General features: G+C 38.9%; 2 pseudogenes; one reads left to right on the top strand and one right to left on the bottom strand.

Moving 5' to 3' along the window:
* The first annotated feature begins 21,607 nt into the window (after positions 1-21,607).
* Positions 21,608-28,238, top strand: LOC145067218 (uncharacterized; annotated as a pseudogene).
* An 803-nt stretch (positions 28,239-29,041) lies between these two features.
* Positions 29,042-29,971, bottom strand: LOC145070461 (pathogenesis-related protein PR-1 pseudogene; annotated as a pseudogene).
* Between the last annotated feature and the right edge of the window lie 42,118 nt (positions 29,972-72,089).

The following is a 72,089-nucleotide window of genomic DNA, read 5'->3' on the forward strand; positions in this document are numbered from 1 at the left end:
GACTGATTTCGACTCAACGATCTTAAGTTAACACATCCTAACAAACAAACCTTGAATGTACTAGGCTTAGAATATTCAAACAGACCCTTAACAATGCTAAAAGATAGCATAAACAAGTCTGACTTTTGATTGAATTGATTTGCTTTACAAGGTAGAAATTTCAGGTTGTCACATAAAAATAAATGATAATTTTTCAAATAAACAGTCAAAAGGTATTGAGTTTTTTCAAAAGTTAATACATAACAAACTTTAGAAATGGTCACGGTGGTTTGGTTTACTTCATAGGTTTTGGTCTAACTTTTGAAAGGTTGATAAAGACCATTTATGTGGTTTGAAGAAATAACACATATGGTAGTTAATCCAACTAAAAAGACAATTTTATCTTTTTATTTTTTATTTGAAGTTTTTTTGTTTACCCATTTTTAGTTATTATTTAGAAAATTAAGAAGAGGACACATCTCACCCCACCCCACTCGATATATCCCACCTAACCTCTTCTTTTCCCCTTTAATTTTTATTAACTATACATGACCATCAACATCACCAATGATCTAAGCTACCAATCGATCATATAAAACCTCCATCAATTATAAGTTGAAGTCGATTAACCATTAATGTCCAAAATTAAATATCAAGCTCAAGCTTAAGCTTCGAGTTAGTTTCAATACATGTAATGTTGATCTGACAAACGCATCACATATTAACATTTATGAATAAACACAAAAAATATAAGAATAAGAGAGCATAAAACATATGATAAATGTGATTAAAATAGAAAGAAACTAAATCCATAATACTTAAATCTCATGGACAAAATTATATCTATAAATTAAACATGTTCATATCATTATTGATATGTCTGATTGTTATAAAGTTGTTGGTATCATGCTTTGTCTGATGAAGCCTCAAGGTAAAATCACCTACACTTCACTGATAACATTACAACACCAATTACATGTTCCCATCCCAAATGTGTAACCTAATAATAAAATGGTCCTTTCCGTGATCATTGCTTGGATGTCAAACTCAATAAAACTGATGTAAAAAATGATCAAAACCTTAATCTAAATCAAAATGGTGATAAATAATGGGAGCGGTTGACTAAAATATGATGATTTATCCATTAGGACAACCACTATGGTATAGCCTATTATCTTACATGTACTTACATTTTCGGCATCTTACTATGTACTGTCGGCGACTTACTCGACGGTGAGAGTGCTGATGGTAGCTATGGACTTGTTGCATGTTTTTCAAATGCATCCAGACTTATCGATTCAAGGTTTTGGAGGAGAATGTGAAGAGGTTAGGTTTTGGTCTTCGATAATGTGAGTTTTAGTCAGGAGTGGAGTCAAGTGACATTGTGAGTGCGGAAATAGAATTTCAGAATGACTAGGAAAGTGGATATGAAGACTATTAAAATGTTGCTATTGATAGGAGAAGAATATAGAAAGAGGTAGTGGTTTCTAGCTTTGTGTCGACATGGGTTGTCAGCGGTGTAAGTGACCGTGAAGAAAGTGATGGAGGAAGCGGTGGTTAGAGTGTTGAGAAATGAGAATGTCATTTCAAAGGGATATGGTTTAAGAGATGAAGTGTTAGACTATCATGTATACCCTCGACGAAGAGCATCGTGGTCTACATGACCAAGAACTTTGGGCGTGCACACTACCCCAACCATTCGTGGTCGAGCGTGCTCGTGATGTTCTGAGGTGTGTACAACGAAACCAAACGCCAATCGGGGCCTCTTGCTCGATTTAGAATCGGAGTAGCCGTTTAACGACTAATTTTTTCAAAAACAATAGTTTTTTTAAACAAAATTTTTTACATATAAATACCACACTTTTAACCCTTAATTCTTACACCATTCTTTTCTTTCTCTATACACAATATACACACAACATTTTGAAAACCATCAAAATTGGATCCCAACCAAAATACCCCCCCCCCCCAAACTTTAGAAATCGCAAACCTGATAACGCTTTTGCGTTAGATACAACCCCTCTCCAATTCCAAACCATGGAATCACCTCAAGGCATTTTTGTCAATTTGCTTCAAACTGGTTCCCCTATCCAACAAAACACCACTTTTCCAACAACAATACCAATCTTTTCCGGCCTTTCAACAACAATTCCACCAATTTCAACAATTCCAACTATAATTAAATCCACAATCATCACAACAACCACCTTCAAAACCACAACAATTACAACCACCACCTTTACAATCACAACCACCTTATTCGCCGGATTTCCTTTCAGAAACGCAACCCTCACCACCACCACTTCAACTAAAAAAGAAGAAAGGAAAAAAGTGTAGCATCCATAAAATTTAAACTTTTCAAAACAACCCTTTTTCTAAAGAAGTGTTTACAAAAACCATTGTTCCCAATACATTATTTTAAAATCAGAATCATTTCAACATAGTTTTCAAATTATTCACATTATCACAGTGTCCTAGAAATCATAAGTCCAAAATGCGAGGATGTGTACGGTCACACCTTCAACTTGACACGATCCACTGAAATACTTGAAACCATAAACCAAACAGCAACCATGAAGCTTAAAGAGTTCCCCCACAGTCCTTCAGCCTATCCGGACTGCCCTGGGTCTGCTAGCCTTCAGCACAAAGCAGGTCCGCCTCAACCTGACCACACACACAAACCATATCGACATATACATATAACTGATAAGCATACATATAATATACTGATATAAACATTACCGGGTTTGTTGACTGGCAACACAAAGCAATACAATCTCAACCCAACCACACTACATCAACACATGCTACTAGAAAACATATAGCCAGAACGGATAACAGACAGATCTAACATATCACTAAGCATAACATCATCCTATCTACCATGATACAGATCTAACAGATCACCACAGTACTCAATCAGACGATAAACCAGGATAACAATCCAAAGGGTCGGCATTGGTGCCTTCGAACCATAAGTACGGTGAGGTAAAATCACCTCAAATACAGAAGCTCCCTGAAAGAAATCCCTAGCTACTGCCCTTTCGGCTTCCCGAGCTATTAATACTAACATATACCCAATTAGGAATTGGGTTCCATGCTATAATCCATAATCCTTACTTGGGGTAAAATGACCATTCTACCCCTGACCCAACATGAACCAAAATTAATGCCCAAAACCAAAAGATCCACAAAGGCCCACTAATGGCTCGATTTTCCAAATTGGGCCCAACCCCATATGGGTCTTATCCTAAGCCCATAATTTTCCCTTATTACAATTTAGATTACTTTAAGTATCCCCTTGGGACAAACTTGGTCAAAGACATAAATTGAAAGTCAAAGTCAACGGCCTGAGTTTCCCCAACTCGCCGAGTTTCCCTATCATTCTGCAAAGTTAGGGAAAAACCGAGCCAACTTGCCAAGTTTATCCATAAACTCGTCGAGTTCGCCAAAAACCCACATCTTAATACATTAAGCACTTAATCCATAAGGACATGACCCCAAAACGTAGATCTGACTTCCTTGAGCTGGAAAACCACGTAAAGTTTCCAACTTTACATTCATGTATGTCTAAATGAGGCTCTTCAGCTTAAAATGGACTTAATAATTTACTTAATGCATGCATGACACCAAAATCCACATAAAGTTTGCACCTTTAAGCTCAAGGGTACCAAAACCATCTCACATCTGAAAGAACAACCCCTTAAATGACTTTACTCCATCATCATCCCCAAAAAGAGTCCAAAACACAACAAAACCCAAAATGAGGAGATCTAATCATCTACAAATCAAGGTATGAACTTGATGCCTTAAAGTGACTGCAAGAAATGGAGGGATTCTGGATCCAAGACTTCCTTCTCCAAGCTAGGAACTTCAAGATCTTCTAACTCCACAATGCACAAAATGGACACTAAACTTCCTTCCAAGGCTAAAAAACTTAACAATTAAGGCTACAACTCGTTTTAGGGTTTTGATAACAATGGAGGCTGATAAGGAGGCCATAAAAGGGTTTAAGTCCATTAATAAGGTGCAAGACGCTAAAAATTAGTGTTTCCTTCCCAGCTGCCAACTCGCCGAGTTAAGGCTCCTCAACTCGTCAAGTTGGTTCATTTAACTCCCGCGATTCTTCCATCTTAAAAACGTCTAGTTAGTCCCTCCAAATCATCGAGTTGACCTAGAAATAAGGTTATTTTTAACAATTTCTCTTCAAGATTTCGGATGTTACAACTCTTCCCCACTTAATGTAACATCCGAAATTCAGGTACAACCGATTAGCCCTTCATCTTTATTTATTTGTCATTTTGGGCTTTTGTGTTGGGCGAGTACGCTGGGCGTACAAGGAGTACGCTGCGCGTACTCGCGCGCCTCATTTAAACACGTCATCGTCGGGTACGCTGGGCGTAATCGCTCCAGACCCAATACCCTAATTTGAGTTGTTGGCTATAAAAGGAATGAGATGGCTTGGCTCCTCAGCCACCATCCCTCAGAAAGAAACCCTAAGAGAGTGTTCCTTCGTTCCTAGTGCTTTTGTGAGTGTTCTAAGCTTGGTGGTGTCATTTCAAGGTAGCAAAGGAGAAGAAGAGTCCATTGTGGAGGCTAGGAGTTGGTGTTCAAGTGTAGATCCAGGCTTAGCAAAGGTTGGAGCTTCTTTCTAAGGTAAAAAGTTTGGATCTTGACTTGTAGATATTGTGGTATGCTTTATGGACCATTTTCTAGGGTTTTGGTCCCAAAGGTGGAGACTTTATGAGCAAGTGGTCTCCATTAGCTTAGATCCATCATATTTCTAGTCCATTTGAGTTGTAGATCCATAAAAATGTAATCTTGGACGTGAATGATTAGCCATGCATGAGATCTAGATCCTTGAGTTGAAATGGAAAGGTGTTAAGGAGTGTAAGAGCCTTTACAGCCATGCCAAGGCTTAAAGGTTCCGACTTTATGAGTAAGGATGCTTAAATAAGGCCGGATCTAGAAGTTGAAGTAGTGGATTAACCGATTAAGACCAGAAATGAAGTGTGTCTAGATCTGACTATTACGCTGGGCGTAACTCCCAGTACGCGCAGCGTACTGGGTGGAGACCCCGATTATTGAGTTGGCGATGTACGCCCCGCGTACTGAAGATGTTGACTTTTGTTGACTTTTAGGGTTTTGGTCAACTTGTGGACTTTGAGTCAAGGGAGGGTAAAATGGTCTTTTACCCCTCTGAGGAATGTTAATAAGGGGGAAAGTCTAGTGGTGGAAGTCTATATTAATTAAAATGATATTCCATATGATTAGGCGAGGTTGAGTCTTCGTTTGGGATTCGGAGATAGCGAGCACGTGAGATTCTAGACTATCCACGAGGTGAGTTTTCTCACTATACTGTACCCGAAAGGGTTTTATTGTGTGACCGGAAGGTCGGATATGTTATGAGTTGTATGCATCGTATATGATAAGTTAATCGTTTATATGTGTTATGTTTGCTATGCTTGATATGGGCCGGAAGGCATTATGTTATGGGTCTGAAGGCATATATGTTATGGGCCGGAAGGCATTGTGATGAGGACCGTAAGGTAGGACCGGAAGGTTTACCGAGTCGGGACGGAAGTCCCCTGAGACACATGGACCGGAGGGTCAGGGCCTGGAAAGGCGTATGTGCGTAAGTAGTATTTTGGGGAACTCACTAAGCATTTATGCTTACATTTGTTGTGTTATGTGTTTCAGGTACTAGCGAAGACCGTGGGAAGGCGCCGACGTGATCTGTACACACTGATGGAGGATTTATGATCTTGGGATTATATGATTTGTATTATGATATGATACATTGGATCTTTATGGCTTGTTCTGGATGAAAACATGTTTTTAAGAAATGAAAATTTTGTTTTGAAAATTTACGTTGTTACAAGTTGGTATCAGAGCCTTGGTTTGAGGGATTCGGATGCACCTTCGGGCGTAACTGAACTCAAACCGAGGATTTGAGGAAATTCTTTTCAATTAATAAAGGCATAAAAATTTTATAAGAGATTTTGTAATAACCAAAGGAAAAGCAGTGTGTACGGTCAGCCAGCGCCTGAACGGTAAAATCCCCAAAATACCCTTACAATATGTGTTATAAGATATGTTGCGATATGTTATGCATGCTAGAGTAGACTAGGTATTCATATTAGGACTAGAGTGGCCTGATTTGTGATGCCTTAGTCTAGGGGAAATCTACTGCTATGAGATGCTTTAAGAGCGAGTAGGTAATCAGTGTATAGCAAGAATAGAGTACTCGTGATCCCGGGTCCAAGGAGGAGGACTTGGGGTGAACGCTGATGCGGTGTAGTCAGTAGTATAAGGCCCGTACTACTGAAGACACCGGATCAGTGGGCAGTCCAAGTAAGAATCCTTTGGGTATCGGAGGTCGAGTAGGGTTGCGTTATCGAGTGCGAGTATGCTCGATTGGGTCTCTGATATTTTTATGTTGTATTTCAGAGGCATCATGGTTGGGACACGCCACAGACCTGAGACGAGCGGTGTGAGTGATGAGGAGATTCGTCAGATGATCCACGATGAGGTGGTTGCGGCAATCCGGGCCGAGATTCCGGAGATGTTTGGGTCTATCTAGACCACGCTGTTGGAGACTTTTGATGAGCGGTACGCCGCGGTGACTGAGGCTGCGGCCGCTGCTGCTACAGCAGCTGTGGCTACTGCCAGACCTCAGGGAGGTGACTCGTTGTTGTTCTTGGAGTTCAGCAACACGAAGCCACCCGAGTTTGATGGGACGCAGGACCCGATCGCTGTGATGCGATGGATTGCTGACATTCAGGGATGCTTCTACACGTGTTCATGTCCGGAGCATCCGAGGGTGCGGTTCGCTTTGAACCAGCTCCGCCTGGGAGCAAAGGATTGGTGGAAGTTCGTGACGGCGAACTTCACTCTTGAGGAGATTTCAGCGGTGACTTGGGAGAAATTCACCACCATGTTCCGAGATGAGTATGTTCCCCCGGTGGAGAGGGAACGATTGGTTCAGGAGTTCTTGACCCTCAAGCAGGGTAATGATTCAGTTGTTGTGGTCACCCGGAAGTTTCATGAGAGGGCGGTGTTCTGCCCTGAGCAGGTGTCTTCTGAGCAGGCACGGATGAGCCGATATTTGGGTATACTGAGGAGGGACATTCGGGAATTCGTATCGAAATCGACATACCGGACATTTGCTGAGCTCCAGGCAAATGCCCGGAAGAGGGAGATCGAGTTGGAGACCCAGGCCAGGGAAGAGATCGAGTCTCAGCGGGTGGATCGGCGGCCGGCTCAGTCCCATCCGGCAGCCAAGCGGACCAAGTCCGCCGATTCGAGGACAAGAGGTCAGAAGAGCCGCACTTGCGGGAAGTGCGGCAAGGGTCATGAGGGGGTCTATCGATCAGGTGCTTGCTACAAATGTGGCAAGGAGGGGAACATCGCTAGGGATTGCCCCAAGGGATTTATGGTTTGCTTCCATTGCAACCAGACCGGCCATCAGAAGGCCGAGTGTCCTCAGCTTCTCCAGGGATATGCACCTGTTGCTAGGGCTACTGAGACTCGACCAGTGAAGGCCGAGGCCCCGAGGGCTCGTGGGAGAGCTTTTCAGTTGACTGCGGAGGAGGTCCGCGCGGCGCCCGATGTCGTGGCTGGTATGTATTCTTTCGTGTATTTATTTTTATGCTAAGATGTTGTGCTTATTTTATGATATGCGTAGGTACTTTTCTTGTGAATTCTGTACCTGCCTTGGTATTATTTGACTCGGGTGCGAGTCAGTCTTTTGTATCTCTGGCTTTTAGTCAGCACCTTGGTATTGAGCGAGAGGTGATGAGTCGACCTCTGAGGGTTTCCATAGCTGATGAGAAAGCGGTATATGCCACCGACGTGATTCGAGGATGTGTGCTCGAGATTTTTGGTGTCGATTTTCCTATAGACCTAGTTCCTATCGCTATGAGAGATGTCTGTGTCATCGTGGGCATGGACCGGTTGAGTAAGTTTGGAGCGGTCATTGACTAAGAGAGACAGCTGGTGACTATGTGAGACCCTAGTGGGGGAGTGCTTACTGTGTATGGCGAGGGGACCCGGTGTGGGTCAGCGTTCTGTTCGGCTGCCAGGGCGAGGCAGAGTTTGCAGCAGGGCTGCAGTGGATTCATAGCCTATGTGATGGATGCACGAGTGGCCACTGGGAGGCCAAGTTCAGTTGACGAGGTTCCGGTAGTGCGCGAGTTCCCGGATGTTTTTCCCGAGGAACTGTCGGGTGTGCCTCCGGAAAGACAAGTGGAGTTCCGTATTGACTTGATTCCGGGAGCAGCACCTATCGCCAAGGCGCCTTATCGCCTCGCGCCGTCGGAGATGCAGGAGTTATCCTCACAGCTTCAGGAGCTGTTGGGGAAGGGGTTTATTCGACCGAGTAGCTCGCATTTGGGACACCGATCCTTTTTATCAAGAAGAAAGATGGTTCACACCGGATGTGTATCGATTACCTGGAGTTGAACAAGTTGACGGTCAAGAACCGGTATACGTTACCTAGGATCGATGATCTATTCGATCAGTTACAGGGGGCATCTTGGTTCTCCAAGATAGACTTGAGGTCGGGTTATCATCAGATGAGGGTTCGGGATGAAGATATCCAGAAGACTACATTCAGAACTCGTTATGGACATTACGAGTTTGTGGTGATGCCTTTTGGGCTCACCAATGCCCCAGCTGTGTTCATGGATCTCAGGAACAGGGTGTGCAGGCCGATGCTGGATCGGTCGGTGATCGTATTCATTGATGATATCTTGGTATATTCGAGGTCTAGAGAGCAGCATGAGGAGCATTTGAGGGAGATCCTTGGAGTTCTGAGATCGGAGAGGCTGTATGCCAAATTCTCCAAGTGTGAGTTCTGGTTACGAGAGGTCCAGTTCCTAGGACACCTTGTTAACCATGAAGGGGTATTGATCGATCCGGCCAAGATTGAGGCAGTGATGAGATGGGAGGTGCCGAGATCACCCACTGAGATCAGGAGCTTTTTGGGATTGGCCGACTATTATCGGAGGTTTATTAGGGATTTCTCCAAGATCGTCGTGCCACTTACCAAGATGACCCGGAAGGGTGTTGCATTTTCTTGGGGTCCGGAGCAACAGTCCTCATTTGAGACCCTTCTTCAGAAGTTGTGCGAGGCCCCGGTGCTCGCACTCCCGGAAGGGATGGAGCATTTTGTGGTGTATTGTGATGCATCTATATCAGGGTTAGGGGCAATGCTTATGCAGAGGGGGCACGTTATAGCGTATGCATCGAGGCAGCTGAAGCCTCATGAGTCGAGATATCCCACCCACGATCTGGAGTTGGGGGCTGTGGTGTTTGCCCACAAGATCTGGCGGCACTATCTATATTGGGTTCGGTGTACCATATACACGAATCACAAGAGTCTGAAGTACTTGATGGATCAGCCAAACCTGAATATGCGCCAGAAGAGTTGGTTGGATGTGGTGAAGGATTATGATTGTGAGATCCTGTACCACCCGAGCAAGGCTAATGTCGTAGCCGATGCTTTGAGCCGTAGGTCGGAGAGCGCCCCGATCTGAGACATTTGTATGAGGTTGACGGTGATGACTCCGGTATTGGACACCATCAGAGGGGCCCAGGTTGAGGCTGCGAGACCAGAGAACCGAAAGTGGGAGCGGGTTGTTGGGCAGGTGTCGGAGTTCGTTACCTATAGTCGGGGACTTATGACATTTCAGGGTCGGATTTGGGTACCATTTGTGGGCGGGACGCGTACCATTTTGATGGAGGAGGCACATCGATCGAAGTTCTCGATCCATCCTGGGGCTACTAAGATGTATTTGGACCTAAAGAAGGAGTATTGGTGGCCCTGTATGAAGAGGGATGTTGCATGGTTCATCGAGAGGTGCCTAACTTGTCGCCAAGTTAAGGCCGAGCACCAGCGTCCGCATGGTAAGCTGCAACCGCTGGAGATTCCCGAGTGGAAGTGGGAACAGATTCCCATGGATTTTATCACCAAATTGCCAAGGACTGCGAGAGGAGTCGATGCAATTTGGGTGATTGTGGACAGGTTGACGAAGAGCGCTCATTTTCTTGCTATCAGTGAGAGCTCTTACGCCAAGTTAAGGCCGAGCACCAGCATCCGCATACCACCCACAGACGGACGGGCAGAGTGAGCGGACGATTCAGACGCTCGAGGATATGCTCCGAGCGTGTGTTTTGGAGTTTGGAGGGAGTTGGGACACCTATTTACCCTTGGCAGAGTTTTTGTACAACAACAGCCATCATTCGAGCATTGGTATGCCACCCTTTGAGCTGTTTTATGGGTGGAGGTGTCGGACCCTCATCTGCTGGGGAGAGGTGGGGCATCGGGTAATGGGTAGTATGGAGATTGTGCTTCAGACGACAGAGTAGATACAACAGGTCAGGCAGAGATTGTTGACTGCTCAGAGTCGCCAGAAGAGTTATGCGAACAGGCGTCGGTCCGAGCTCGAGTTTCAGGTTGGTGACCTTGTACTTTTAAAGGTCTCTCCTTGGAAAGGAGTGATTCGATTCAGGAAGAAGGGCAAATTGGGACCTCGATATATTGGACCTTTCAGGGTAATTGCGAGAGTAGGCAGGGTAGCCTACCATTTGGATCTACCTGCGGAGCTGGGTCAGATTCACGACACCTTTCATGTGTCGCAGTTGAGGAAGTGTATTGCCGACGAGTCAGCTTTGGTTCCATTAGAGGATATTCAGGTGGATGCGGGTCTAAACTATGTTGAGAGACTAGTGGCAATTAGGGATCGAAAGATTAAGGTTCTGAGGAACAAGGAAGTGCCCTTGGTGCAAGTGCAGTGGCAGCATCGGAAGGGGTCTGAGCTGACGTGGGAGTCCGAGTCGAAGATGCGGGAGCAGCATCCATAATTGTTTTCGATATAAGACTTCGGGGACGAAGTCTGGTTCTAGTGGGGGAGAATTGTAACAGCCGAAATTCAGGTACAACCGATTAGCCCTTCATCTTTATTTATTTGTCATTTTGGGCTTTTGTGTTGGGCGAGTACGCTGGGCGTACAAGGAGTACGCTGTGCGTACTCGCGCGCCTCATTTAAACACGTCATCGTCGGGTACACTGGGCGTACCCAAGGTTACGCTGGGCGTAATCACTCCAGACCCAAAACCCTAATTTGAGTTGTTGGCTATAAAAGGAATGAGATGGCTTGGCTCCTCAGCCACCATCCCTCAGAAAGAAACCCTAAGAGAGTGTTCCTTCGTTCCTAGTGCTTTTGTGAGTGTTCTAAGCTTGGTGGTGTCATTTCAAGGTAGCAAAGGAGAAGAAGAGTCCATTGTGGAGGCTAGGAGTTGGTGTTCAAGTGTAGATCTAGGCTTAGCAAAGGTTGGAGCTTCTTTCTAAGGTAAAAAGTTTGGATCTTGACTTGTAGATATTGTGGTATGCTTTATGGACCATTTTCTAGGGTTTTGGTCCCAAAGGTGGAGACTTTATGAGCAAGTGGTCTCCATTAGCTTAGATCCATCATATTTCTAGTCCATTTGAGTTGTAGATCCATAAAAATGTAATCTTGGACGTGAATGATTAGCCATGCATGAGATCTAGATCCTTGAGTTGAAATGGAAAGGTGTTAAGGAGTGTAAGAGCCTTTACAGCCATGCCAAGGCTTAAAGGTTCCGACTTTATGAGTAAGGATGCTTAAATAAGGCCGGATCTAGAAGTTGAAGTAGTGGATTAACCGATTAAGACCAGAAATGAAGTGTGTCTAGATCTGACTATTACGCTGGGCGTAACTCCCAGTACGCGCAGCGTACTGGGTGGAGACCCTGATTATTGAGTTGGCGATGTACGCCCTGCGTACTGAAGATGTTGACTTTTGTTGACTTTTAGGGTTTTGGTCAACTTGTGGACTTTGAGTCAAGGGAGGGTAAAATGGTCTTTTACCCCTCTGAGGAATGTTAATAAGGGGTAAAGTCTAGTGGTGGAAGTCTATATTAATTAAAATGATATTCCTTATGATTAGGCGAGGTTGAGTCTTCGTTTGGGATTCAGAGATAGCGAGCACGTGAGATTCTAGACTATCCACGAGGTGAGTTTTCTCACTATACTGTACCCGAAAGGGTTTTATTGTGTGACCGGAAGGTCGGATATGTTATGAGTTGTATGCATCGTATATGATAAGTTAATCATTTATATGTGCTATGTATGCTATGCTTGATATGGGCCGGAAGGCATTATGTTATGGGTCTGAAGGCATATATGTTATGGGCCGGAAGGCATTGTGATGAAGACCGTAAGGTAGGACCGGAAGGTTTACCGAGTCGGGACGGAAGTCCCCTGAGACACATGGACCGGAGGGTCAGGGCCTGGAAAGGCGTATGTGCGTAAGTAGTATTTTGGGGAACTCACTAAGCATTTATGCTTACAGTTGTTGTGTTATGTGTTTCAGGTACTAGCGAAGACCGTGGGAAGGCGCCGGCGTGATCTGTACACACTGATGGAGGATTTATGATCTTGGGATTATATGATTTGTATTATGATATGATACATTGAATCTTTATGGCTTGTTCTGGATGAAAACATGTTTTTAAGAAATGAAAATTTTGTTTTGAAAATTTACGTTGTTACACTTAAATTAGATTTCATCATAGAAATCCATCTTTACTTTTCTCATTACACCAAACAATCTGAGTCGCGCTAGCACAACCCGAGAAAACTATCGTCTCCACAAGGCAACTGATACCAACCCTAGTAAAACTCACCATCCCGAAGAAAAATGAACCTTAAACCCTATCAGAACCACCTCTACCTCTCCTGAAACCCGAAATCTCAAATTAACATGACTTTCTTGACAGACCACCCACTCTGATTTACTATCAACCCAATTCCATAAGAAGCTCAAACTGAACCAAATACTTCCAACCCAGATTATCTTGACGCTTAAAAGGAAGAAATCACTGATCATATACAACTGCATATCAGTTACACTTAAATTAAATTTTGTCACCGAAATCGCTCCTAAATAATACTCATAACAAAACAACCACTTGAGGAACTCACCCAAACATTCTGCACAAAAAACGACCTTCCCAAAACAGTCAAACCCAAACTGCCAACCTAGAGAAGAACAAACCATGATCCCATGCAAAGACCCAACCTTATATATCCGAAAATTGGGTATCGAATTGGTCTGACTCCCTGACAAACCTCCCAAACCGAACCGTTTCTAAAACCACGCTACTTATCCATCAAACAATCTATTCAGCATTTGATGATAACAATTCCATAAACACACAAGAGATACAAGATACAGACTTCCTCTATTGTCGGGCCGATACACTGCTGGTAAGAGCCCGAACCCTCATCACTTTCCCTTCATTCACAAGATGGTGCCATCCTTGAGCGCATACACATAAGATAAATTCTGAACCCTCCAACTAATGTCTTTAACATACAAATTTCTTACCCCCTCCGCTCTAGATACGAACCTTGCACGGACCCACTCGTGATTCCTAACACGAGTTTCCACCAAAAGCCTGCTCGAAAATGGATACCCATGATACCTCGTCACAGAACCTTCCCTAAAACTGATGATTATCCATTTAAATCTACCCCCAGTCCCTAACTGGGGAATTACCAGAACCATGAAGAATGATCCTCAAAACACACCGACCGCGGACTTAACCCAAAACCGAACCATATGATGAACCCAAAATCTTAACAACCCTTGAGTTTTTGCTATGCCATTACCAACCACTGCTTCGTCGAGCAACGATGATCAAACCATAAACTTCTATGATTGAATAACATACGCATAATAGTCCTCCAGATACGGACCGAACGAACCCCAAGAGAAACCTTAATTTTAGCTGGAACCACTGAATTTTCAATGATAACCACTTACAGAGCATAGGAAACTACCAATTTACAATCTAAACATACACCAGTTGCTTGAAACCCACACGAAAATACGAAACCTACTTTCCCATCTCCCAATAATACGACCCTTGATCGCATCACTAAGGTACTCGTGCCACATCAAACCACTGGTGCACACCGGCGCTGACATACTGTCGCCAACCACCACGATCAATTGACCTCAAGCTGAGAATCCAACCTAACTTGGAAGGTCACGAGCCTGCCCACTCCTTCGAACTCGAAAATCTGAAGGGAAAGATACTTGACACAAATAACTACAATCTAATCCAACAATATGCCACTTAAATCCCAGATGCAATCTCCAAGCCGATCATATCAACCACATCCTCCCCGTGTCTCAAGGCACGAGGCACAACCTTTAACAGAACCCTCGAGACTTCCAAACAACATACTCATCTGGGTTTAAACCACTCAACCCACATCAATATTACCACAAGGGTCTGAACAAATACAAAACCCATCCTCGCCTGAGCAGCCCAAGCCAAAAGATCAACAAATACGAAACCACTACCTCGAACCATGGTATCCAACCATGCTATCTTCTTTGACCAGTCCTTAGAATCCGTGAGATCTTCCTTGAATCGAGTATGGATCCTGTGCTTCCAGTAGTACGGGCCCAATACTATCTTCCACACATATCCATACTTTCCTCAAGAATCATCTTGGGTCCCCTAAGACCTAGTCACAAAATACTCCTGAAATCGAAACAAATGCACTAAAATACTTCCTAGGCTATCCTAGGGTTCCACACTTCTCTGCCATCAGCTACTGAAGAACTCCTCACAATGTCAATTAGTTATTCCATGAATACAATCAAATGCAACAAAGCTCAGATAATCCTTTGAGTAACAGACTCAACCCTACAACGATTGGAATCCGACAAGAGTTTTGTAGCAGGGTTAAATCCACCACTCTGAGATTATCCAACCTTTCTCACATATGACTTGACATGTTCACTTAATAGCTAAGTCACATCACTCATGAGTTCCACAAAGCACAAAGCAAGCAACATTCGTGCATAGGAGCCGACTGGAACTAACATGCAATAAAATATGACGAATCCTCCTACTAAATCCTCGATCTCAAACTCCCAACACCACAGTCCACCTTCATCCTACTCCCACTCTATCAAGAGTGGATGATCATTCCTCGCGCTGGCCCAATACAAATTGAGATCCTTCTAAGGAAACCACCGCCTACTCATCCAATAACGCAACTGGACGGCTGACCCCATACTACTCACCATACCACTAATTTCCACGTGACTCTCCGTTAGTGCCAGGCGACTATTGCATGAATACTGTTGGATTAGTGTCTAAGCTCGTAAGTATATTTGGTAAGTATTTGACCCGGTTGTGCATGGTCCTTTTGGGTTGCCTTCTCCAAAGCAACATGATAGGATGATTTATGAATAAAGAGGTTATTATGATTTATTAATATGTTATATGAATAATATATTAAAAGAGAAGTCATATAGTTTAATTAATATTAGACAATAATTAATTGAGAATTAATTTTATGGCTAAAAGAGATTAATTAAATAAAGGGGACTGGAACTATCAATTGTGTGATAGTTGATTTGGGCTGAGAATCCTTTTGGATTTAAGGGGTGGACGAAAATTAGAGTGGGAGCCCATCTAATTTCGTCCAAGGCCTTTGTTCTGGAAGGTTCTTTGTACTGCTTAAGGCCTAAGCTTTCCAATTAGGGTTTTGACTGAAACCCTATTAGCACAAGTATAAATAGACCCCCAAGGCTTCAAAAATCGGATAACCCTACTTCTAAGAGTACCAGAGCCGAGAGCTTCCAACCTCTCTCCAAGATCATCCTCTTGCTTGTGGTGTTTGTAAGCCATTAGAGGAGTGACATTTGCGACTCTAAGCTCCAAGGACAAGATGATTCAAGCTTTGAAGAAGACGTAATCATCTAGATATGTTTTGTGATGTCAATTTCAAATTATATACACTAGATCTAGGGTTTTTAAGTCTTGAATGAATTGCATGTACAATACAGAAACCTAGATCCAAGCATTAGGGTTTGCATAAGCACATAGGATGTTCTTTTGGCTCAAACCCATCAAATACAACCACATGCCCCACAATTTAAACAATCTTAGACTAAACGATTCAATCCCGTAATGGTTGGACTCAGACAAGAGTTACGCAACAGGACCAAACCCCTCAGCCTAAGATTCTTTAAACCATATAACATGTGACTTAGCGTATCTACTTAATAGTCAGATCACACGCGAACGAGCCACACAGCAGCCAAACAAGGGAACTCTATAGGAACTAAGGCATCACATAATCAGACGACTCTATCATGAAATTCCTGAAGATCCCTAGCCTATCACTAGCATGTTGTTCTAACATAGCATAACATAATCTCAAATAATTGTGTGGTGATTTGGGGTCAAATTACTGGCTTCGACTAATCGTAAACATCGCATCTTCCTTGATTATTTGAAAACCATTTGATTTTCTTTAAAAAAAAACCTTTCTTCCTTAGTTTGAGACTGGATTCACATGAGTGTTCATCAAATTCACTCAAACCAAGGCTCTGATACCAACTTATCACATCCATAAAAATTTCATAAAATTTAAACTTTTCAAAACAAACCTTTTTCTAAAGAAGTGTTTACAAAAACCATTGTTCCCAAAACATTATTTAAAAATCAGAGTCGCTTTCAACATAGTTTTCAAAATATTCACATTATCAGAGTTTCCCAGAAATCATAAGTCCAAAACACGAGGATGTGTACGATAACGCCTTCACCTTGACACGATCCACTGAAGTACCTGAAACCATAAACCAAACTATAAGCATGAAGCTTAGTGAGTCCCCCCAAAGTACCAACACCCAAATAGATAGCATATACAAATAACAACATGCATACAGAGCCTTCAGCATGTCCGGACTGCCTTACCGGGACTTCAGCCTGTCTGGACTGTTTTCCGAGCCTTCGGCCTGACTAGTCCGCCTCACAAGCCTTCAGTCTATCCGGGATACATTGGGTCTGTTGGCCTTCAACACAAAGCAGGTCCGCCTCAACCCAACCACACACACAAACCATATCGACATATATATAACAGATAAGCATACATATAATGTACTGATATAAACATTATCGGGTTTGTTGACTGGCAACACAAAGCAGTACAATCTAAACCCAACCACACTACATCAACACATGCTACTGGAAACCATATAGCTAGAACACATAACAAGCAGATCTAACAAATCACTAAGAATAGCATCATGCTATCTAGAAGGATACAGATCTAACAAATCACCACAATACTCAATCAAATGATAAACTAGGATAACAATCTAAAGGGTCGACATTGGTGTCTTCGATCCATATGTACGGTGAGGAAAACTCACTTTGAATGCAGAAGCTCCCCGAAAGAAATCCCTAGCTACTGCCATGCTGGCTTCCCGAGCTATCAATACCAACACACACCCAACTAGCAATTGGGTTCCATGCTATAACCCATAATCCTTACTTGGGGTAAAATGACCATTTAACCCCTGATCCAACATGAACCAAAACTGAGGCCCAAAACCAAAAGATCCACAAAGGCCCACTAATGGCCCAATTTTCCAAATTGGGCCCAACCCCATATGGGTCTTATCCTAAGCCCATAACTTTCCCTTATTACAATTCAAATTACTTCAAGTATCCCCTTGGTACAAACTGTGACATCCCTATTTTCACGGCTAGAAAAGACCGATTTGTTTATGCTTTATTTAAAAATCAGAGTACCCTTTTTGATGAAAATGTTGCGGAATTTGTTCCCAGAAAAACATGATAAATGTGTTTTCAAAGCAATTCCGAAGAAATGTATTTCATTCCTTTAAAAGTTTTGGGATGTCATTGTCAATATAAAAACATAATCATAAACATACCTTACATTCATTTACACTAGTGATCTACATCTTCTTAATCTCTCAGTGTAAAGTAGTTTTGTATCGACACCTATGATATAAATAAACTTGAGTGGGCAGGTTGGGAAACCTGGTGAGTACATTGGGTTTTCAACCCACAATAATATAATTATGTTTAATCATTAAACAATCAACCCACTTATCCATCCCCATTATCTTCTTTATTTCTTAAGGATCTATCCTAAGAATCATTTATCATTCACTCATTCATTCCTAAGGATTATTCTAAGGAATAGGCATGAAGTCCATCATTTTCCTAATGACACAACTGTCAATGTTATCTATTAATCACAACTGCCAATATTATCATTTAGGTGCAGCTTCCAGAATTATGACATTCTCTGTTAGGCGCAGCTGCCAATATTGTCCTTTGGGCGCAACTGTCAGGGTTATGATGTTCTCTATTAGGCACAACTGCCGATACTACCCTTTGAGCACAGCTGCTAGGATGTTTAAACTACATCGTAGGTCAAAACATCTACAGGTTGTGGCACAGTTGCCAATGCTATCTATAGGGTACTAAGTCCATTGCTTCCAATGTTCACCTATAGGGCACTATGTCCATAACTACCAATGTTACTCTATATCGACTTTCATCCCTTATCATTCATCTACCCATGTTTTATCCAACATATTTTGTAGATATAAAATGCATATACAGTTTAAATCATTTAAAACATGTATAGGATCGTTCATCTAGCATAGATATCAAGTAAACAGATAATATGCACACATAACACGCAATTTATATAAAATACTTCATATCGATGTGTAAGATAAAAGTAACTATGCACTCACTTGATAAGGTGGTGATTCTGAATCCATATAGCACTTCGCTTCATAAAATAATTTCCTTTGAAGAAACCTAGTATTATTACCACTAGATTTTAGTCTATTATTCATTGGGACAAAATATCAGTCTAGATTCATCATTAAATCAGACTCTACTTCATGATCTATCAAGTAAGGATCAGCCAGGCTGGACCATTTCGGCATATAGCTTTTCTAAAATCCAACAACCAAACCCAACGTGACCATTCTAGACACCTCTCTCGTAAGTAGTTAAATCAGTATAACGACTTTGAATCACTGGTAAATCTTATTTATAGGTTCATAATAACAATATTATATTTAAATATAAGTTATATTTAAAGTAGGATAGGCGTATCTCGCTTACATTAAGTTTTATTAAAAACCGGGCTCTGCGTGGGCAGAGCTTCTAAGTCGAAAAGCTCTTTTTTTGGAGTCGTCGGGCGCTCCATGGCTTTCGTCTAGTGCTAGGGAGGTTCCCTAGGCTTTGGGGGTGTTTGGGGGGGGGGGGGGGGGAGGGTTTAGAGAGAGAAATAGGTGATGAAAGGTGTGAGAATGAAAGCAACCCTCGCTCTCCTTTTATTGGTCGAAGCCTCGCAGGTACGCTGGGCGTACGCGAGGCGTAAGTGGGCACGTGTCGAATCTTCATTGGTGTTATGTGGCTAGATCCAGACCATAGAAGGCAGAAGAACGTTGGGCGTGCGCTTCGGTCTACGTGAGGCGTTCGAAGGTATGTTGGGCGTACCCTTCGCACCCAACTCGCAATTTACACCCTTGACTTCTAAAATTCATAACTTTTGAATATGAGCTCCGTTTTTGAAGTTTTTTATATCCAAGTGTAGGTGGGACTATAATCTACAACTTTCATTTAGACTTCGTTGGCCAATTTTGATTCTATTTCTAAAGTTATATTTTAACAGGTTGGGACAGGAAAAGTCCGTTAAAAATTCATCACTTCTTCATCCGACATCCGTTTTCATCTGTCTTTTTACGATTGCGCTACTATTAATGATACATTCGATTCTCATTTAGGTTGTGTCGACTAAAAATGGGTCGATCTACTATTCGAACTCTGGGCTGCATATTGCTAAGCCGAAACTTAGTAAAACCATAACTCCTTCATACGAAGTCTGATTTGGGTGTTCTTTTTATGCACACTCTTGGTTTAACATATGCTACGACTTTCGTTTAGATCGCTAAGGCTAAAAAGCATTCTATCATAAACTCACTTTTTACGTCATACAGTGTCGTGCCGGTTTTGTCGCTAAACTTTGGCAGACCATAACTTCTTCGTTACAACTCGGATTTCAGCGTTCTTTATATGTACGGAACCCTTGTGAAATATGCTACAACTTAGTTAAGATTATTCATTATAAATAACCTTCTATCAAAAAGTAGTCTTTGATGCTTATTGTCGTTAAATTGACTATTCCGAATCTGCGGGCGTTACACAAACTTGGTCAAAGACATAAATCGAAAGTCAAAGTCAATGGTCTGAGTTGGCCCAACTCGTCGAGTTGTCCATCAACTCGCCGAGTTCCTATATCAATCTGCAAAGTCGGGGAAAAATCGAGCCAACTCGCTGAGTTTATCCATAAACTCGCTGAGTTTGCTAGAAACCCACATTTTAATACATTTAGCACTTAATCCATAAGGACATGATCCCAAAACATAAATCTGACTTCCTTGAGCTGGAAAACCACGTAAAGTTGCCAACTTTACGTTCATGCATGTCTAAATGAAGCTCTTAAGCTTAAAATCAACTTAATGCATGCCTGACACCAAAATCCTCATAAAGTCTGCACCTTTAAGCTCAAGGGTACCAAAACCAAGTAAGATATGAAAGAACAACCCCTTAAATGACTTTACTTCATCATCATCCCCAAAAAGAGGCCAAAACACAACAAAACCCAAAATGAGGAGATCTAATCATCTACAAATCAAGGTATGAACTTGATACCTTAAATTGACTGCAAGAACCGGAGGGATTTTGGATCCAAGACTTCCTTCTCCGAGCTAGGAACTTCAAGATCTTCTAACTCCACAATGAACAAAATGGACACCAAACTTCCTTCCAAGGCTCAAAAACTTGACAATGGAGGCTACAACTCGTTTTAGCCTTTTCATAACAATCGAGGCTGATAAGGTGGCCAAAGAAAGGACTTAAGGCCTTTAATTAGGGTGCAAGACCCTAAAAATTAGGGTTTCCTTCCCAACTGCCAACTCGCCGAGTTGAGTCTCCTCAACTCGTCAAGTTAGTTCATATAATTCCTGTGATTCTTCCATCTTAAACACGTTGAGTTGGTACCTCCAACTCGTCGACTTGACCTAGAAATAAGGTTATTCTCAACAATTTTTCTTCAAGATTTCGGATGTTACAAAAACCGGTGCGACCCACTACTACCCAAGAAAGGGTGGTATGAACAAAAGAGGAAGATGAAAAGCTAGCGGAGGCGTGGGTTTTGGCTTCCCACGACCCAATTGAAAAAGATAATTAAACCTTCAATTGTTTTTGGGAGAAAACTTGAAGTGTGTTCTATGAGTTAACGGGAAGTGAAAGTCGAAATCTCGATCCAATTAGCTTCAAGTGGCACGATATTCGACTAAAATGCACCGAATTTGGAGAAATCTACAATCTTCAAAACATATGCAAAAGTGGGTCAAATGATTTCGATGTCTTCAAGACGGCCTTGGAAAATTTTGAAAAAACAAAGCCAACCCACAAAGCTTTTCCGTATGTGAAAGCGTGGCTAAAATTGAAAGAAGCTCCAAAATGGATACAACAAACGGAAGGAACTTCACAAACCTCTTTCGGTTCAAAGCGTTCAAGAAACCTGAATACAACTTCCCAACAATCGTACGAGCGAACACACAACGACATCAATGATGTTCCACTCGATCTTGAAAACAAGCAACCTCTTCGTCGGCCTGTTGGAAGAAATAAAGCAAAAAAAAGGGCTTCGACGTCTTTAGGATCTAGCATTATGGATCATTTTGGAGACAAATTTGACCGAAATGTGCAAGTTCAAGAAAACAAGGCCGAGATAATGAATCGAAGGGAAAAACTGATTGAAGCGCAAATGTCATTTCAAGAGACACAAGCAACACTTCAAACAAAAACCGATATGTAAATCTTGAAAATGAAAGCGGACGACCATTAAACATCTTCTATATATACCACACTTATTATCTCATTTTACTCACACAATTCTTTTATCTTCTTCTCACAATCACACACTTGTTTTGCTTGATAAATTTTAAACCAATGGCTCCTAAAATGATGAATTGGTCAGAAAAAGAAGAAGAGAACTTAACACTAACATGAGTAGCGACTTCAGAATACCCAAATGTTATAATGCCTCCTAATCTTTGGGTAAAAGTTGGAAACATTTTCCATGATTTAATGGGTTGCCGAAGTCGTAGTCTTGATGAAATATGTTCGAAGTTTCGCGATATGAGGGTTAAATGACTTGAATTCAATGAGATTTATAACTTTGTTATAAACAACGTAGACGAAGGCGACCTGTTTGCTGTGACCATGCACCAATATGAAGACATGAAACACACACTGTTTAAACATGTTAAAGCTTGACGAAAATTGAGGGAGTGTCCAAAATTTAGTCATTAAAAATAAGATTTAAAACTAGTTTAAGTTGTTTGTGGATGTATTTTTATGTTTTTTAAAATTATTTTATGTTGTGTGTTTTCAATCAATGTAATCGTTGTTTCATTGAATAAAAAACTAATTAAAAAATATGTTTTATTGTATTTTTGAATTAAATTTAATTAAAAAAATGAGGTTGAACGACGTGTTTAGTGGTAGTTACCTCATTGTTAGTGATAGAGAGAGTGTGATGATGATGTGACACCCATCAATATAGTGGATAGTGAGGGAACGGGTGACCTAATGGTTAGTGATGAGTATAACGTATGGTCTTATAAGACAATCAATACGGGTGTGGGTGAGGTAAAAGTTGATATTTTCTATTTTATATTATTAATTAATATAGATGATGTATAAAAGAAAAAAGAGAATATTGTTTTTGGAGAAAGTAATTTTTTTATCTTTTATTTTTAAATAGGAATAGGGACTATGTGTGTAATTTCTTCAAACCGAAAGAATAAATGGACCTTATAAACTTGTCAAAGGTCGAATCAAACTTATAAAATAGACCAAACTATAAGACCATTTATGTACTTTACTCTAAACATTTTTTAAAAAAGAATCATCAAAAACGTAAAAGTTGCGAAAAAAAAGGAACACGACTTGATAGGGTAAGATATTTTTTGAAATGTACACATTTAGTCCTTATTCTTGTTTTTTGTAAAATAAACCCTTATACTTTATTTTTTGTAACAATGCAATCCTTGTGACCGGTTATACCCGGTATACCGGTCATATACGCATTTTCTTTTAGGGAAAATGACTTGATAGGGTAAGATACTTTTTGAATTGTACACATTTAGTCCTTATTATTATTATTTTTGTAAAATAAACCCTTATACTTTATTAATATGTATACATTAGGTCATTTTTACCAGATTCTACAGGTTTTGTTGATGTGGAAACATAAGTGGCACTAAATAGCAATTAATTAGCTTAGTCACTGGAGGTGGGTGATCCTCTAGCAACAAGAAAAGGGTGGCGACCCTTCTCTTTCTCGTCTCTCTTCCTTCCGGTCGAACAACAACAGCCAAACACCCTTTACCTGTTGTGTTTCTCCGATCTGTCTCTCTTTGCCTCCATCTTTGAGATATGTTGCCAGAAAAAGAAGAAAGAATCGACGAGGGGGCTACCAGAGCAGCTTCTTGCCGCCAACTACGTCTCTACTTCATCTTGCCTCCCCTTTCAACCTTGTTGTTTTTGCCATCATTCCTCCTTGCTACCAGTGATGTGTAGGAACACACAAAGGAGTCGCCGGGGATCGGAGTTTTCCCTCATTTTCATGATGAATAAAAGTTGGAAAAATCTCGTTTTGGATATGTGGATGCCACCTGGGTATTTCATTTCAACAAAATAAAAAAAGGGAAAATGACTTGATAGGGTAAGATACTTTTTGAAATGTACACATTTAGTCCTTATTCTTTTTTTTTTTGTAAAATAAACCCTTCCACGTCAGCAAAACCTATAGAATCTGTTGAAAAGGACCTAATGTGTACATATTAATAAAGTATAAGAGTTTATTTTACAAAAAAAGAATAAGGATTAAATGTGTACATTTCAAAAAGTATATGACCCTATCAAGTCATGCACCAATATGAAGACATGAAATACACACTGTTTAAACACGTTAAAGCTTGACGAAAATTGAGGGAGTGTCCAAAATTTAGTCATTAAAAATAAGATTGAACTAGTTTAAGTTGTTTGTGGTTGTATTTTTATGTTTTTTTTTATTATTTTATGTTGTGTGTTTTCAATTAATGTAATCGTTGTTTCATTGAATAAAAAACTAATTAAAAAAATATGTTTTATTGTGTTTTTTAATTAAATTTAATTAAAAAAATAAGGTTGAACGATGTGTTTAGTGGTAGGTATCTTATTGTTAGTGGTAGAAAAAGTGTAATGATGATGTGACACCCACCAATATAGTGGGTAATGAGGGAACGGGTGACCTAATGATTAGTGATGAGTGTAACGTATGGTCTTATAAGACAATCAATACGGGTGTGGGTGAGGTAAAAGTTGATATTTTCTATTTTATATTATTAATTAATATAGATGATGTATAAAAGAAAAAAGAGAATATTTTTTTTTGGAGAAAGTAATTTTTTTATCTTTTATTTTTAAATAGGACTAGGGACTATGTGTGTAATTTCTTCAAACCGTAAGAATAAATGGACCTTATAAACTTGTCAAAGCCTCAAAGGTCGAATCAAACTTACAAAATAGACCAAACTATAAGACCATTTGTGTACTTTACTCTAAACATTTTTAAAAAAGAATCATCAAAAACGTAAAAGTTACGAAAAGAAACTCCAAAACGCATTTTTCTTTTCTGACTTACAGAATTCATGTTTCTCGAGTTTAGGTGAACAAATCTACTAATTGTGACTTTCAAATAGATATAGAAGGAAGAGAGTAAGGAGTTGAATCAAGATGTCGTATTTAGTGTCGACTAGAGAAGAGAGATATTGTGTTTTATGCAAAACACATTTTCTACATTTTATTTCTTTAGGCCAAAGTGGCAAGCTTTTTAAGTTTGGATTATTTGTAGGGACATACCAAATATTTGTTCCTTTATTTATGAGGTAAAAAGTTTATAGTTTCTTTCTTTTCAATTTGTATAGGTCTATAGAAAACTAGAAGTATCAAAAAAAAATGGTAGTATGCAAATCAAACAAATGATTGTGGACCAACTAAAATAAATTTAGGAAGTGAAAATTCTTCACTTTAATATTTTTGTTTAAACCACTTTACTATATATATATATATATATATATATATATATATATATATATATATATATATATATATATATATATATATATATATATATTATTTTTACAAGAATTTTTATAAAAATCAATAAATTATGTATTCGCAAATGAATAGCATAACATATAAGGGCTCTATAGCATGACTATTGAATCTTGATTAATTTAACAATGGACTAATGTTAGAGTAATCTTATGAATTTTTTACTTCATTTTTATTTGATCATTAAAATATTTTTTGAGTACAGATTTCTAAAGTTCCATTTGACTTACCAAGTAAGAGAATTAGTATATTTCTTCCCGGTTAATTAAACGCTTGCACCCGTGACTTCGTAACCACATGACTTCATCTTATTAGAGTTTTGTAGAATGTTTTCATAAAAAAGTTCAAAATGAAAAACAGTTTGTTTTTTTAATGGGAAAATGACATAAAAGTCCTTAAGTTTTCACAAAAATGTCGGTTTTACCCTTGAACGTGTTTTATGTCTAGTAAAGCCCAAAGTTTTGTTTAATTTGTTCATTTTTACCCTTCTAGCCGGTTTTCAGGTAACCTACCGGTTACCTAATGCCTGTAAAACCCTTGAATTTTCAAAAATGTTCGGATTTACCCTTATATTGATTATTATTATTATTATTATTATTATTATTATTATTATTACATTTTTAATTGTATAAAAATGGTAAATCTTATATGTAATCGAGTGTTTTTATTGTGGTTTTCTAATTACGAGGGTTTATAACTGTTACGTTATGTTTCTAATTAATGAATATTTATTGTGCTTATCTATTTAGTATGATGTTTGATAATAAATACATATTTATAATTGGTAATATGTACAAATACATATAATTATATCTTTTATATAATATAAACCATATAAATACATATTTTTATATTTATATGTATATAATATATTTTTATATGAAATAAATATATATTTATACTTATACCTACTAAATACAAATAAATACATTTTTAATATATAAATACATTTCTATAGGAATACATGGGCATTCAAATGTATATATAAATATTAAATACAAGTATATATATTTAAAAAAATATATATTTATACTAGTAAAAATAATTATATACATTTAAAAATGTATTAATAATAATAATAATAATAATAATAATAATAATAATAATAATAATAATAATAACATGTATAAAAATATATTAAAAACGTATGAAATATTTTTATACATTTAAAAATGTATCTATAAAATATTTTTATACAATTAAAAATGTAATAATAATAATAATAATAATAACAACAACAACAACAACAACAACAACAACAACCAAGGTAAGGGTAAATTCGAACATTTTTTGAAAAACTTAAGGGTAAATCCGAACATTTTTGAAAATTCAAGGGCTATACTGGCATTAGGTAACCTAGGTAACCAGTAGGTTTCCTGGAAACCGGCTACAAGGGTAATAATGAACAAATTAAACAAAACTTCGGGCATTATTGGACATAAAACACGTCCAAGATTAAAACCGACATTTTTGTGAAAACTTAAAGGCTTTTATGTCATTTTCTATTTTTTAATTATATATATATATATATATATATATATATATATATATATATATATATATATATATATATATATATATATATATTTGTAATTGGTTGAAAAAAATTCAAATTGGTTGCAAAACTATGAGACCTAATGTATAATTGAAAAAGCTCAAAAAAAGAACTTGTTAATTTACAAGCTTTTAAAAAAGTTTGAGTTTAAAAAACTCCAACGTATAAGTTATAACCTTTTCATTCTTTCATAGCTTTTTAGTTTAAAGAAACCGATACTCTGTATGGTTAAGTATATTAAAGACAAAATTGTAAAAATGGTCCATGTGGTGTGTAAATTTTTGGGATTTTAGTTAAAACCCCGAGTTTTTTGGATTCATGGTCCTTTTGGAATGATTTGTATGTGAAATTGGTCCACGGATTTAACTTCCGTTAAGTTGTTGTTGTTAACCCCCTCATATGCCTCCACATGAGGGTATATTTGTCTTTTCATTTATAAGGGACCATTTTTGCAATTGAAAAAAATATATCCCCATTTTTTAAAAAAAAAAATTAATACTTATTTATTTATTTTAATAATTAAAAAGTAAAAGATCTCTCTCTCTCTCTCTCTCTCTCTCTCTCTCTCTCTCTCTCTATATATATATATATATATATATATATATATATATATATATATATATATATATATATATATAGACCAATATCCCTCAAAGCTAAGAAGTCAAAAGGATCTCCGACCAACCGTAACCTCCGCCGCCGCAAGAAGACTCCCGTCACCACCGCCACCAAGACAGCCTCCATAGTAGTTGCCTCCATCAATAAATCCTTCTACACCTACCGCCACTGCCTCATCAAACTCTTCTCCAAACTTGTTCGTATTGCCACTCCCAAGAGTAAAACCTTCGTCAAAAAAGGCTACAAAGTCCTAAAAAAGTTCCCCAACTCCACTGACAATCAGATCGCCACCGTCCGCCGCTCGCTCTTCTAGGAATCTACCGCTGCTCGCTCTTCCAGGAATCCACTGCCACCTTCCCACCACCAAACTCCCCTGATAAAAAAATGGTGTTCCTTGACCTTAACGAAACCCTAATCCATTCCACACCTGCCACCGGTGTATCACCTCCGGGAACTTATGATTTCTTAGTGAGGCCATTGCTGGATGGAGAAAGAGTTGATTTCTATGTGCTGAAACGACCATTTGTTGACGAATTTCTTCACAAATAACTACGAAATTGTGGTTTTCACAGCTGGAATCGAGGAATATATTTTGTTGGTTTTGAATAAATTGGATTGCAGGGGTTTGATTTCACACAGATTGTATCGGAATTCATGTAAGGAATTCGAGGGTAGGTTTGTTAAAGATTTATCAGATCTAGGGCGGGATTTGAAGAAGGTTGTGATTGTTGACGATAACCCTAATTCCTCTAGTTTTCAACCGGAAAACGCAATCCCCATTAGACCTTTCACCGATGACCTTGGAGATGATGAATTGAAGAAATTGATGAGTATGTTTTTTACAAACTGCAATAAATTCGAAGATTTGATGGATGCCGTGAAGGATTATCTTGGCGATGGAAATCAGAATTCAAAATCAGAGACATCGTTTTTTGAACAGAGTTTTGAGGGATACTATTCTTGAGAGAGAGAGAGAGAGAGAGATCTTTTATTTTTTAATTATTAAAATAAATAAATAGATATTAATTTTTTTTAAAAAAAAAACAGGGATATGTTTTTTTCAATTGCAAAAATGGTCCCTTACAAGTGAAAAGACAAATATACCCTCGTGTGGGAGGCACATGAGGGGGTTAACAGCAACAACTTAACGAAAGTTAAATCCGGTGACCAATTGCACATACAAACCACTTCAAAATGACCATAAATCCAAAAAACTCGGGATTTGGACTAAAACCCTAAAATTTTACATACCACATGGACCATTTTTGCACTTTTGTCTATATTAAATGTAAAATTATTAGTTTACTTTTACAAAATTAAAGTAAAATCATTAGTTTATTAATTTTTAAGTCATAAAAATAAGTTCTTATCTATTATTTTTTTCGAGACATCTTAAAAAATCTTGTAATCTCGAATCATATTGTATTCGGTTTTGGCATTTTTCGAATTCCAAAAGATTTTCAAAATAGAACCGATTCAAGCTTCTAATAATGATTTTATTAACATGATATTTTTGAAACTTTAAGGATACCCAATAGTGTTCAACTTAATTAATTTACTTGCTAAAATTGTCCAAATCTCTATAATATTATTCATGAATTTACCGAAACACCCCGTGAGACTTTTTTTTTTCTCATCGGTTCTTTATAAAACACATCCAACGTTATATAAATTTTAGATAAATCTTGGAAAATAGCAAATAGAATTAACATGATTTACTTTTTTTTTTCTTTTCAAAACATAGATATAAAAACAAAAGCCTATCAATCAAGAACACAAAAATTATGTAATTCTATTGATACATATAAATGCTTCAATCTTACACACACCACAAGAAACAAGGGCGTAGAGGTAATAATATGGTTTTATACATGGTACATTACAATTATAACAACAATTAATGACACATATCTTTTAGCATCTAGTATAGCTAAATCATATTATATACTAACAAATTACAATACCTTATTAGTATGGACGTTCTCCGATAACATTTCCAACAGGGTCATAGTTGCAAGTCATAAACACATCACCACTATCACAAACCACTCTAGCACACCCAACCCTTCTCGTTGTTTTCCAAACTATCTGCGTATAATGCCCACATTGTTGCCCAGATGCACACGTATTACTTCCATATCTATAATACTTCTCTTCTCCTGCCCATGTATTCACAGCATCCACCGGAGACCACGAAGATCCACTGCCCCAAAAGATATTCTCTCCCAACTTGAAATCATCTTCTGGAAACGAATGCATCAACTCACAGTCACCTTTTCTTTGTCCTGCCCACCATTGAGCGTACCTCTGAAGCTGGAAATCCCAAGCTAATGGGATCTCCCACTTAGCTGCTCGAACTAAGTTTTGAGTAAACAAGAATTGTAATGACTCCCATGTACACCCGATGCAGAGTTGTTTGGAGGTTCTGTATACTGTTTCGTTGTTAGGTTTTTGGTGGAAAGTTGGGGATGGTGTGGAGGAGAGGGATGAAGTGAGGGAGGTTAAGAGGAGGATGGAGAAGAGAAGTAGAGAAGATGGTGTCATTTTTGGTAGCGGTGGTGGTTGGAGGAGGAGGAGGATGGAGTCCGGGCGGCGGGGAACGATTGGTGAGGGCAGAAGTGAAGTGTTTATATGTTATTGTAAAAGAGAATGTGAAGTTCGAGAAGATGCGGCTGCAATTGATTGAGAAGGCAGCCTAGCGATCATGCAAAACCATGTGTGTTGTGGGGTACATTCCTCTGTCTTTGTCATATACACACTGAAACACACACACACACACAAGTTAGACAATATTTTTGTGATTTATTTTAAAAGAATTTATTAATTCTGTATATTATCAAAGTAAATATTGTAGTTTTGGCCTTTGGGGAAGAAATATTATTTTCTTACTTCATGCAACTTATTTAGTTGAAAAATTACAATGAAACTGGTGATAACTTAAAGAAAAACATGAATAGTGCTTGTAAATTGAAAATGAAAATGTAACATACAAATACAAAATAAAGCTATTAACATTTTCATTCCAGACATTTTCTTTTTCTAATTCCTATATTTCACTTTTATTATTTATGTATACTTAATTAATTTATTGTAAATATATAAGAAAAGTTATATTATTTTTAACATAATATATATATGAAAATATCCTCGCTACTTTTAAATGATAATAATAATGAATAATATTGATTTTTATTTTATTATTTTTTCACAAAAAGTAAAACATGATTATTTGTTATAGTATACTTTATTTAATACTTGTTTAAAATAAAATTATCTTTCTATGATACTTAAATATTGGATTCATCAGTATGATTCACATTTGTTGTTTAATATATATTTAAACCAGACAAATTAAGTAACTGAATAATTTGTAAAAATAAGGTTTGTAAAAAATTATAACTTGAAAAATATGGCTCTCCTAATCATATTTGATCATACTTTAAGTATAATAAATTGAAATTACTTACTCATGTTTGTTTTGCTGTAGTTTGAAGTTATAATAGTTTTTTTTTTTTTTTTTTTTTAATTAGTATTATAGTTTTTTTTTTTTTTTTTTTTTTTTTTTTTTTTTTTTTTTTTTTTTAAATCCATATACCTTTTAAGTATATGTATACTTTATATTAATTAAAATATAATTCTTTATAATATTCATAAATATACATTAAGATTATTTAATAAAAATATCATTAATTTATATAGATTTTATCTGATCTCTATAATTATTTGTTAGTGTAAAAATTATATATTTAGAGTTTTAAAATGTAGGTGAACATAGATTATTATTTTCTTTAATAAAATTAATTAATAATCAAACATATTTTTTATCTCTATAAAAGTCTTATTATTTTGGTCTAGTTTATAAAAAAATCTTTTTTTTGTATGGTTTAATGGTTAGCAGTTAGTTTACGAAAAAAATTTAATTTTTTTAACGGAATAGTCTTGATTCTCGGGAATAAAATTCAAATCAGTCATTTTATTTGGTTTCACATATTTTACATTATAATATTTTTTTTCTGTTAAAAGAAAGATTTTTTTATGAATTTAATTGAAATATTAAGACTTTTCTAAAAATCATACAAGTATACCGAAATTCTTTCAAAAAGTCATAATATTTTTATTAAATTTATAAAAAGGTCTTTATGTTCCTTTAATATAAAAATAATAGATTACCGGACTAAAATATGTAAATCGGAAAACATATGATTGATTTGAATTTTTTTTTACCAGAAACCTTTTTGTTAAAAATAAAATTTATGATTTTCCTACAAATTAAAACAAAATAATAAGGGCTTTCTTTTTTTTTTTTTTTTTTTTTTTTTTTTTTTTTTTTAAGATTTTCCAACATTTTTTTTTTGTCCAAACACGTATCAACACGACGATGAAAGAACGGATGGGAGTTAGTTTTTGTTGGTTGAACCCGTGAATTGTGTTGGAAGATGTGACGCGCCTCCATGTTTGTTGCTGCAATGTGACTGACGCGTGGCCTTCCAGATATTGTACATTTGTCTGCTTCTGTCACGGGACTCTACTCCATCCACCAATTTACAACACCAAATTACATACTAATGATATCTCCAAAACTCATACGTTTAATCTTTTTAACTCTTTCTTTTGACGCAAATGGTTTTTTCATTTCAATTTATGCTCGTGTTTGGTTCTTGAGTAATGTCAAATACTATTTGTATTCTTTTTATTTTATTTTAGATTTTATTGTGTACTTTTTTAATATAATTATTTTTGAAAAAAATTAAGATGAATCTCATCACTTCCCAACATCGCCACAATAAAACTCTTACTTCGTTTTGATTGATCACTACATTTATCCGTTAGTGTATTATATCGGTACGACCGCACGATACAATCTTATAAACTATTATATATATGTTGGATTTTTCTTTTTACATATCGATTCTTTTAAAGAGGCAATATTAAACTTTACATAAATCTTACATCTTCATCTTCATCATCACTTCTCTCCTCCACCATGCCTTGGAATCTCGCCACTTGAAAACCCCACCAACCCAAAAACCCCACCCCATCCCGACTTCATCTTCGAGTCTGCCCTCACCATTGTGGCTTTGTTGAAAATAAGTTGTCTTCAAGAAATTCAGAGTGTAGATCGAAATATGCAGGGCCAGTCCAGACGGTGGGCAACCCGGGCGACCGCCCATGGCTCACGTCTCCAGGGGGCCTAAAATTTATGGGCTATGTAGTGTGTGTGTGTGTCTATATATATATATATATATATATATATATATATATATATATATATATATATATATATATATATATATAAAAAAATACCTAAATGATTTTTAGGGCCTAAAGTTGGTTCAAACTCAAACTAGCTCAAAAGATAAATAATTTGACTTGCTTATTATTGCTAATTGTACGCGTTTATAATGAAGAATAAATGATATTTTTTTAATCTTTATGACAATTGTCTTTAAGGGGCCCATTTTTTTTCTTTTCGTCTCGGGCCCCATATATGTTTGGACCGGTCCAGGAAATATGGAACGGTTAGATATATAGCAATTGTTTTTTTTTATATATAATGGCGAAAAATATCATATATAGGGCAAATCGCCACATAATGTTGCTGAGAAATTTAATCATAAGATTCATGATTGTAAATTCCATTTCAAGCCGTTATTTTTTTTTATCGCTATAACTTTTTCTCTATAAGTTTTTCCACTAGCAATGATTAAAATGGTGTAAGGTTTTACCTCGATACAAAATACTTGTTCGTATGAGATCGAGTAGAGGAGAATGATATTTGTATCGAGCACATCAACACTAATACCATGTTAGCGGATCCGATTAATAAAGGTCTAGCACCCAAAACATTTCAACATGTCGTCACTATAGGTATAAGGGTAGACCTATACAATATAATTTTAGCATAGTGCTTTAATAGAACTTAAATTTTATTTTTCAAGTACTTGATTAGTATTCCTCTATACTATACAATTTGTGTATAATGATAACTTGCGCACACTTACTTTCTATATATACAAATATAATGCATTGCCACTTAACTCTAAAGTCATTTGGCATAAAATAACAGTAAGTTTCATATGGAGTGCCAAAGTATAATTGGTGGGGGTCCTGTATCGAAATGGATGCGTTAGACTGTACTATTCTGCATTTGGAATTAATATAAAACATAATGTACTTATCTTGGCCAAATAAAGAAACACATATACATACAGTCGTTCTGCAAAGTGAGAGAATATTGGAAAATGGCACATTATTGTGGTCTTTGGACTATTTTTTAATACTTAATACATGTTAGGTATATTTGTATTATGTACTATATTGTTTGTTATAATGAAATATCATGTCCCTAGATTTAATATAACATCCTGATGATGAGATACTTCTAATTTTAACCTTATAATCTAATTATGTTGTAATTTGGTCCCTAAGTTCAAGGAAGAGTGCAATAAGGGCCCTATTGGCATTTTCGTAAATTGGTTGTGGAGGAGTACGCTAGGCGTACTTGCTAGTTATGGAAACCCTAATCTTTTACGGTGTAGCTCATATTCAAACCTCATTGTAGCCTCCTTTCCCTTCATTTCATCAGCCTCCATCCTCTTTGAACGTTTTGCAACCCTAATTCACCTTTTGAGGCCATTCCAAGCTTAAGAGAGTGTGTGTTTAATTTATGCCTTGAAGAAGAGGGAAAGAAGTGGAGCTCATCTTGGAGGAGTAAAACACTTTCGATCTGGGATTTCTACCTGATTTGCAACCTTTTGAAGGATATGCAAGGTCATAAATTTGGAAACTTTATGACTCCTAATGACAGTTGGACCTTGGATCTACATTTGGGCGTATTAAGTCGTTATATTAAGCACTTTATGGGAAGAAATGAAGTCTGGAAGTTACGCCCCGTGTACATAGGAGTACGACCAACATACACAGTCAACAACCCGATGTTGGTTAACGGAGGAGTACGCCCGCGTATGCTTGCTGGTTGACTCGGTTGACTTATGGATTATGACAAGTTTGACCTTGGACTTTGACTTTCGTTGACTCTGTTGACTTTTGACCAAGTTTGAATTTAGGTAAAACTTGAGGGTTAGATAGGTGATTGAGATTTTATATGGTCTTGATGTTAGTGGATCCGCGGGAGCAAGCAGTGTAGCAGGGATTAGGTCGCATTATTCTTATATTCTTCATTTCAAGTGAGTTTTGCCTCATTGTACCATGGTCGAAGGCACCAATGTCAGCCCACTAATTTCCGGTTATCTGTTGGTAAAGAGATGTCATAAGGATTGTATATAGTCATGTAGGATAGACTAAGGAATTTTGATCTAAAATCTTTTACCTGTTCCTCGTTTGGTTGTGGTTTTAGGGCAGGATCATCTGTCTGGGTGGCTATCTCAGCTCTAGTTATATACAATCAGGCATTTCTAAGATTGTGGCTACCTAGTATGACACGGTGTTGTAGTGAACAGTTAGATCTGTATTTTGGTATCAAGTATGTTGTTATGCTGCAGTGATCTGTTAGATATGTATTCTGGTATCGAGTATTTTGTTATGTTGTAGTGATATGTTAGGTTAATATTATGGTATCGAGTATGTTGTTATGATGTAGCGATCTGTTAGATTTGTATTATGGTAGTGAGTATCTTGTTATGCTGTAGTGATCTGTTAGATCTGTATAATGGTATCGAGTATGTTGTTATGTTGTAGTGATCTGTTAGATATGTATTCTAGTATCGAGTATGCGGTTATGTTGTAGTGATCTGTTAGATCGGTATCCTAAAATGTAGGATATTGCTATGTTATAATGCACTGTTGGATCGGTATGTTATTTGTACTTGTGGGTTATCATCTGATGAAGTGGTTGGGCTTGTTTGTGGTTACGTATGATAGCCTGAGAACTCTTGTTCGAGGCTTTCTTGCTTGTTCCTCGTTTGGTTATGGCTCTAGAGTAGGATCATCTGTTCGGGTGGCTATCTCACCTCTGGCTATTTATGGTTATGCATTTCATGGAGCTTAGCTGGTAGTGGGACTGTGTTATGAGAGGACTAGTAGGCGGGAGTGAGTTGTATGCTAGTTATTTGTCTGTTTTATGTGCCTGCTTGATCCTTGTTTGTTTACATGTCGACATGTGGTGGTGGTGGGTTGAGGCGGTCCTGCTTTGTGCGGTAGACCAACAAACCATGTGCGGGACGGCTGTAAGTCGAAAGCACGGAGGCTCGAGAGGAGCGGTTGGGTTAAGGCAGTAGGCCAACAAACCTTGTTAGGCTCGGGAGGAGCGGTTGGGTCAAGGCGGTAGGCCAACAAACCCTAGTATTCGGGTCTGGTTAGACCGAAGGCCGAAGAGCGATGGTTCTACATGATTATATGTTTTTCGTATGGGGTTTTTTGTTACATTAGGTGTCTAATCCCATAACTATTTTTGATATGTACTTGATTTGATTATGAGCATGGTCCTTTTGAGTTGCCTCCACTCATTCAATTTGATAGGATGATAGGAGGAGAGAGAGTAGAATTTATTATGTGAATAATAAATTAGTACTCAAAATGGTTGTATTAATATATTATAAGAATAAGGTTGGACGAATTTATTTAATTAGTATTGATCATAAATTAATTTGGAATTTATTTAGTGATCAAAAGAGACTGATTAAATAAAGGGGACTGATATTGTAATTATTTGATAGTTGCAATTGGGCTGATGGATTACCTTGGAATAAGGTTGGACGAATTCTATGGGAAGCCCATAAGGAATTCGTCCAAGGGTTATTTTAGAAGGGGTCCATGGGCTGCTTAAGGCCTAAGTAGTCACATTAGGATTCCACCTAAAACCTTTGCAGCCACGAGTATAAATAGACCCCATTACAAGGGATTTTCGTCCAAGGCTTTATGAAACCTTAAGAGTGGCGAAAATCCTTCTCTCATACTTCATCCTTTGCATAGAGTGTTTGTGACTCCATTAGAGGTGAAACACTTCGGTCACTAAGCTTTCAATGGTCAAGGAGTTCTTGTTATTACTACATAACAAGTTGAGGTAATCATCCTAACTTGATTATTATGTCAATTTTGAAATTATCATGCTAGATTAGGGTTTATTGCTTTTGTATTCATACTTGTATGTTCAAATTAGAAAACCCTAGATCAAAGCAATTAGGGTTGCATGTACACCATAGGAATGATGTTATGCTCATAACCCAACAATTTTGGGGGAGACTCACTAAACTTTATGCTTACCCAGTTGTTTATGGTTTCAGGTGTCATCAGTGATAGCAGGAAGGAAAAGGCGGGACTGTACACACTCATCAGCAACGTTGAAGATTCCACATTTTCTACAATACTCGGATTTTAATAAACGTAATTCGGAATAAATGGATTTTTTAATAATGGATTAATAAATTGGGAAGTTTTTATCTTAATAAAAATGAAAACATTTGGTTATAAAAGCGGGACGTTACATTTAAATATTTGTATTATGATGGATATGTAATTGTCCATAACTTCATGGGCTATATTTGTGTGGTTCCAAAATTCTTTCTGTAAGTCCCTAATTTGCCTGTGTATCAGTCAGATCCGTTTGATGGTGCGGAATCCCAATCAAACAGATGATGTCAGATAAAATAAAAGAGAAGGAGAAGAAGAATTAATATGAATCTTGTATGTATTGATATGAATTATGATCCGGATACAAGAGATTCACACACACATAAAAGCTCCTGTTTCTCTCTGGCCGTAAACTCTCTAGGGTTCACCAATCTTTACTCCTCACCCTAACACCTCTATTTATACTTGAATATGGGCCGGAAACAAATGGGCCGTAAATGAGTTTACGACCGTAAACTTAGCCGTAAACTAAACCATAAACTCATAAATATTACACAAAATACAACTGATCAGAAAAGTAAAGTATAAATCATATTTTGACCCAACAATCTCCCCCTTGGTTTATAGCTTTCTTTTCTTAATGACCCAACAAGCTCCCCCTAAAAGGTAGCTGGCTTTTCTTGTTAATCTTCAATGGGAGCTTTGGCTTCAACTTTAATCTTCGATTTCTTCACAGCATCAGGATGAACATATGAATCTTCAATAATTGACTTCATCTTGAGCTGTTGGGTTTTTCTTCAGAATTTGACATTGAATGCACGTTTGGTGAGGAGGCTTGACGTACTGATTCTTGAAAGATAGCGCTTTCAGCTAGAGAATCTTCAGAGAGAAAAAATCTTCTGGATCACTTCAGCAGGTACAAAGATAGCAGCAGACTGATTGAGGAGGCTTCAATGCAATCCGTCACATAATCTTCAATTGCAGCTTCACCTTGCTTCTGTGGTTGAAGGATTGAATGTTGAAAGAATGATCTTCATTTCTTGCTCCTTCGAATGAGAATTCTTCGATGCTCACGGACGAAGCCTTTGGCTCAGAAATCTTCAACACAAACTCCATGAGTCTTATCTATACCTGAAATCACTATTCAAGACAAAAACAAAACTAAAAGAAAACTTAGCACACAAATTAAAATAGACACAAAAATATTTCTGGATTTTTGATTTTTCTGAACAAGAAATAAAACAGAAATAACACTATTTTTGGATTTTTAATTTTTCTTATTTTTCTTTGATTTTTGAATTTTTCTGATGATTTTTTTTATTGTTTTTAATATTTAATTCTCTCATAATATTTAAATTCGAAGAAACTATGACAAATTTAACAAAAATAAAATGATATCTAACTTTAAGAGAGATTTGGGATCAAAGTTTTTAGACAGCCTTTATCCACTTGTCGGTACTTTCTATTTCACGTCTTTGTCTGGTCGATCGCCGGTATTGTGGTCCACTTAAACACGAAAAATTGTGACAAATTTAGGACATACTATTTGTTACAAGACAAGGTGAACTTAAGTTCCTAAAACTTATATCTGATCCTAATTCCTTAAATACTATATCTTAAGGACCATTCATCTGACGACGACCAGGGATATTGTTGTCCACCTAAATTGAGCAGCGAGATCTATAGACAATCTGTATGAGTTCAATTTAAGTGTACTGGAACGTGTTTCCCGCTTCCTGATATGCCCCAGCCATCAAGAACTTCCAGAGTACTTCTTACACCGGGTGAGCAGACAACCATTCAGAGAGAGGAGAGATTCAGAGTTCTATTGCTAACTACTTCAGAGGGGTTGAGAAGAAGAATGTTGCATATGCTGTGTACCAGGTCGGATTAGAAGTCGCGCAAAGGAGACAGCATATGGCTAACAGATGAGAAGTATTTCACACATATATTCCACACACACACACACACACACACATATATATATATATATATATATATATATATATATATATATATATATATATCCTGCAGAGATATAGAGTTGCATATGTTATGTACCAGGTCGGATTATAAGTCACGCAAAGGAGACAACATATGACTAACAGACAGAAAGAAAGAAAACGATTTTCTACAGACCTAATTTATCGGAATTTACCAGTCGCCCCATCCAACCGGAATTAAGGACAGAATACGTACATCAAGGAAAAGTTAAGCCACGATTCCAAGTACGGGTTCATTTAATGTGACGAGTAGATTCCCATATATATCTCCCTGCTCAACCTATCTGAGCGTCATATTGTCGGGCTGAACGTATCTAACTAGGTCAAGATTTGTCAAGTCTATAAATTTCCTAAGTTCAACTCTCCTTACTCATGTCCATTTTAAAATTTTTCGTGCCTACCGATGCATCAAACCAGAGCATAGACCCTTCAACTTCGGGTACGTTACGCAGACAGATTGCCTGTTATCACTTGATAATATTGATGGTTTTTGGTCTTAAGAACATCCTATGTGCTCATACAAACCCTAATGCTTGGATCTAGGTTTCTCTATTGTACATGCAAGTTATCCAAGACTATAAACCCTAATTCTAGCATACAAGTAATCATATTAACATGAGAACAGGTTTAAGATGTTACCTTGATTGTTATGTAGCAATAACAATCCCAAATCTCCTTGTGTTGACTTTGGAAGGCTTAGAGTCACAAGTGTCACTCCTCTAATGGTTCACAAACACCATAAGCAAGAGGATGAAGAGGAGAGAGGATGGAGGCTGCCCAAAAACGTCTACAGACCCTAGAGAAGTCTTAGCACGTTTTTGGTCATAAGGGATCTCTTTATATAGGAGGCAATTAGGGTTATCTAACAAGGAAACCCTAATTTGGTTGCTTAAGCCCTAAGCAACCCATGGAGCCCTTTCCTTAAGGCCTTGGACGATTTCATATGAGCTTCCCCATAGAATTCGTCCACCTTATAATAAAAGGCAATCCATGGCCCAAATTACAATTATCTTATAATTACAATTCCAGTCCCTTAAGTTTAATTAATCTCTTTTAGTCACAAAACTAATTATCAATTAATTATTGACTAATATTAATTAAACAATATGATTTATCCTTTAATATATTATTCCCATAATATATTAATAAATCATATTTAATCCTTTCTCTCTATAATTCATCCTATCAAGTTGCTTTGGTGAAGGTAACCCAAAAGGACCATGCACCATCGGGTCAAGTACATACCAAAATAGTTATGGACTTAGACACTAATCCAACAGTCTCCCACTTGGATAAGTCTAATAACTATTATGCGTATGACTTCAGATCCTGATCTGCAATCATAGCTTTCCAAAGCTGTTGTCAACTCTGATCCTATCAGATACGCGTGTCCTTAAGATAAGGGATCATATATTCCTCCATTCTAGATATCGTATGAGATATGATTTCAAATCATTCTCTTTGTACTATATCTCGATTCCCGATTTATGACGACTGACTAATTGAACAAATCAAATTAGCCCTAGCCTGGCCGAGCATTTACGTTTGTCATCACTAAATCATCGAGGGGCCCAAAGATATCGCTTTTATCCTACATTGGATAAAAGGAACGGATAAAATTTGATACAATGCTTGCTTGCACTTACTCACCGAATCACACACAACAATATGTTTTATAACACCAAGTTACTGGTGCGTTTACATATTATCAATGTGCAACCGATTTGCAAGATACAACTCACACATCTCAGTTTCAAGAATATAAGATGTTATCGTCTCACCAATCACTCGTGACACAATCCATGGAGTGATCCAAGTGAGCGTGGGTTTAATCCAATGCTCAAATCATATTCATAAGCACTCATGAACGTTGCAGCAAACATTTGCTCATGTCTAATGCTTTTTAGACAATCCACACACCAATTCACGACAGTCTTCATTCATACCTACTTCCAACATATGAACGACTGTGGCCCGTTCGAATAATTTAACTGTTCTTAGCCAATTAAATTATTTAGGAAGTCAAAACATGCAAATGTGAAACACAAGAATAATACTAATCTCATATGGCCTCAAACCTTTGAGTATAAATAAAACTCCTTTTATTTATCACCATATCGATTACTCATTATTTGTCGTTTCGGGTAATCAACTTCTTACTTGAATTATTACACTTGTCCCATGCTCCTAGCATGCACACAATGTTTACCTATGGTTCTTACTTTGTGAAATAGACCAAATAGAGCACATTTCCAATCATTCTCATTTCACAACTCCAAATCCTTTTTCCATAAGTGAAAGAATATCAAATACTTGCTACTTATAGAATATGCTAGATTCTAACACTTTATGCAATGATCCTTTTGTAATGTTACTGCACCAACGTCACAAAGACTATTGCCAATGATATTACAAAGTTATCTATCGGAGATTGCTACAAGACAATTCCTTAGATATGATGTCTCTCACTCAAAGTACATTCCTTTGAACATCCTTTTGCATAAAAGTTTCTAATCTAGACATAGATTTTTCAATATTCAATTCCCAATATGGACACGCTTCCATATTTTCCATATGACAACTCATTCTTAATAGAATCTTATCTATTCGTAATGATGTCGATATGGTCCATCCAATATGGAAACATTTCCATATTTTCCATATGACAACTCATTCTTAATAAGGTCGATATGGTCCATTCAATACCATGCTTCCAACTACTCACAAGCAACCAATCCTCGTCGAACTTTGGATTGTCCTTTGATAGTTGTTTAATTATTTTAGTCAAAACCGATTCTAGTCCCTTTTCCCTCTAAATGCGCTAGACATTTGGAAAATTTTAGAATGGTCAAACATTAAAGCATTTGCAATCGATCCTATACCCGAAGCGTATGGGACACGACGCATAATGTTTTATTTGCTATGTTCTCAAAATTCGAATTGTGAAGAGGAATGCCGTAATCATAATCGAAATTTTAAGAACACACTATGTACCCTTGACTAAATTTATTAACATTTCTCAACCTAATCCTTTAGATTTGAAATGAAGCATAATATTCTCTCCCTTAATTATAGCAAAACAACTTCACAACCCTTACGACTTTGCAAGGTATAACTCTTGTTTTCTATAATTAATATTGCCAACTTGCAATACGTGCCTTAATAATCATACAATCATAACATTTATGCTCCCACTATCATGATGATTACTATAAAACATAACACTTATGCTCCCACTAGCTTCGACATGTATTCATAAACATCTTAACTTTCAGAAAAACAATACCTATTGAATTTCTTAAGTCCATGTTTCTAATACTTAATGCTTTGATAATCTTTTATCAAGGCTTCTTGAACTTATACACCTTTGCCTTAGATAGTTCATATGCGTGTCTAAACAATTAAGACTAATTGTCAAACCTCACAATTCAAATTATGGAAAGGGATACTGTAACCATAATCGAATTCGAGCATGCAATTTTACAATAACTATCTTCTTAAAATCTTTCTTAGTGAAAGCATTTCCTCACAATCATTTTCATGAAGGAGGAAATCTTATGACACTTAGATTTAAAGGGTGTATTTGTTCCTATCCATGTGAATTTGTCAAAACCAAAGTTTACGACAAATTCAAACTCATATGGATCGAACTTTCTTAATCTCGATTTCTTGCCTTATGGTAGCACAACTGCCCACCATGTCTTCCAAGTAGTTAAGCAGCTCACCCTTTCCTATCAATTTACTCTTCATTGATCAAGGTCCTTGTCTTTTATGCATTCGAACGAGAAGTCATAGAACTCATATGCATAATTAACTCAATTGGAACGACATAGAAACAAAATAATGTCAACACGATAGGTTGTAAACCTCAACTCGTGTGCTTGTGATGATTGATAAGGTTTATTTGATTTGTTCTTGAAACCTTTCAAGACCATTAAGACTCCCACTGACTCCTTGACATATAAGATTCTCTTGTCAAAACATTTCTTGACAAACAAATATTCAAGAGTTAGTGTAGCTTTTATCAAAACTCTTCATAAATTGGTCCTAGTTGGTCTTTGTCTTATCCAAGACATCACAACTTTCCACATTTGATGAATGTTACAAACCTTCTTAATACTTTTCAATCAATGTCACAATCTTAACTTTAAGACTTGTTATTGGAATGAAGTATGATTGACTTCTTGATTTAACCATTTCTTCAATCCTTGATTCCTCTTCTTAGACATACAATTGTGCTAAGACTCTCTTAGAGGATTAATTGAGATATGGTTCTTAATCAATAAGACCTATCATAAAGCATAAAAGCTACTCTCCCTTCTTCTTAGAATGGAGAAACTTTTATCTTTCTGCCTACTTGATTCTTCTTATTCGTTCTGCTATTGATTTAAAATTTTTCAATCAATTCAGAATTACACTTAATCTTGTAAGTATAATCATATTTACTAAACCTTTAGTAAATCATGACAAATATCTTTGTTACTCTTATGGTGGACTTGATCAACATGCAACTTTGTGTATTCGATCTCCAAGTCCTTCACTTGACACTTTGTCAATGAATTAGTCTAATTTCCAAAATATGAAATTTCTCATTCATCGTGCAACCAAGTTGCATGATTCCAAGTTTCTGTCCAATTGAAACTTGGGCGATGAGAAACTCTTCCTATTTGGTAAATTCTCGACTTTCCATAAATAACATAATAAGAAACAAATCCATTATTGCTAATATTAGAAACATTCAAACATCAATTTTTCATACACGCCATTGTAAGGATAAATAAATAATATAAAATCAAAATTTATTTTATTGCGGAAAAATTTTGTCCTTACAATGCAACTTATTGAAAAACTCATGCTAATACATCTTTCTTAGCAATCTAATTCTAACTCTAAGTAGTAGCTCAAGAATCTAATCTTTGAGAAATGCGATCGAAATCCATTCCTTCACGGTTAGATTCTGCTCACTTCTTCCCTTAAGCTTCCTTTTCTTTTCTTCGATCCTACAAAACATTAATTGTAATCTTATCACATTATGTATTAAGAATCTAGAAGCTTAAAAGAGTTAGTTAATGGATTTTACCTAAAGCAGAGGCATACGTTTTGACTCTCCCATCTCTTAGATCTCTTAGGTAAATGGGGCAGCTTCGTCTCCAATGCCCTTTCTCTTGGCAATAAAAGCAAATTGACTCTTTTGGAACATGACATGGAACTACTTCAGACATTTCCTTTCTCTTATGATCAAACTTTTCGATCATAGCATGTCTTTCGTTGCCATTGTCGATATCCTTAGAGGTCTTGAAGGCAGATTCACCAATCAACTTTGCTTTTCTATTGCGCCAAACCATTGCTGATTCAGCAACAATAAGCATATAGGTGAGATCTATAAGGGTCACGTCGCGGTTCATCATATAGTACTCTCTTACGAACTCACTATATGAGTTAGGAAGTGACTGAAGAACCCAATCAACAGCCATTTCCTCGCAGACAACGGATCCCGACATTCTTAACCTATCAATGTGTGACTTCATCCCTAGGACGTGGCACACACCGGCTTTCCTTCTTTATGTTTACTTGCCAAAAGGGCTTGAGTGATCTTGAACTTTTAAAGCCTTTGAACTTGTGGGTTAGGGAGAATAATTGGAGGAGGAGGAGGAAGTGAAGTATGATTTCTTGTTCCTCGATCGAATTGTGGAATATCATCTTCATGTGGAAAGCTTGTTCCATGGGATTTGGGAAGATCATAGTTGTCGAACTTTGACATCTACAAAACGGGAGAAAACGTATTCAAGTTAGTTGATTGATTGAGTCCTTAGTAAATCACCCAAATGAGATACTAAGGCTAGGACCCAACACAATATTCTACAACTCGGGAGAGGGATGCCGTAACCCAAGTTGCAGAACATTTGAAGGTAAGTGAATGACGATTCACTAATTTCCACCATGAAAAACAAAAAAGAAATTTAATTTTTAAATCTATGAAAACTCCTAGATCCTATGAGATTCATTGAACATTTCAATGACATGTTTAAATCTCGATATGACCCTCTTGTTTGTGACTGGGATGCCGAGGATCACAAAGCGGGTGTGAATAACCATGCAAACTTACATGGTGCCCTCACATGTTACAGTCATCTATTCGATGTGTCGGTAAACCACACACGCTCCACCGAACTATGACAAACATTGAGTCACCCTTTGCTACCTTTGCTTAGAACCAATTAGTGTGCCGGTAAACCACACACGCTCCACCAACGTCTTCGCAAGAGCACAAAGTGTAATTTCATGGAATTGCATCAATTCACTTTTGCCTAAGTAACTAAGATTGGGAATTTTAAAAAAAATTTAGTTACTTTTATACTTCATTATACTTATAATGGAAGGTTTCGTCCTATCCTACCCGTTCGGCTAACGACCCTCCACTAGTCAAGAGTGCGGTGGGTAAGAGTGGATACCCATTCAATCGTCATTTTATAGGCAATTTCCTTAAACACCCCTTATAGACCAGCTTCGTGAATGAGGTCTACTAACGGTAAGACTGACTTTTACTCATACATATATATATATATATATATATATATATATATATATATATATAATGTTAGACTTTTAATGTTATATATAGTATAGGGTGTATTTTACACTTTTAGAATACTAGGTGGTCTAATTTAACAATTATACTTTTAATTCAATTAAATTGTAAACCTAAACTTTTATGGATTTATTAAACCTCTTTTAATTATACACCTTAATTAATTAATAAAACCATAAGGGTGTGATTTGAACTTTTCAAAACAATACTAGGGTTTTAGAATTTAACATTCCTAATTAAACTTTTAATCAACTTTTAAATTCCAAAACTTGAGGGAAAGTTTTGAAACATTTCAAAATATTAGGGTTTAGAATTTAAATATACATCAAAATTAAACTATTAATCAAAATTTAAATTCCAAAACTTGAGGGCAAGTTTTGAAACCTTTTTCAAAACATTAGGGTTTCAACTATTTAAATTTCAAAACAACAAAACTTTTTGGGTTCAAATTTAAACTATAAAACCTAAAGGGAAAAATATGAAACTTTTCGAAGCACAAGTATCAAATAACAAATAATCTAAATTAACATTTAATCACATAATTATCCATATTTGATTTATTTAATGATTTCTTGCAAACCAATTTACCAATTTAATCAAAATAATTAATCAATTATCACATAAGGAAACAAATATTTTATTAATTGATAAATATCTTCAATTAGATCAAGAATATAGTCAAATATCATAAAATCAGATTTATATTGATCTAATATGATAAGGCAACTATCCTTAAGCAAAAACAGCAAGAAATCCCGGTTTTCCCTCCTTCTGACAAGCCGACTCGCCGAGTCAGGCATGGACTCGACGAGTTCATCTATGGACTCGGCGACTCCAGCCTCCAGAAACACAAAATTCGAATTTTTCAAACATATAATGCATCAATACAATAGAAACCAGTCTAGGCTCTGATACCACTGATGGGTTTTGGTCCTAAGAATATCCTATGTGCTCATACAAACCCTAATGCTTGGATCTAGGTTTCTCTATTGTACATGCAAGTTATCCATGACTATAAACCCTAATTCTAGCATACAAGTAATCATATTAACATGAGAATAGGTTTAAGATGTTACCTTGATTGTTATGTAGCAATAACAATCCCAAATCTCCTTGTGTTGACTTTGGAAGGCTTAAAGTCACAAGTGTCACTCCTCTAATGGTTCACAAATACGATAAGCAAGAGGATGAAGAGGAGAGAGGATGGAGGTTGCCCAAAAACGTCTACAAACCCTAGAGAAGTCTTAGCACATTTTTGGTCATAAGGGATCTCTTTATATAGGAGGCAATTAGGGTTATCTAACAAGGAAACCCTAATTTCGTTGCTTAAGCCCTAAGCAACCCATGGAGCCCTTTCCTTAAGGCCTTGGACGATTTCATATGGGCTTCTCCATAGAATTCGTCCACCTTATAATAAAAGGCAATCCATGGCCCAAATTGCAATTATCTTATAATTACAATTCCAATCCCTTAAGTTTAATTAATCTCTTTTAGTCACAAAACTAATTATCAATTAATTATTGACTAATATTAATTAAACAATATGATTTCTCCTTTAATATATTATTCCCATAATATATTAATAAATCATATTTAATCCTTTCTCTCTATAATTCATCCTATCAAGTTGCTTTGGTGAAGGCAACCCAAAAGGACCATGCACCATCGGGTCAAGTACATACCAAAATAGTTATGGACTTAGACACTAATGCAACAAATATCACTTCCCAAAACATCTCCTGCAAGCACATTTCATAACCAACATATTTTTGATTTTCTTTTTTTTTATGTTTTTGGATTTTTTAAATTTAAAATTTTTTTTTTGTTGTTTTGTTTTTATTTCTCCCCCTAAATTTGTGCATAGGAGAGAAACGAAAGTAAATGCGCAAATTTAAACTATCTTAAAACAAAAATTAGTCTTTAAAGTGAATCAGCTTAAGAAAAACTCAGGTGTATAGAGAAGAAAACGCAAACCGTAAGTCACCGATTGAATTTGCATCCAGAAGGTCTGAGAACAGCACGCGTAATCTCAGAACAGATCTGAAAATTCTTCATGTCGTTAAGCACAAACCCCATGTGATCCCTTCTTTTCTTCCTTTCCCGCAAAAGGACACATACTCTCAAACAAAGGTCTGAGTGTTGTACAGTTGAGAGATGTCCCCTATCAAGTGCCAGGAACAACCACTACCAACAAACCGAAGTCTGATGATATGCCTCCATAGCTGCTCCGACACAGAGCGGGATTAGTTGGTCTTTGGAACCCAGTCCATTTTGAAACTGGGTCGACCTTTGTCATCCTTGCACGATACCCTCTCCCATGACATATCCTGCTTGTCACAAACAGAAGATGTAGAAACGTTAGAAGCATTAGGAATTTTGGGAGTTTGAGCCTTCGGAACCCATTTGTAGTTGGGTTTAACCCATTTCTTTTTCGATCCGATGGGTGGCTCAGTACTTGCTTTTGATCTTGATGCCGACTGTCGAGATGACTTTGACCTAACCAGTCTTGGCTTCACTAGAGCATCTCTTGGACTGGGCTTCTTGGCTGGCATTCCCTTCTTGCCCTTGGGATTTTGATTCTTGTCCTTTGAGGTTTGATTCTTGGCCTTGGGAGTTGAATTCTTGGTCTTCATGGCATTCCAGTCGGCATTGTCTGAACGTGATCTTGAGGGGTTTCCTTTGGAGTATCTCCCTCTTGGCACGTTCTGCCACCCTTGTGCATAGTAGGGAATGTATGCGCGATTTGGGCAGTTTCGGGCAATGTATCCAGGTGTTCCACAGTGAAAACATGTCTTTTTCTTTACCGTGAAGTTATTTCTTCCTGCCCCTGGTGGCGTATCCTTGCCTTGTCTCTTGTTGTTCCCATATGCACACTTACAACATGCACTTTGTTGCGCTGGAATTGGAGGCCTATATTTCTCAACTGCAGGTTGATCAGAAGCAGTTGAGTTCGAAGCAACAGATTCAGAGTTCAAGGAGTCATCGGTTTGTTCAATAGTGTTCTTTTTGTTCTCATCCTCTGTTACTTTGCCTGCACAATAAGTAGCAACATTAGTATCTTCAATATTAATAACTCCTCCTGACACAAATCCAACTCATTTTCCATATTGAAGATGTGCCTCCCTGTCAGTTTCTTTCTTTGTCATAGGGATGGATGTGTAGTTACGATTGAAAGGAGGAGGTACACTATCATACCCTAGACCCTTGTTTTGATTCCATTTAAACTACATGCTTTGGTCTATCATATTTGCAACCACCTCACTTGAGAAATCATATTTTCTAACATCAAGTTTGGCGGTTTCAAACTTTCCTTTCAAAGATTCAACTTCAGCCACTAGCTCAACATTTTGTTTGACTACATAATCATAGTTTTCACATTTGTTAGTGTAGTCTTTGTGACAACCCTATTTTTCCCAAAAAGCATTGTAAACACTCGAAAGCTAAAAAGCAACGAAATTAACCTCGAAAATAAAGTGTTCAAGTATCTAAGTTGGGATACATCAAATATTAGATATCATGCCAAGGTTTCCAAGAACATAAAGAACGCTCAAAACCGGGTTATATTGAAGAAATTATAACCACTCGTATATTTACGACACGACGTTAAAACATTATTTGACGTAAAAAGTAGAATCTCAATAAAATGCATTTTAGACTTAAGTGTCTAAACCAAAGTCGTAGATCTCGTTGAAAGGTGAGCGTACATAAAAAGATCGTCCAAATTGGACCTCGTATGAAGAAGTTACGGATTTTCAAAGTTTCGTAACAGTAGAAGAGGGCTAAAAACTCGGATTGAAGATCGAGTGTTATTTAGCTATCGCCACCTAAACGGAAGTTGAAGATCTCCTCAGTAGTAATAACACGATAAAAAGACAGACGAAAACCGACGTCGAATAAAGAACCTATGAATTTTTAACGAACTTTAGGAGGTCCGGCCTATTAAAATTATATCATTAAAAATAAAGTCAAAAACTAGCCAACGGAGTCTAAATGAAAGTTGTAGAGCATAATCTCACCTACGCGTGGATATAAAGAACGCGAAAAACGGAGCTCGTACACGAAAGTTACGGAATTTAGAAGTCGGAAGCCAGGATTACGCCCCGCGTAATATGGGAGTACGCCCCGCGTACTAGACCCAGAGTCGAGTCCCATCGGCCCGCCCAAGCTACGCTTGGCTAGACCCAGGAGTCCCATCGACCCGCCCAAGCTACACTTAGCTAGACCCGAGTCGTAAGCCATGACGCCATTTTACGCCCCGCGTACTCCGGAAGTACGCGCCGCGTACGAGGGTTTCCAGCCCTATAAATAGAAGGCATGAGCTCGAGTCTTTGCACACCTTTCTCAATTCCTCAGTCAATCTCCCATACTTCTAAGCTCCAGAGACCATTTCACGACCTCGGTTTCCACACTCGAGCCCCCGACGAAAGATTTACGCTGCAGAGATCCCCGAAGAGCCCGACGACGCAACCATCCGCGGTCGAAGTTCTGCTCAACCCTAGCCTCTCTCTTCAAACTTAACGGGTGAGTTCATACCCCTACTTTTCAATTCTTTTCATGTTTTTAGGGGGGAATACAAGTACATTGCAAATCAAAGTATCATTTTTATAATATCGTTCTTGTAAGGTTTTGATACAAAAATAACCTTATGTTTAAAGGGCTATTATATCACCAAGTTGTTATTACCAAATGGGAAATACTTTTGAGAAACTATAATGAGTGTAGTATTCAAGTGATTCATACGTTCTACATATACATCTCGACAAATGAAATGCTTTCAAAAGAAGTAGAGTCTTTATTATCGTAAATCTGTTTATACCTAGTAATGTGAGACAGCTTCACGTACGTTCGAGTATGCATTATTAAGTCCTGTATTATATACCATAATCCCTTGTAGGGGGAGCGTGATACTTGTGTATAGATCTATACGGGATTGACAATCCCACACCTAAGCTGTTAGCTACAGCTAAGCCGGCAGGCCTGGGGTGACAAATGTCATAACAGTTCCAACGCCTGAAGAACGTTGTTACAGGCCATCAGTGTCAATAGCATGGTTATAAAACTCACATAAAAGTATAAAAACAAGTTTGATTTACGAGATTCATATATGCATTTCAGTTTTCCATTTTATCGTTAACACAAATTTTATCACTATTATTCAAGTATGGAAAACACAAACGCACTCCAACACGGGAAACTTTTCAAATCATTTATAGAAAATATTGGATTTTCTGAAAACCTCGTTCATCGGTTTACTATCAAAAAGGACATACTTTTCAATGCAAAACACTTATGAACTCACCAACTTAATTGTTGACACTTTTTCGAAACTACTTGTATTTCTCAGGGAATCAGTAATACAGGTAACCACTAGCTTTTGGAGAAAGGAACACTAAGGATGTTTTATTATTGAACATTTATCATCTCATTGTAATATTCTTTTGCTATTATGTATAACGCAACAACATACGTTTTCATTATATATGTGATGGTTGTGTTACTTTCTTTACAATATTCAATGGTTGTGATACTACGTGAAGTCATCCACCCCCGAATGTTTCCGCCATTCTGGTTTGGGGGTGTGACAGATTGGTATCAGAGCATTGTTTATAGTGAACTAAGTATATCGAACCACATACGATATACAAACTATAAATACAAAGGGGACCAAAAACCCTCTGACAAAACATTTTCATGAACAAAATACTTTCTTTTTACAGATATACATTTTTAAAAAGCATGCATTAATCTCGTATCATAACAAGTTTTACTAAAAAGTATTAAGGCAAGTTACGACACTACGATTGAACCTCGGGGTATGTAATCAGGTCGAGAATAAATATAGCCCGATCAACTATATTTATCCTGGATTTGACCAACGTACGTCGAGGAATGGTCATAGTGGACAACAAACCAAGAACTTACCAAATACAAATTAATTTAGTTTCGCCAAATTGAAATATTATAGGAGTATTATTAAAAATAGTTGTTCAAATTATAGTTAAAAATAGTAAGTCGTTAAATAGAATTTTCTTTTCTTATAAAGTTCTCATACATCCATCCTAGTACAGACAAATGGTCGGATTCCATTTACCAGGAGATCCCTACTACCCAAACCAAGGCAATGGTGGTTGGATAGAAGAAGACCCGGAGGAAGACCCAGAGGAAATCGAAGAAGAGGTCGAGGAAGAACCCGAAGGGCTTATCGAGGGAGAATTCGAAGTCGACGAAGAGATCGAGGAGATTTCTAGCGGGACAGACTCCGAGCCAGAAGTGTACGACCCTCCCATCCCTCATCCTCCCGAAATCAGAGCATATCAACCGGGACCCATTCCCATGTGGGGAAGTCACCTCTACTACTGGAGCCGCTAGCAAGGTGTACGCCCTCCTTTCGGCATGTGCCGAGATTTTTACAATGTCAGTGGGGGAAGCTCAGCTGATCGAGCACTTCCTGTTATCGTGAACGCTATAGCTACCCAGAACTACGAGACGGACAGGCAAGCAACCAGAGTTCGCGAGGTCAATGCTGCTACCCAAGGTAACGCCGCTGACATCCGCCGTTTGGAAGGACTACATGAGAATACCCAAATCTACACGGGGACACTTCAGAACCAAATGATAACGGCTCTGGAAGAAATAAGAGAGATGAAGGAACAACAAGCGGATCTTGAGAGGTGACTGATGGGAGTCAAACGGTCGGATGCCGAATCTAGCTCCAAACGTCGCAAGTAGAACTTGTTCAAGCCCCAACAATTTTGTTATAGATTAGGATTTCGGATAAAAGTTTTTCCTTTATTTCCCTTGTTTTCCCTGTTGTATCCGTAATCGGAGATCTCTAGGAGGATCAAATTTTCCCGAACAAGATATGCAATGTAACACACCTCAGGTGTGACCTATATGTATAAATATGAAGTATTTCTTATTATATACCTCTCAAAAATTTCGAGTTTTAAATTTCTATGCCTACCTTGAAACCATAAACTAAAGTCAAAACAAATTACAAGATACAACTAACACACGATTGTCAAAACATTAGAAACTTATAGTATTCATTCTTATTTTCTCTCTACCAGAACATGCCTCCTCGTAGATCAACACGCAGAAACTCAACTTCAACACCACCTCCACCACCTCCTCCAATTATGGAAACCGTTATGTTCCAGACTGCTGTAACCGCTGCTGTAACTGCAGCAATGGCACAAATGAGCAACAACGGATCGGGGGGAGGAACAAACAGTTTTACAAATGGCCAAGGTCAAAGCCGTTCAGGGGTATGCACTTACAAAGACTTCACCAACGGAAAACCTATTCCCTTTTACGGGACTGGGGGAGTATTGGCTCTATCTCAAATGATAGAGAAAACGGAAGCTGTATTCGAAATCTATGCATGTCCTGAAGAAAGCAAAGTAAAGTTTGCCGCTTTTACTTTCTCTGAACGCGCCCTGACATGGTGGAACGGCCACGTCCTGACACTAACCGTGGTGGTGGCAAACTCCATGGGTTGGGAAAACCTGAAAAGAATGCTCCTTCGAGAATACTACCCAAGAGGCGAGATTCAGAAGCTTGAACAGGAACTGTGGAACCTCTCGATGGTAGGTTCGGATATAGCAGGTTACACCAACAGGTTCAGTGACTTAATAACACTTTGCCCAGGAATGTTAAACCTGGAGAGCTAAAAGGTTGAGAGGTACATCTGGGGACTATCACCCCAACTTCGAGGAAGTGTGCTAGCTTCCAGACCCTTGACTTTCGCCAGCGCCAAGGAACTAGCGCAATCTCTTGTTGATCATGGTGTCTGTCAAGGAGTCGCGGCTATTATGGCTGAACCAACCAAAGGGAATAGCAACAATGAAATAAATGCCAACAACAACAACAACAAGAAACTTTGGAACAAAAGGAAGGGACAAACTTCGCAAGAACCTTCAAAGAAGCAAATGGTTGCGGTTCATGCTGCTACTACCCCCACCACAACTCCTGCTACCTCTGCGCCAACAAAACCATATGCGGGGATTCTGCCCAAGTGCAGCAAGTGCAACTACCATCACCATGGTATTTGTCGCGAGATGCACTGCAAGAACTGTGACAGGAAAGGGCACACAGCCCGTTTCTGTAAAGCACCGGCACGACCAATCACTCAAGTTTCTGGCACTGGAGTAAGCCGGGCGTGTTATGGGTGCGGAGAGATTGGACACTTCAGGAGGGATTGTCCCAAGGAAAGGAATATTGGCGGTGTGGGGAGAGTGCTGGCAGTAGGACAGGGAGAAGCAATAGCGGACCCCACGGTGGTTACGGGTACGTTTCTACTCAACAACACTTATGCATGCATACTTTTTGACTGCGGTGCGGAGAGAAGTTTTGTGAGTCATAAATTCAAACACCTACTTAATCAAAAACCCCAACCACTCAATAAAATATTCACTGTAGAAATGGCAAACGGTAAAACAGAACACGCAAACGATTTGTACGTAGGGTGCACACTAAATTTAGACGAGCGTTTGTTTCGAGTCGATCTTATGCCCATTACCATAAGAAGTTTCAATGTCATCATCGGTATGGACTGGTTGAGCCTTCACCATGCCGATATCCTTTGCCACGAAAGGGCTGTTCGCCTAAATCTGCCAAACGGCGAAACTCTTGCCATTTATGGCAACAAACCTAGTTCAAGTTTACAAATCATTTCCTGTATTAAAGCACAAAAGTATCTTCGTAAGGAATATCATGCCTTTCTAGCCCACGTAGTAGACAAGAAACGAGAATCGAAAAACATTAAAGATATTCCAGAAGTCTGCAACTTCCCGGATATTTTCCCAAAAGATCTTCCAGGAATCCCATCGGAACGTCAAGTCGAGTTCAGAATCGACTTAATCCCCGGAGCTACCCCTGTAGCAAAGTCACCTTACCGTTTAGCCCCAGCCGAGATGCAGGAACTATCCAGTCAATTAAACGAGCTGCTGAGCAAGGGATTCATCAGACCGAGCTTCTCACCATGGGGAGCGCCAGTCCTATTCGTGAAAAAGAAGGACGGATCCTTTCGCATGTGCATCGATTATCGGGAACTAAACAAACTCACGATCAAGAACCGATATCCCTTACCGCGCATAGACGATCTATTCGACCAACTTCAGGGAGCAAGCTACTTCTCAAAGATCGATCTAAGATCTGGTTATCACCAACTGCGAGTACTGGAGGGAGACATCCCCAAAACGGCTTTCCGAACACGTTATGGTCACTACGAATTTGTAGTAATACCCTTCGGATTGACGAATGCTCCAGCAGTGTTCATGGATTTGATGAACCGAGTATGTCGTCCCTTCCTGGATAAATTCGTGATCGTATTCATAGATGATATACTCATCTATTCAAGAAGCCAGGAAGAACACATCAAACATCTCCGCCAAGTACTGGAAACATTAAGGGCAGAGAAACTTTACGCAAAATTTTCCAAGTGTGAATTTTGGATTCGGGAAGTGGATTTCCTAGGACATGTTGTAAGCAAAGAAGGAATACACGTGGACCCTTCCAAGATAAAGGCAATAGATAATTGGACTACTCCAAGAACCCCTACAGAAATCCGGCAATTTTTGGGACTCGCCGGGTATTACCGAAGATTCATACCGAACTTTTCAAAGATTGCCAAGCCACTTACCACCCTAACCCAGAAAAATGCGACCTTCGACTGGGGAGAAAAACAAGACAGCGCATTTCAGACACTTAAGCGAGCCTTATGTAGTGCGCCCATCCTAACCTTGCCAGAAGGAACGGAGGACTTCGTGGTCTATTGTGATGCATCAAACCAAGGACTTGGGTGTGTCTTAATGCAAAGAGGGAAGGTCATCGCCTACGCCTCAAGGCAACTAAAGACGCACGAAGCGAACTACACAACGCATGACCTTGAGCTAGGAGCAGTCGTCTTCGCTCTGAAGATATGGAGACACTATCTCTACGGCACAAAATGTACCATCTTCACTGATCATAAAAGCCTCCAACATATCCTCAATCAGAAGGAACTCAACATGAGACAAAGACGATGGGTAGAACTACTAAGTGATTACGAGTGCGAAATTCGATATCACCCTGGAAAAGCTAATGTAGTGGCTGATGCACTCAGTCGGAAGGAGTATTCAGGTTGCCGAGTGAAGTCCCTAACTATGACAATCCATTCACACCTGTTCACGCAAATCAAGGAAGCCCAAATAGAAGCCTTGAAATCCGAAAATATGACAGGAGAAGCCCTAAGGGGAATGGATAAGAACCTTGAGACCAAGAACAACGGAATTCGTTATTTCATGGATCGAATTTGGATACCGAAGTTTGGTGGATTCAGAGAAATCGTTATGGATGAAGCCCATAAAACACGATACTCCATACATCCCGACTCCGATAAGATGTATCTCGATCTCAAGAAGTTGTACTGGTGGCAAAACATGAAAGCCGAAATTGCTACTTACGTGAGCAAATGCCTGACATGTGCCAAAGTCAAGGTGGAATATCAGAAGCCCTCGGGTTTATTACAACAACCAGAAATACCCGAATGGAAGTGGGAGCGGATAACCATGGATTTCATAACAAAATTACCCAAGACAACAAGCGGACTCGACACCATTTGGGTAATTGTCGACAGGTTAACTAAGTCAGCACATTTCCTACCGATCAAAGAGACGGATAAATTGGAGAAGTTAACAAGGACATACCTCAGAGAAATTGTACGACTGCATGGTGTGCCCATATCCATTATCTCAGACCGAGATAGTAGATTCACCTCAAGGTTCTGGCAGTCGCTACAAAAAGCTTTGGGGACAAGACTAGACATGAGTACCGCTTATCACCCACAAACCGACGGCCAGAGTGAGAGAACTATACAAACCTTAGAAGACATGCTGAGAGCTTGCGTAATCGATTTTGGCAAAGCATGGGACACACATCTACCATTGGTCGAATTCTCGTACAACAATAGCTACCACACCAGTATCAAGACTGCCCCGTTCGAAGCCCTCTATGGCTGCAATTGCAGGTCACCTTTGTGTTGGGCCGAAGTGGGGGACACGCAACTAGCAAAAGGACAAGAAACTGACAACACGCTCACTGGACCAGAAATCATAAGGGAGACTACGGAGAAGATTGTTCAAATCCGAGAACGTCTAAAAGCATCAAGGGATAGACAAAAGAGTTACGCAGATAAGAGACGCAAACCCTTGGAATTCTAAGTTGGAGACCATGTCCTACTCAAAGTCTCACCATGGAAAGGTTTAATACGCTTCGGAAAACGTGGGAAACTGAACCCTAGATACATCGGACCATTCGAGATCCTTGCCAGGATCGGTCCAGTGGCTTACAAACTTAGACTACCTCAAGAGCTCCACAACGTACACCCTACCTTTCACGTATCAAATCTAAAGAAGTGCTTATCCGATGAGACCCTTGTCGTCCCTCTAGACGAAATTGCAATAAATGAAAACCTTCAATTTGTGGAGGAACCAGTAGAGATCATGGATCGGGAAATCAAAAGGACTAAACAAAGCCGCATACCCATTGTAAAGGTCCGCTGGAACGCCAAGCGAGGACCTGAATACACCTGGGAATGCGAAGATCAGATGAAACAAAACTACCCGCATCTTTTTCCTAAAACTGTAAACTCTATCTTAGATTAAATTTCGGGACGAAATTCCCTTAACAGGGGGATGATGTGACAACCCTATTTTTCCCAAAAAGCATTGTAAACACTCGAAAGCTAAAAAGCAACGAAATTAACCTCGAAAATAAAGTGTTCAAGTATCTAAGTTGGGATACATCAAATATTAGATATCATGCCAAGGTTTCCAAGAACATAAAGAACGCTCAAAACCGGGTTATATTGAAGAAATTATAACCACTCATATATTTACGACACGACGTTAAAACATTATTTGACGTAAAAAGTGGAATCTCAATAAAATGCATTTTAGACTTAACTGTCTAAACCAAAGTCGTAGATCTCGTTGAAAGGTGAGCGTACATAAAAAGATCGTCCAAATTGGACCTCGTATGAAGAAGTTACGGATTTTCAAAGTTTCGTAACAGTAGAAGAGGGCTAAAAACTCGGATTGAAGATCGAGTGTTATTTAGCTATCGCCACCTAAACGGAAGTTGAAGATCTCCTCAGTAGTAATAACACGATAAAAAGACAGACGAAAACCGACGTCGAATAAAGAACCTATGAATTTTTAACGAACTTTAGGAGGTCCGGCCTATTAAAATTATATCATTAAAAATAAAGTCAAAAACTAGCCAACGGAGTCTAAATGAAAGTTGTAGAGCATAATCTCACCTACGCGTGGATATAAAGAACGCGAAAAACGGAGCTCGTACACGAAAGTTACGGAATTTAGAAGTCGGAAGCCAGGATTACGCCCCGCGTAATATGGGAGTACGCCCCGCGTACTAGACCCAGAGTCGAGTCCCATCGGCCCGCCCAAGCTACGCTTGGCTAGACCCAGGAGTCCCATCGACCCGCCCAAGCTACGCTTAGCTAGACCCGAGTCGTAAGCCATGACGCCATTTTACGCCCCGCGTACTCCGGAAGTACGCGCCGCGTACGAGGGTTTCCAGCCCTATAAATAGAAGGCATGAGCTCGAGTCTTTGCACACCTTTCTCAATTCCTCAGTCAATCTCCCATACTTCTAAGCTCCAGAGACCATTTCACGACCTCGGTTTCCGCACTCGAGCCCCCGACGAAAGATTTACGCTGCAGAGATCCCCGAAGAGCCCGACGACGCAACCATCCGCGGTCGAAGTTCTGCTCAACCCTAGCCTCTCTCTTCAAACTTAACGGGTGAGTTCATACCCCTACTTTTCAATTCTTTTCATGTTTTTAGGGGGGAATACAAGTACATTGCAAATCAAAGTATCATTTTTATAATATCGTTCTTGTAAGGTTTTGATACAAAAATAACCTTATGTTTAAAGGGCTATTATATCACCAAGTTGTTATTACCAAATGGGAAATACTTTTGAGAAACTATAATGAGTGTAGTATTCAAGTGATTCATACGTTCTACATATACATCTCGACAAATGAAATGCTTTCAAAAGAAGTAGAGTCTTTATTATCGTAAATCTGTTTATACCTAGTAATGTGAGACAGCTTCACGTACGTTCGAGTATGCATTATTAAGTCCTGTATTATATACCATAATCCCTTGTAGGGGGAGCTTGATACTTGTGTATAGATCTATACGGGATTGACAATCCCACACCTAAGCTGTTAGCTACAGCTAGGCCGGCAGGCCTGGGGTGACAAATGTCATAACAGTTCCAACGCCTGAAGAACGTTGTTACAGGCCATCAGTGTCAATAGCATGGTTATAAAACTCACATAAAAGTATAAAAACAAGTTTGATTTACGAGATTCATATATGCATTTCAGTTTTCCATTTTATCGTTAACACAAATTTTATCACTATTATTCAAGTATGGAAAACACAAACGCACTCCAACACGGGAAACTTTTCAAATCATTTATAGAAAATATTGGATTTTCTGAAAACCTCGTTCATCGGTTTACTATCAAAAAGGACATACTTTTCAATGCAAAACACTTATGAACTCACCAACTTAATTGTTGACACTTTTTCGAAACTACTTGTATTTCTCAGGGAATCAGTAATACAGGTAACCACTAGCTTTTGGAGAAAGGAACACTAAGGATGTTTTATTATTGAACATTTATCATCTCATTGTAATATTCTTTTGCTATTATGTATAACGCAACAACATACGTTTTCATTATATATGTGATGGTTGTGTTACTTTCTTTACAATATTCAATGGTTGTGATACTACGTGAAGTCATCCACCCCCGAATGTTTCCGCCATTCTGGTTTGGGGGTGTGACAGTCTTCCTGAAGTTTCCTAAAGTCCTTGGTTTTTGCTTCCAACTCAGCCTTCAGGGGTTTCTGTCCTTTCCTGAGTTGATATCCTTCATATCTCAGGTCCTCAACTTCTCTTTTAAATAAATCAATTTGATCCCGAAGAAATTTAATCGTATCTTCACATGATTAAGAACATGAAACTTCACATGAATGAGAACATGACACTTCATTGACCGGAAGGTTTACATAACTCTTTAAAGCGTCAAGCTCTTCAATTACTTCAGCAATACTAAGACGATTGAAATCTTTTGTCTTCTTGATGATGGCCACGTTCATATCCCATGATTTCGGAAGTGAATTTAGCAGCTTTTTATTTATCTCGGACTTAGTCAAGAAGATCTCGGCTATATTCATGTCAGTAGTGAGTGTAGTAAATCGCTGCAACTGAGTTTCGAGGGTTTCTCCAGGGATAAAATCGAAAAAGTTGAAATTTTGTCTTAACGTCTCCTGACGACTCTCTTTCATGTTTTCAAGACCCTCGTAGACCTTAAAATCAATTAAAAAACATAACTAGAAGCTAAAATAAAACTTAAAAGTCAAAATAAAAAAAAATTAAACTCAAAAGTCAAACATGAAAAAGTCAACCTTGAAAGTCAAATTTAAAAAGTCAAACTTGAAAAGTCAAACCGAAAAGTTAAATTTGAAATTTTAAAGGTTAAACGAAAAAAGTCAAAGTTTAAAAACAAAGGTCAAACTTGAAAGACAAAATCAAAATTTTAAATAAAAAGTCAAAAACAAAAATAAAAAATAAAAACAATTATTATTATTATTATTATTATTATTTAATTAATTAATTTATTTATATATTTATTATTTTTTTATTATTTTTGATGAAAAATGAATTTAAAATAAAAAGAAATTGAGTTTTTGGGTTAAAAGTCTCAAATTTTCGAAAGTAGGTGCGAAAAAGACAGGTTATATTTTAGTTTTCGAAGGAATGGAACAAGGAATCAGCTAGTTGAGTTTGTTAAGGCGTTGGAGACCCGAGTTCGAATCTCGGCACCCCCTTAATCCCGTTTCGATTTTTAAGATGGCGCTGATGCGAGCTGCTGTTAGCCGAGCCGTCTTCCACCGAGCCGATCTACCGAGCCAATCTGCCGAACCGAGCCGCAAACTCCGGAAACCCTACTCGTAAACCCGAACCCCGCCGCCGGCCGTAAAGTCCGGCCGTGAACTTTTTCCGGCAGTAAGCTCCGGCCGAAAACCCTTCAACAATTACGTGAAAAACAACAATTTTTCGACTTTGAAGCTCCAAAACTCGATCAAAAACCATTTTTTATGAAAAACACGAAGAACAAACCCCCCTTAATTTTGCGAGATCTATCCAAAAATGCTAAAATATTTCAAAAATAAGATCAAATAATGCTCCAAAATAGAGTTTATGGCCCAAGAACTTGGTGTTTACGACCGTAAGCTTGGACCGTAAACACAAAATATTCGATTTTTGGATGAAACAATAAGTCCTTTTGACTGATACAACTTGGCTCTGATACCAATTGTAAGTCCCTAATTTGCCTGTGTATCAGTCAGATCCGTTTGATGGTGCGGAATCTCAATCAAACAGATGATGTCAGATAAAATAAAAGAGAAGGAGAAGAAGAATTAATATGAATCTTGTATGTATTGATATGAATTATGATCTGGATAGAAGAGATTCACACACACATAAAAGCTCCTGTTTGTCTCTGGCCGTAAACTCTTTAGGGTTCATCAATCTTTACTCCTTACCCTAACACCTCTATTTATACTTGAATATGAGACGGAAACAAATGGGCCGTAAATGAGTTTACGGCCGTAAGGTGTTTACGACCGTAAACTGAGCCGTAAAGTAAACCATAAACTCATAAATATTACACAAAATACAACTGCCCAGAAAAGTAAAGTATAAACCATATTTTGACCCAACACTTTCTCATAAGGTATAACCGATATGCTTAATGTTCATACATATGAACCATCTGATGGTAATTAAAGAGTTCTTAATTTATGTTCTAACTCCATATATAAAGCCCTGATCATATGTGTCAAAGGCATCAACTCTCTCCATTAGAAATAAGAAGACACCATTACGGGAAGAAAAGATCACTAACATGGCATCATCCTCATCAAAGCTCACACTTCCAAATAAGTATATTTCACTCTTGATGAATTTGATCCTAATTATGTTCACATGTGATATTAGAGTCGTGTTTAATATAGATGAATTTTCTGATTTTAATTTCTACTAAGATGAGAGTTCCACCTTTCTACATTAGTGGCCATAAACTCATCATGCCATAATGTCAAACATGTGTTTTATTTGGGTTATTGTCATATATTATTTTTAAATTGAGATTCAAATACTTTGATAATATCGTTTGTATGTTTTCCCGATATCAGAGATGCACTGAATTATTTGTAAATATTCAAATTTTGTTGACTATACATGATTTTTAAGTGTCATATTATAAGAGGAATACATCGTTGATAATTACAATGAAAAAAGGTGTGATGTATCATAAACAAATTTTGATTATTTTTTTCAAGATATATTATGAAAATATGAAGGTGTTGGTGACACTTGGATCAAGGATGTGGAAGAAGGTGAGATAGTAGCAGCTTTTGGTGGCTCTCTAATTCCGGCGAACACAATCGGAAATAATTCAATTAATGATGAAGACGATCGGTCATGTATGGAGTTGGAGCCAAAAAGTCCCACCAATAATTCCAACATGGCGGTTGCATGTGATAGGTTTCCTCAAGCTTTACCTAATTCCATTATCCCAACTTGCAGGCTCATGTTCACTCAATGCGTCGATCAGCCCAATTCCACCCCAATTAATCAGCCCATCTATTCCACAAATCTTAATTCGGACGATAGGCAGCCACCAGGTGAAATTGATACCTCTAAAAAAATTTGGTGAATCCACCAACAAAACAAGAAAATTAAATGGGTGTGATACCCAAATTCCCACTGAACTCCCTATTTACCCTTGTCGATTGGAAGGGGACATCGACCTAAATGTGGTTGTCTCAAATAATAGCTCCATTTTCTCTTGTGAAGTAAGCTCCTCTACCTGCAACGAAGTCAATTTCATTGCCAATGTTGGTAGGGATGTCAAATTTTGAATACATGTTGGAAATACAAAGGTATTGTCTATGATTCTCGACAATGAAGTTCATGGTGATGGAGTCAACAATGGTCTCCAATGAATGTTCTGTCATTGAGCATCAGGGGGTGGGTGAAACCCACAAAGTGGAACGGATCAGGAAATTAAAACAATTACATAATATTGATTTTGTTCGATTACAAGAAACACATGTATCAGATTACAACAAAATTGACATCAGTGGATGTTGTGGCTCAAATAATTTTGTGTTTGAGGTTGTTAATCCGACTGGTAGATTGGTGGCGTTTTGACTATATAGAATCTTGGTATTTTCTCAAAAATTAGCATAATATCCTCCAGGTTTTACTTGGCCATCGCTGTTCATTGGAAATGATATCCAAGAATTACAACACTAGTCAATATATACGCCCCTTAAAAATAGAGTCCAAAAATTTCGTTTTTTATAATTAAGAAAACCATAGTCACCAAACATCATATGAAAATCATAAATAGTGTATCTCAAAATATCATAACATCTGTAAAAATATATCAGAGTATAAACATCCCAGGCTAAACAAATGGAGTGTGCACTACAGTCATCCCGAGCTCTTCCCCTTGCTAGTGGAAGCACCTGAAACCAAAACCGAAAACTGTAAGCACGAAGCTTAGTAAGTCTCCCCAAACTACCACATACCATATACGTAATCACATCATATCATACATTGGGCCTTGCCCACTACATCGGGCCCTACCCGACACTGGGCCCCGCCTGGCATCAGACCGAAGTCTGACATCGGGCCCCATCCGACATTGGACCGAATCCCGGTATACATATAACATATCAACAAGCATATAACATAAAAACATAACATAAACATATAAACATTCCTTGAGCTTGACCCGGAATCAGATTGAAGTCCGGAACATATAAACAAACACATGCAAGAATCACGAAGACATCAAGCATACAAAACATTCCTCGGGCTTGCCCCGACATCTGACCGTAGTCCAGAAACATATAATCTACATCCGGCTAACCCAGGCATCGGACCTAATTCCGGCATACGCTAGCATACATAAACGAGCTGACATTGGTGCCTTCGACCCATTGCTACTGGAAGAGAACTCACCTCACAAAGCTGGATGCTCAATCTCTCGGGTAAGGAATCTCTATCCGCTGCTTCCACGAATCCTTAGCTAACATCATCATAATATCATTTAATCAATGTACAGAATCTTTCTTAGGTATCAAGACTACATTACCCTTGGTCAAAGTCACATTCTGTCAAGTCAACGTTATGGGTTGACTCAACTCATCGAGTCGACCCATCAACTCGCCGAGTTCTATGAATCAAAAGTCATGAACTCGTAACCGAACTCATCGAGTCACCCCCTGACCCGCCAAGTTCCCTGGCTACTCATAGTCACGATAAAACAAGTCAACTCATCGAGTCCCTTCACAGACTCGTCGAGTCCTATCTTAAACTGAATCGGGACATAACGACTCAACTCGTCGAGTCCTTCTCTAGACTCGCCGAGTTCCTCAGCCTGATTGGCCATCTTAAGATATTAGGCCCCTACTCTTCAGATCCAAGCTTCTTGTTTCTCCTATACACCGAATACATCCATTTAGGGGTAAAGTTTCCAACTTGACCAGTTAATAGCCCTTCCTCAAGGGTTTAGCTAAAACCCTAGTTCTCTAGGACATAGATCTTGGTCTAAAAGCCATGATACTCCAAACTAAAGCATACTAGCATAGATCTAGGCCTTAGATATCATTTAAACATGTAAAGCTCCTAAATTTCCTTCCATGCATGGCCTTTTGGGGTTTAAAAGGCCATAATAACACCTTAAAGCTTGCATGGGGGTTTCCATGGTCATAAAGTTTGCACCTTTATGCCATGAAACCCCTTCTAGACCCCAGATCTGAAAGGTAGGTCACTTGGGACGTCCATTTCCCAATGACTAATCTTCTTGGACCAAAAACCCCATAAAGTGACAAAGAAGAGATCTAACAAGCTAGTAAGCAAGGTTGAGACTTGCTTACCAGAAAATGAAGAGGATGAGAAGTTGTTTCTGGATCTACTAGCTTCCTTTTGAATCTCCAAGAGTCTTCTCTTATTCACAAGCTTCAAATACACATAATTCACCGAAAAATGGCTCATAAATTCACAAAAAGGCTCGAGGGTTTCGTGGATTAGGGTTTGGGACTTGGAGGCTGGAAATGTGGCCATAAGGTGGGGATTAAGATGCTTAAATAGGGTGCAAAACCCTGAAATTAGGGTTTCATCCTGACAGCCCTACTCGTCAAGTCGAGGCTTCTTAACTCATCGAGTAGGCGACTTAAATCCCGCGTCCAAATCTTGTTTCTACTCGACGAATATGGAGCTCCCAACTTGTCGAGTAGCTCTTCAAAAATGAATAAATTATAAGTAAATGCGTACCATTAATCGGGCATTACAATTCTTCCCCACTTGTCTTAGACTTCGTCCTTGAAGTCTGCTGTGTCAGGAAACAACTTTGGGTAGTGCTCCCTCATCTCCTCTTCGGGCTCCCAAGTCCATTCTGAACTCTTGCGGTGCTGCCACTGCACCTTCACTAGCTCAACCCTCTTGTTCCTCAGCTTCTTTGTTTTCTTGTTGAGAATAGCTACTGGTCTCTTGATGTAATTTAGGTTGTCATCAACCTGAATGTCCTCTAGAGGCACAATCGCTGAGTCATCCACTAAGCAGTTCCACAACTGAGAAACATGGAAAGTGTTGTGGATCTGGATGAGCTCTGCTAGAAGATCTACTCAGTATGCCACCTTTCCCACACGGGCCATAACTCTGAAAGGGTCGATGTATCTGGGGCCCAGCTTGCCCGGTTCCTGAACCGGATGACACCTTTCCAAGGTGACACCTTCAGGAGGACCATGTCGCCCACCTGAAACTCCAAGTCTGAACGCCACTTGTTAGCATAGCTCTTCTCTCGACTCTAAGCAATCTGGAGCCTGCTCCGGACCTACTAGATCCTCTCTGTAGTCTTGAGTACTACCTTAGTACTCCCCATGACTCTCTGACCGACCTCGCCCTAACAGATTGGTGTCCTACATTTCCTCCCGTAGAGCATCTCAAGGGGAGGTCTGTCTATGCTGGCGTGGTAACTGTTGTTATACGAAAATTCCGCTAACGGAAGATACGTATCCCAAATGCCACTGAAATCCAAAACACATGCACGCAACATGTCCTTGAGAGTCTGAATCGTCCTCTCGCTCTGTCCATCCATCTGTGGGTGGAAAGCGGCGCTGAAGTGGAGACGAGTACCCATCTCGTTGTGAAACCGCTTCCAAAATCTGGAAGTGAAACGGACATATCGGTCTGACACCATTGAGACAAGGACTCCATGTCGTGCCACTATCTCACGCATGTAGATCTCGGCCAGCTTCTCAGCCGATATACTCTCCTGGATCGGGATAAAGTGATCACTCTTGGTCAACCGATCCATGATGGCCCATATCGAATCTAATCCACGTGCGGTCCTGGGAAGCTTTGTAATGAAGTCCATAGTGATATCTTCCCATTTCCACTTGGGAATGTCTAGAGGTTGCATCTTGTCGTGGGGTCTCTGGTGCTTGGCCTTGACCTTCCTTCAGGTCAAGCACCGCTCTACATACCATGCTACGTCCTGCTTCATGCATGGCCACCAATAATCAAGGCGAAGATCCCGATACATATTCGTCGCCAAGGGATGAATAGAGAACTTGGACTTATGGGCCTCATCCATCAGAACCTGTCATACTCCACCCCAGTATGGAACCCAGACCCTCCCATGCAGGGTCAACAACCCACGACTGTCATAGTCAAACGAGGCCACCTAGCCTATGATCCGCTCGCACATTCGGAGCTCTTCCTTCAGGCCCTCAACCTATGTTTCTCTAATCCGCTCCAACAATGGAGTAATCACCGTCATCCTCATACATATGTCTCAAATCGGAGTTTCCACTGCCTTGTGGCTCAGGGCATTGAACACTACATTGGCCTTGCCCGGGTGGTAAAGGATCTCACAATCGTAATCCTTTGCCACATCTAGCCACCGACGTTGCCTCATGTTCAGATTCGGCTGATCCATGAGGTACCTCAAACTCTTGTGGTCCGTGTAAATGGTGTAACGAACCCCATAAAGGTAATGCCGCCAAATCTTGAGGGCGAAAACCACAGCCCCAAGCTCTAAATCATGCATCAGATTGTTAGCCCCGCGATGCTTCAACTGCCTCAAAGCGTAAGCTATCATGTCACCCCGCTGCATCAATACCACACCCATGCCCGTGATCAAAGCGTTACAGTAAACCACGAAGTCATCTACATCCTCTGACAAAGTCAAAATCGGTGCATTGTATAACTGCTGTCTGAGCGTTTCGAAGGCTACCTGCTGCTTAGGCCCCCAGCGGAATGTCACCGACTTCTTAGTCAGTCCGGTCAAAGGAACAACGATCTTGGAGAAGTCATGGATGAATCTCCTATAATAACCCGCCAGACCAAGAAAACTCTGAATCTCAGTTGGAGACCTCAGAATTTCCCACTGCATTACGACCTTTATGTTGGCCGGATCGACCGGAATACCCTTCTGGTTGACAAGGTGCCCCAGAAATTGCACCTCGTGCAACTAGAACTCACACTTGGAGATCTTTGGGAAAAGTCTATCCCTCCTCAGTGTCTCCAGCATCTCCCTCAGGTGCTCCTCATGCTGCTCCTGAGTCTTGGAGTAAACCATGATGTCATTAATGAAGACTATCACAAACCGGGCCAGTATCGGTCTGTACACGTAGTTTATGAGGTCCATGAATGCGGTTGGAGCATTGGTGAGCCCAAACGGCATAACCACAAACTCATAGTGACCATAGCGACTCCTAAAATTTATCTTCTGCACATCCTCGTCTCTGACTCGCATCTAATGATAATCCGATCGCAGATCAATCTTGGAGAACCAAGATGCTCCTTGTAGCTGGTCAAACAAATCATCAATCCTTGGGAGGGGATAACGGTTCTTCACCGTTACCTTATTAAGCTCCTGGTAGTCTATACACATGCGATGTGACCTGTCCTTCTTCTTCACAAACAGGATCGGGGCTCCCCATGTCGAACTGCTCGGCCTGATAAATCCATTGTCTAGAATTTCTTGCAGCTACATAGACAACTCTTGCATCTCGGGAGGAGCCAACCGATATGGTGCCTTAGCTATCGGAGCCGCACCAGGGACTAGGTCAATCCTGAACTCAACCTGTCTCTCTGGAGGTATCCCAGGAAAATCCTCCGGGAATACATCCGGGTACTCTCGCACGACCGGTACATCATCCACTCTTGCCTTACCCTTATTCCGGGTATCCACAACATAAGCGAGATAACCTGTGCAATTCTGCTAAAGGCAACGCCTTGCTCTCGCTGCTGTACATAGAGTCGATCCACCCTGTGGCCTCGCACCCTAAATCACTAACCCTCCCCCACTAGGAGTCCGAACCCGCACTAGCTACTGATCGCAGTCGATCATTGCCCCATTGGGGCTCAACCAGTCCATATCAACTATAACATTATTCCCCCGAAAGGGAATAGGGACCAAATCCACGAAAAACTGCTCTTCAAACAACTGCAATGAACATCCTCAGTGAGCCCTTGCAAACCTAATGGTCCTGTCATCTGCTATCTCCACATCAAGTGGGCAATCCAGCTCCCCCGGAGCCACTACAAATCGCTTGCTGAGCGCGAACGACATAAAAGATTGGGTAGCCTGCGAATCAAACAATACCAGAGCATATATATTGTTCACAAGGAACAATCTTATAAAGAAACACAGAAACATAAGAAATAATCAATATAAATAAAGTGATAAGGAGAAGATACATACCCGTCACCACGTCGGGAGCTGCTCGTGCCTCCTTTACTGTCAACTGAAAGACCCTGCTCCTTGCCACAAGCGCCTCTGCCCGACCCTGACGGCCGTCAATAATCCTCAACGTTGCAGGAGCGGGTGCTGCCACCTACCCTGCCACTGCTAAACTCGAGAACTAGGACCGCTTGTGTCCCCTCTGATTGCACTGAAAGCAAATCAAATATGATACTATCATGGTGGTAGTAGTAGCTGTATAATCTCTGCTCATATGTCCATTTTGGCCGCACTTGAAGCAGCCTGAACTCCCTGCCTTGCACATCCCCTCGTGCAACTTGCCGCATTTGCCACAGCGGCTGCGGCCCTGCTGGCTCCTAGGTCAGTGGTCTAATACATTGGGCTTCTTGCCTGAACTTCCTTACTGACCCCCTTTGGGTTTCCTCCTCCTCTCCATCTCCAAATCCAACTCTCTATCTCTCTCTCTATTTCTCTCGAGCCCTAGCAATCATGTCCTCTAGCGTCTTGCAGCTGGAGCGGCTCACAAACTGGCGAATATCAGTCCGCAAAATCTCATGATATCGGGCATTTTTCATCTCCTCGTCCACCACATACTACGGAACGAGAAGGGCACTCTCCCTGAACGTAGCGGTGATCTCGACCACCGTCTCCGTAGTCTGCTGGAGGTCCTGGAACTCCCTCGTAACCTGTTTCACCTCTATCGCACGTGCAAACCCGACCCTGAAACTAGCCAAGAAATCACTCCAAGTCATCGCATCTAGAACTACATCATCTCTAATGGCTCGTCTGACCTCCTCCCACCAATCACGTTCCCTATCCTTCAGAAGACAGGAAGCAAGTCAGACCTTGTCCCCCTCGGGAAATCTGTTGGTATGGAAAGCGTTGGCGACATCAGCCAACCATCTAGTGCTAGCAATGGGGTCCCGAGCCCCATGATAATCAGGAGCTCCACAAGCCCTGATCTCCCTAAATGTCGGTGTGCACGACCCCATCATGGCCGCCACCTCGGTGCGGAATGCACTCAGTCTCTCATCCAAAAGCTCTAAAATACCCTCCTTGATCGTGTCGAATATCATAGGAGTCTGATCTATAATACTACGCATGGCCTCAAACGAAATGAACTCCCTCGTCTGCTCGTTTAGCAGCCCAGCTCCAGAGCCCGAGCCTGATCCCTCACCGGCACCTGAACTGCCGGCAGGCCTAGTGCGTAGCGTCACCATACTGAAAATACACCATAACAAACATCATTATACATATCATCACTCGAGGGATCTCACACATTATAAGTTTCCTGTGTTCATCTCTGCCTTCCTTGATTCAAGTATGGATCCTCTACTTTCAGTAGTACGGACCCATAATACATTCCACATCTATCCGTACTTTCCTCAGGAACTGCCTTGACTCCACCAAGTCCCTTCTACTGCTACTGTTGTTCTCATGCTAATCTCATCCTAGGCTTTCCTTAGGGTAATCACCAACCCACTCTCCGCTATCAGCTACATAAGAATTTCCTGCTATCTCCCCCTAACTAGCTCTCAAATACCATTACACATCACTAAGACTAGATAATTCTTTGAATGAGATATCCTACCCTACAATGGCTGGACTCAAACAAGAGCTGCGAAATAGAGCTAGACCTAACCTTCTGAAGTTATTTAGTTATCTCAATATGTAACTTAACATATTTGTTTACTAGCTAGTAAAAGATAACTAGAACTCCTAAAAGCACAAAGCAAGCAGCATTCGAGCATTGAGTAACATAATCAAGCATATTCTAATCAGGCCATCATATCACCGACTAATCTGTACTAGCATGCAGTTCATAAAGTTGAATAGCTGATATACATACAACAGGAACATAAGGTTCCTTCTTAGATCCTTAGCCCTAATCTAGCATGCAGTTTTCATAAACATATCATAACATAGACTTGTATGGGTAATTTGGGAGTACTTACTTGAGCTCGGCTGATTGCATGCACCACACCCTTTTCTCCTTACAAAATTCTTTTCTCTTTTAAAAGTTCTTTTTATAAAAATGATTTTCTTTTGAAAATTTTCATATCAATTCCTTAGTTTGAGTTTAAACACACTGGAGAGTGTGCCCGAATCTTTCAAACCAAGGCTCTGATACCAACTTGAAACATCCCAAAAATACAGTCCAAAAATTTCATTTTTAATTATTAAGAAAACCATAGTCATCAAACATCATATGAAAATCATAAATAGTGTATCTCAAAATATCATAACATCTGTAAAAATATATCAGAGTATAAACATCCCAGGTTAAACAAATAGTGTGTGCACTACAGTCATCCCGAGCTCTTCCCCTTGCTAGTGGAAGCACCAGAAACCAAAACTGAAAACTACAAGCACGAAGCTTAGTGATTCTCCCCAAACTACCACATACCATACACATAATCACATAATAACATACATTGGGCCTTGCCCACTACATCGGGCCCCGCCCGACATCGTACCGAAGTCCGGCATCGGGCCTCGCCCGACATTGGACCGAAGCCTAATATACATATAACATATCAACAAGCATATAACATAAATACATAACATAAACACATAACATAAACATATAAACATTCCTCGGGCTTGCCCCGACATTGGACCGAAGTCTAGAACACATAACACATAACATATAAGCTAAACATTTATCGCCCTTGCCCTGGCATCAGACTGAAGTCCGGAACATATAAACAAACACATGCAAGAATCATGAAGACATCAAGCATACAAAAACATGCTAACCTCGGCATCGGACCTAAGTCCGACATATGCTAGCATACATTAACGGACTGAAATTTGTCCGTTCGACCCGCTCCTACTGGAGGAGAACTTACCTCACAAAGCTGGTTGCTGAATCTCTAGGTAAGGGGTCTCTATCGGCTGCTTCCGCGACTCCTCAGCTAACATCATCACAATATCATTTAATCAATTTCCAAAATCTTTATTAGGTAGCATGACTACATTACCCTTGGTTAAAGTTACATTCTGTCAACTCAACGTTATGGGTTGACTCAACTCGCTGAGTTGACCCATCAACTCGTTGAGTTCTATGAATCAAAAGTCCTGAACTCGTGATCCAACTCGTTGAGTCACCCCCTGACTCGTCAAGTTCCCTGGCTACTCATATTCGCGATAAAACGAGTCAACTCGTCGAGTCCCTTCACATACTTGTCGAGTCCTATCTTAAACTGAATCGGGACATAACGACTCAACCCATCAAGTCCTTCTCTAGACTCGCCGAGTTCCTCAGTCTGATTGGCCATCTTAAGGGATTAAGCCCCTACTCTTCAGATCCAAGCTTCTTGTTTCTCCTATACACCGAATACGTCCTTTTAGGGGTAAAGTTTCCAACTTGACCCGTTAATAGCCCTTCCTTAAGGGTTTATCTAAAACCCTAGTTCTCTAGGACATAGATCTTGGTCTAAAAGCCATGATACTCCATACTAAAGAATACTAGCATAGATCTAGGCCTTAGATATCATTTGAACACGTAAAGCTCCTAACTTTCCTTCCATACGTGGCCTTTTGGGGCTTAAAAGGCCATAATAACACCTTAAAGCTTGCATAGGACTTCCGTGGTCATAAAGTTTGCACCTTTATGCCATGAAACCCCTTCTAGACCCCAGATCTGAAAGGTAGGTCACTTGGGACGTCCATTTTCCGAATGACTAATCTTCTTGGACCAAAAACCCCATAAAGTGACAAAGAAGAGATCTAACAAGCTAGTAAGCAAGGTTGACACTTGCTTACCAGAAAATGAAGAGGATGAGAAGTTATTTCTAGATCTACTAGCTTCCTTTTGAATCTCCAAGAGTCTTCTCTTATTCACAAGCTTCAAATACACATAATTCACTGAAAAATGGTTCATAAACTCACAAAAAGGCTCGAGGGTTTCGTGGATTAGGGTTTGGGACTTGGAGGTTGGAAATGTGGCCATAAGGTGGGGATTAAGATGCTTAAATAGGGTGCAAAACCCTAAAATTAGGGTTTCATCCTGACAGCCCTACTCGTCAAGTCGAGGC

The sequence above is a fragment of the Lactuca serriola genome, chromosome 8, assembly GCF_051521515.1.
Source record: "Lactuca serriola cultivar US96UC23 chromosome 8, Lser_US96UC23_V15, whole genome shotgun sequence".
NCBI classification, from domain to species: domain Eukaryota; kingdom Viridiplantae; phylum Streptophyta; class Magnoliopsida; order Asterales; family Asteraceae; genus Lactuca; species Lactuca serriola.